At 42.1% G+C, this 72,089-nt stretch overlaps 1 protein-coding gene across 1 annotated transcript; it reads left to right on the top strand.

Moving 5' to 3' along the window:
• The first annotated feature begins 16,438 nt into the window (after positions 1–16,438).
• Positions 16,439–55,469, top strand: LOC116520443 (keratin, type I cytoskeletal 17-like). The gene is made up of 9 exons (XM_032234652.1): positions 16,439–17,453; positions 19,950–20,078; positions 40,375–40,457; positions 42,048–42,204; positions 44,173–44,334; positions 46,169–46,294; positions 46,867–47,075; positions 50,473–50,495; positions 54,658–55,469. Exons 1-9 carry the CDS (start codon positions 17,214–17,216, stop codon positions 54,747–54,749), a joined length of 1,221 nt encoding a protein of 406 aa, XP_032090543.1. The 5' UTR covers positions 16,439–17,213; the 3' UTR covers positions 54,750–55,469.
• The last annotated feature ends 16,620 nt before the right edge of the window (positions 55,470–72,089 follow it).

Genomic DNA, 72,089 nt, shown 5'->3' with positions numbered 1-72,089 from the left:
TACTGGTTCACAGAACCGGTAGTAAAAAATATTAAAAGGGGGGGGATGTTCCAATGAACGCACGTCACACAGGAACTTCAGAACTTTTTAAAAAAACTTTTAAAGTATTTTTTACTGTAGGTTCTCCAGAAATGCGGGGGTGGGGTCCAGTTTTCTCCCAGCAGCCTGCTAGATCACAAATGGGGGGGGCAACAAGGGGGGGGTTGAGGGTTGCTGAGAAAGAAAGAAAAAAGACAGACAGACAGACAGAAAGAAAAAAAGAGAAAGAAAGAAAGAAAAGGAAAGGGAGGGAAAAAGGAGAGGAAGGAAGGACTACAAGCCTGGCACTAAAAGCAGCTTCAGATGATAATCAAGGACTGGAAGGTACCTGGAGGTCATCTAGTCCAACACTGCTTCACCAGGATATTGTGAGTTTCTATCTTTTGATACCCCATTTACATGACTAAATAGCCATTCCCACCCAGTCACATAACCCCCACCAAACCATGCCCACCAAGCCACACCCACAGAATCAGTAGTAATTTTTTTTAGATTTCTTCACTGCTGGAGAGGACTGTTCCCACCTAGATAAGGGGGGGGGGGACCCCAGGCAATGACAACCAGTTGTTGGAATCCTATGACACTGATGATGAGGGCAAAAATGACCTAATGTTGAGAGGATCAATTCACCCTTTCATTTTCCCAATATGCTTCACAGCCCCAAAAATGGGAAGTCAGGGCACTTTTTGAGCCCTAATAGATTCAGGCTGCAGTAGATGCTTGATCAAACTGACCACAGTCCTGATACTGGGGATTAGAGCAAAAAGACTGACCCATCCAATCTGATTCAAACAGGTCAATGGGTCCCTAATGGGGGGAGCCTATGCTACCCACCTGATCAAACTAGTGAGACTAGAGTAGGGGATCAGTGGGAAGTAATTTGATTCGTAATAGCTTCCAAAGTGAGAGATGCAGTCATACTGGGACTCTCCTGGCTAGACAAGTGGGGACCAACTATCTGGTGGCAAGGGGGTACCCACAGACTTAGGATAGCAAAGGGGCCCCAACTCCTTTCATACCAGGAAACAGAAACACCACCTAAGTAAGGAACCCACGAAAAGAGCCCACCAGAACAACTGGCAACCACATCCGACAAATCCCCAGAGACTGAACAGATCCCAGGGGAATATCAGGACCTTGCAGAAGTATTCAGCAAGTCCAAGTGCAATATTCTGCCCCCACTCCCGTGAGGCAGATTGCACCATCGAAATCATCCCCAGGGCAAAACTACCCAAAGCCAACTGTACACCATGATGCCCTGGGAAATGGAGAAAATGTGCAAATACATAGACAAAAACTTTGCATGAGGGTTCATTGAGCCAGCCAAGCCACGGATTGCAGCACCAGTCCTCTTCAAAGAAAAAAAAAGATGGAACTATGAGATTATGTGTGGACTTTAGAGGAATCAATGCTATGTGCGTACACAACCTATATCCGAGATGGCGAACCATGGCACACGTGCCACAAGTGGCACGCGGAGCCATTTATCAGGGCACACAAGGTGTTGCCCTGTTAGCTGGCCAGCGTGCATGTACATGCCGTCCAGCTGAGTTCAGCCTTTTTTAAAGCCATTTTTTACCCTCCCCAGGCTCCTGAGGCTTTATAGGAGCCTGAGGAGGGCAAAAAGAGCCTCCCCCCCCGAGGCCCTCTGGAGGCTTCAGGAGCTTCCCTGAAGCCTCCAGAGCTAAAAAATCCAGCCCTACGAGCAAACCAGAAGTTCTGGAACGGACTTCCGATTTGCTCGTAGGGTCGGTTTAAGCCTTCCGGAGGCTTCAGGGACCTTCAGGAGAAAGAAACAGCCAAGGAAACCTACAGCCCTGTGCCTACAGCTCCCACAAGCTCACAGACACAGAGAGATGATGTAATGCATGGGAAAATGCATGGTGAGTTGGGCACTGCTAACCTGTGACACCTGCTGGCCAAAAACCATTTGGAGTCTGGACTGACCACAAAAATCTGGAGGCCCTGAGGACCCTGTGGAAACTATCACACAAACAAGTCTGGACTCAATACTTCAACCATTTCAACTTCGTATTAAAGCATGTTCCAGGGGAGAGGAAATTTCTAGCTGATGCCCTCTCCTGCATGCCCCAGTACAAATGCGAATGGGAGCAGATGGTGGATGCCATCATTCCCCCTACTCAAATAGCTGCCTAAGTGACCTCTAGATTCAAAACCATGACTGGCAAGACCAACTAGCAAGTGATCTAACCATGAGACTCAAAACCAGACTGCTAGCAGACCCCTGGTTCCGAGACAACCAACACATCTTGACAAAAAGAGATGACCTCACATAGAAGGGGACAAAACTCTATGTCCTGGAATCCCTATGTACCCTAATTCTCCAGAGGAGCCACAACACCTACCACTTTGGGTTCCTAAAGACTTTACACTTAGCCTGGAGGCAGTTCTGGTGGCCCAGCATAAAGAAAGACATGGACATTTATGTGAAAAGTTGCACCATCTGTGCTACAATGAAGAGACAACCGGGGAAAACCCCTGGACTGCTGCAACCAGTAACAGAGTCAACAAGGCTGTGGGTGGAGATTGCAATGGACTTTATAATAGAGTTGCTGAAAAGTGGGGGGAACACAGTGATTTGGATTGTAATAGACCTGTTCTCCAAACAGGCACATGTCATACCCTGCAGCGGACTACCCTCAGCTCACCAGCTGGCCAAACTGCTCCTGAAGCACATCCATCACCTGCATGGAGTACCTCGAAGAATTATCTCAGACAGAGGGATCCAGTTCATTGCTAGGTTCTGGAGAGACTTTCTGCGGTCCATTGGGTCATCCATGGATCTTAACTTGGCTTTTCACCTGAGCATCAATGAGGGGGGGGCAGAGAGATTGAACACCATGGTAGAACAGTATCTGAGGTGCTATGTGAACTATCAGCAGTCCAATTGGGCAGACCTCTTGTCTTTTGCTGAGTTCACGTACAATAATGATGTTCACAGTACCACAGGACTAACACTGTTCAGAGTAATGAGCAGCATGGACTTCGTCCCAATGCCCGAGTATCCAAGCGATCTCCCTTCCTCAGTCAACTTGATTGATTGGATGTCAATGCTGAAAGCAATCTGGGAAAATGGCAAAAAAGCGCTAGCTAAAGTGGTGCAAACATATAAGAAACAGGCAGATAAACAATGAGCTCCGTAATGACCTTCCAGGTGTGAGAGAAGGTCCACCTCTCCACAAAATATTTGAGGTTAAAACTCCCTAGCAAGGAAGGGTCCAGGGGCTCCCGAGGTAATGGTCTTTATGGGACCATTCCCCATAGTAAAAATCATCCAATCACAGTGCAATTGAAACTGTCCCAACTGGTAGGGAAGATACATCCAGTATTCCATAGTAGCCTCTTAAAACCTGTAGTCAGATCGACCCTGAGACCACTACCCCAGGAGCCCTTGGACCCTGTGATCATAGGGGGTCAAGCCCATTATGAGGTGCAACGAATCCTTGATTCGAGGTGGCACAGGAGACAATTCCAATACTTAGTCAAGTGGAAGGGCTACTCCTTGTCAGCATCTTGGGTAAAGACTGGAAATATCCAGGTTGATTGCCTTATAGCAAAATTCCATTCAGAAAATCCAAAAAGCCCGGGGGGGGGGGGGAATGCTGCCTTAAATCCTATAACTGTACTCAAATTGTTTTTGTTTCTCGCAGGTTGCTTTTGGAAAGGGAGGGCAGCTGAATGGCAACTCATTCCACACATACCTTCAGCTAGAGTCAGATCTCAGTTTAGTACAGCAGGCTTGTGAAGTGTCCACCTCATTGGAAAATGTGATTTATGACACAGACTGTGGAGAGGGAAGAAACAGGGTCACAGTTCAGCCATAATCCCAAGGAGGTCAGATCTGACTGCAATGGGGTATTACCGAAATGATGTTCTTAATAAATGACTGGATTTCTTTTGAAACTTGGCTTGAGACTCATGAATTAATTAGGGTTCCTTTTGGAAACCTGACAGTGCCAGCTGCAGTGACTCTAGACCCCTGCAGAAAAAAATGGAGGAAGCACTAGAGAAATCAGTCAAGGGGGACAACCCTTCCTTCGACAGACACCATCTGAGTCAGTGATCCCAAATCAGAGGAAGCACAGGAGGAAGTGTTGAAGGGGAATCCACTCTGGTCTACCTAGGTACCTGAGGTGCTAGCAGAACGTCCTGGAACCCTCATGAGGGGGCTAAAATTAAAGGTCCTCATCCAAGCCAAAGCCAGCAGGAACCCCACCACAGCAAGAGGTGGGGAAAGAAGGGAGGCTGCCCTTCAACTGAACCCTTGTCTCCCACACCAGTCCTGCTGCCAGTACCAAAGGCAGAACTCCCTGATTCAACCATGCAAGACTATAAGCCGCGGGTGAGAATGGAGAAAGGGAGATTTGCCAAGCAGGCTGTATAGGATCCACTTCTTCCACCAGAAGTCAAGGGAGCTCCAGCTAAGGAAAGCTTACCAGAGTCAAAGGAAGCACTGCCCGACTGATTGCGCTATAGAGCTCGTGCTGGGGGCCAAACTGCCCAAGTCAAAGATGTACTCCTTGACTCCCATGGATACAGAAGAGCTGAGAAAGTACATCAAGGCCAACTTAGCACAGGGTTTTATCCAACCTGCAAAATCCAGAGTGGCAGCCCCGGTACTGATTAAAGAGAAAGAAAGATGGGGATTGGGGGTGGTGGTGTTGAGGCTTTGTGTGGATTTCCACGGAATTAATGCTGTGTGTATGGAAAACATCTATTCCCTTCCAATCATGAAGGGCATGCTAAGCCATTTAGCCAAAGGGAAGGTGTTCACCAAGGGAGGCCTGTTACGGTATTGGAATCAAAGAGGGAGACAAGTGGAAAACAGTTTTTAATGCCCACTTGGCAGCTTCCAGTTCAAAATCATGCCATTCAGCCTGCAAGGAGCTCCAGCAGTCCTCATGCAACTAGTCAATGAAGTCCTACATGAACACAAGGGGGGGGGGGTGGCTTGTTTGAACAGCTTTACGGGCACTGGAAGACACCTAAAAGACTCAGGTTGATAAGAAACAGAGGCCACAAGCTCCATTTCACATAGGGTTTATCTATCCACCAAATACCTCCGATTCAAGGAGCCTTGCCGGAAATTAGCCCCTAAGTTCCTCAGACCATTCCCGATTGTTTGTTATTAACCCAATTACTGTGGAACTCAAACTCCCTCCATTGTTGGGCAAAACCCACCCAGTGTTCCATAGTAGCCTCCTCTGGCCAGTTAACACAGCAACCTTAAGGGGTCCCCCCAGCCCAGGCACATCAACCAGTACAGGGGGGGGGGAGGAGAACAGCACTATGAGCTAAACTACATTTTAGACTCTCATCAGCACAGGGGCCTCCTACAGTATCTGGTATTATGAAAGGGTTACTCCCTGTCAGAGGCCTCATGGGTGTGATCCATAGATGTGAGCACACCCAACTTGGTGACCCAGTTCCATTGCCGTAATCCAGGCAAACCAGGGTGGATGGTGCTAATGGTGTGTTTTGCCTTCTAGATGTCATCCCAGTGATAGGGAAAGAGCATGTCAGCCCTCGGGTCACCAGAGCTGCCAATCGGATGGGGTCCATCACAGCAGGGTTCATTTCTACTGGCTTGTCATATCGGGGGCCTCCCATCTTCGCTGGCATGCTGCTGCAGGAGCTTCCATCTGGCTGGCACATCATCGCTAGCATGCTGCCCGGGAGCCTCCAGCTGGCCGACATGTCATCATCACTAGCGCACCGCTCCAGGAGCCTCCAGCTGGCTGGTGTGTCTTCCCCTGCAGCCTGGGGAATACACAGACCGGGGACAACATACTGGAATGCTCCCCTTCATGGGCTGCACAGATGCTACCATGACCAATTGGGCAGCTGGATCTTGATACGTGCTTTGTGACAAGGAGGACACCACATGAGGGGTGGGATGAGGAGAGATGGGGTCCATGGGTGGATCCATATGGGTGGGGCAGAAGCTATGTAAGGGATAGAGGAAGTAACCATGTTAGGACTGACTTTGCTTATTTATTGTTTGTCACTCTGTGCGATTATCACAACTTCTTGGGTAAGATAAAGTATATTAGTTAACCAACTTTGGGTCTGTCTGAATTCCTTGGTGAATGCCAGAATGTGACACAACCATCTTCATGAAGCTAGTTGCTTGCTGGGCTACCTGAGAAATTCACCCAGCTGAGTGTGGAGACCACTGCCCAATGTCCCCCACACTTGATCCAGCCAGGTTAGAGCCTAGCCCTGGCTCCTATCCTTTTTCCAGGCCAAGGGAGCATGGTGATTCAAATTGGGATCTTGGCTTCATTCCACTCAGTCCTGAATGAACAAAGATTCACTTCTCCCTCAAATCTGATCCATCGGTGTAGCAGACCAGCAGGGTGCAGCGGCTGGTCAACACCCTGGGTGCCAGGGTCACTCAAGCCTAGGCAACTGGGGAGGAATGATGAGGTTACCAAGCCCACCCATCCTCTTCTACCAGCACCCCTCAGACCGCTGCCAGTCAATCAAATTCCACTGGAATGGGCCTTCTATCCAGCCCAGGGGTAGATTTAATGCCAGTGGATACTGACTCCAGCCCAAGCACTGATTCCACCAGCTGCAATGGCACTGCCTGCAGCTGCCCCACCATTGCTCATGGGTACCTTCAATGGCACTCTGGGGAATCTACCTTACTTTTTAAATCACATCTGGGCCCGCATCAATCATTATGGAGCTCAATACCGATGAGATCAGGAGACAATCTCAGCCATTGTGGACAATATGATGGAGGGGTAAGCAGCAGACTGGATTGCCCAACTCCACAATGGAGCATCCGAGTTAGAAGATGCGGACGAATTCATGCAGTCACTAAGGGCTCGGTTCGAGGACACAGCCAACTGAGAGGAAGCTGAAGCAAAAATCAAGAGATTGAAGCAGTGAAGTGCCCCCCCCCCCAAGGACTTTGCATGGGAGTTTATAACAGTAGCCAGCAAACTACAGAACTGGCCTGAATGACTTCACCCACTACTTCAAAGAGGCCCTGGACCAGGACCTTAGGCAAGCATGCACCTACAGGGTAGTACCAAACTGGGTCCAAGACTGGTATCGGATAGTAGTAACTGTGGATTTAAAGATTCACCCCATTGAAGATCCATGCCAGAAAAGGCCCCCAAATGATCATTGGGATGTTTTATTTGCCACTAAGTAGGCAGTGGAAATGAGGCAGGCAGCCACGCCCATTATAAAGTGCTTCAAATGTGGCCAACTGGGCCACTGAGTCTCCAAATGCCACTCACCAGCTCTGGTCCCTCAGGTGTGAACACCAGCGGCTGCAAAATTCAGGAGAACTCCCAGAAAGCTTCAAGACAAAGGCAAATTTGTTTGGTAAGCCATGGAGGTTCTCCCTCCACTGTATCAGTAGAGGGGAACTCTGGTTCCAGAACCACCAACACCAGTGGAAGTGGCAGGGAGGACCCAATGGTAAGTGAAGCCATTAATCCCTTTGCCATAAAGTCTCACATAATATTACCTACGACAGGCACCCATGGGAACCTAGAGGCCATAATAGACACAAGTTGCACCAGGTGCTTGATCAGCTCCCAAACTGTGCAGGATCTAGGGATAGAGATGAGAAATTTGAGCCATCCTATCTTGGTTGAGCAGATGGATAGATAACTAGTGAGTGGTGCACCTGCAATCTTAGTCACTGAACCTGTAAGACTGGAAATGGGGTGCCACTGGGAAATCATACGATTCATAGTTGCCCCAAAAATGATTGAATTATTCATCCTCAGTCTGTCCTGGTTAGACAAGTGGGCCCTGATCATCATATGGAAAGATGGCTAACGGAAGCTAAAAGTGGGCATTGGACCACTTCCCCCATTCTGCAAACTGAGAATTGGTCCTCTTTAGGACCACACAGCCTCAGCCAGAGAGAAGGAATAGCCTCTGCCATGGAGGGGCTGCCAGACTGTCTGAAAATACCCAAAGAGTACAGAAACTTAATAGGAGTTTTCAGCAAAGACAAATGCAATGTACTCCCTCCATATTGACCCATGGCTTGCATAATAGAATCTGTGCCAGGGGCAAAGCTGCCTAAGCCAAAAATGTATTCCATGCCCCCCTAAGGAGATGGGCGAATTGAGAAAATACATTGATGAAAACTTAGCGAGAGGATTTATCCAGCTTGCTAAATCTAAGGTTGTACTCCCAGTACTTTTTAAAGAGAAAAAAGATGGGGGGAGGCTTTGCATTGATTTCTGCAGAATAAATGCAGTGTGTGTGGAAAACACCTACCCCCACTCCTCATGAATGACATGCTCAACCACCTGGCAAAGGGAAAGGTGTTTACAAGCTAGACCGCAGAGAAGCTTACTACCACTTGTGGATCAAGGAGGGTGATGAATGGAAAACAGCATTCAATTGCCCATTAGGCAGCTTCCAGTTTAAAGTCATACTGTTTGGGCTAAAGGGAGCCCCTGCAGTTTCCATGCAACTCATTAATGATGTGATGAACACCTATACAAAGGAGTTCTAGTGTATTTGGACGATATTCTTATCTTTAGCAAAACTATGAAAGAACACATGAAACTAGTACGGCAAATCTTGAAAAAACTCCTAGATGACTTCCGGCTGTATTTCCAGTGCCATTGGAGGCAAGGACTGCAAGCTCCACAGTCCCACTCTGAGCTGTCCCTGTTGGAGGGCTCTGAAAGGAGCCATAGTCATCCTGTAGGGGTGGTCAAGTAAAGGGGGGGGGCTTGCAGGTTGAGGAGAGCTGCATCTCTTCTCCCTGGCTTGGAAAATCCCCCTGCGAAGAGCAGCAGCAGTGAACATGGCTACCATGAAGCTGGGGGCAGCGACAACACCTAAGAAAGTGTAGGAATGAAAAGAGCAGTGAATAGAGACTGTGTTTCTGGGTGAGATGATTCTCTTTCTTTACAAATTACCCCAAGGATTAAAAAAAAATCCTAAAGAAGAGACTCTAAAAATGTAACTGTTTAAGTAGGAGAAAATATTTTTAAAGAGATCTATGCTGAAAAGTTAGTTGAGACTGCTATCTACTGATGAAAGGAAAAGTGACTCCTAGAAACCTGGAAATTTACAGAAAATACTTGATATTTGGTGGCTGTGATTTCTAGCTATTTATTGCCTTATGAAAGACACTTTATAAAAGAGAGGCTAGGAAGCTAGAATAAAAGACTAAAACCACAGAGTAGAGTTAAAGAACTTGAAAAATATCGGATTATAAGAGTATTGAGTAAATGCTGGAATTGGCCCATTTAAACAATTCACCTTGTTTTGAAAGAAATGGAGATTGAATGAAACAAATATCTGCTGGAAAAAAAGGCAGTATGGAAATTTGAAAGAGAGAGCCCCATTTAATAAACCATACTTCTAGGGTTTTGGATTCTCTGAATTCGATTGAGGCATGATTGTTTATTCTACTCTTATTGCTATTAAAGTAGTCTGATTGTAAATTGAAAGAGGCAGAAATAAAATTAGATAGGGGATATATTAGAATATAAATTGTTTATAGAATGAATAAAAATAATAGAAAGAATATAAGTTTACAGATGTTAGGCATTTTTCTTTTATGTACATTTAAATAATATAAAGAGGATTAAATTTGTTCACAATAGAAAAATGTTTAAATTGAACAAGAAAGATAGAGATGAAGATAGAGATGAAGATGAGGAGTTAGGCATTTTTTGTTTTTGTATGTTTGAACAATATAATGAGGATTATTTAAATTTGATAAATGTGATAGAGATCACTAATACTGTTATTGTGAATTGGATTAATATGAAGAAATGGATAACAATTCAAGCACAAAAAGGAGATGACATTAGACATTCTCCTTTTAAGTATGTTTAAATAATATAATGAGAATTATATAAATTTGATAAGTGTGATAGAGATTACTAATATTATTATTGTGAATTGGATTAATGTGAATGATACTCAGAACAAACTCTGTTCACACACAATATGGGTGTATATTTAAAATGACACACACACACACACACACACACACACACACACACATGAAAACTCCTAGCCATTAAGCTCTACGCTAAGCTGTCAAAATGTGAGTTCCACAAGACCTCTCTAGACTACCTGGGCTTCTGAGTGTCAAACAAGGGACTTGAAATGGACTCAGGAAAAGTTAAGGCAGTACTGGATTGATAGTCCCTTCACACCTGCAAGCAACTTCAAAGCTTTTTAGGCTTTACAAATTTTTATTGGAAGTTAATTCCCACATCTGCTGAGATAGCTCTGCCACTTACAGAACTATTAAAGATGAAGGGAATCAGCCCAAAGGCCCAGCACAACCAACCCTTAAACTGGACCCTTGATTGTCAACGGGCATTTGAAAAGTTAAAGGGACTATTTTCCAAGGAGCTAACCTTATGACACCCGGACTCCAAATGGCTATTTGTGGTACAGGCCTATGCCAGTGATATCACAGCTGCCGTAGTGCTTCTACAAGAAAATCCTCAGGGCCAACTGCAGCCTTACACCTACATGTTGAAAAAGCTTACAGACACAGAATGGTGATAGGCCTAGGTGGTTAAATGGGCTCTCCTTACTTGGCAACACTTTTCAGAAGGCAGCAGTGTACCTTTGATGTCTGGACCTACCACAAGAACCTAGAGGCATTAGAAACTTCTAGGAAGTTGTCCCCTAAACAAGTCTGCTGGATGTAATACTTCAAGTGGTCAACTTTGTGGTAAAACATGTTAAGTCCTTGAACTTCCGACCTGGACTGAGCTGAGTTTCGCTGATTGGTTCCAGCGCGCCAGGGGACAGGCATGCCAAATGTAGCCGTGGATTGGCTGGCCGTCCGATATCAGTCTTACAAATAGCCGTCAGATGGGCTCTCTTTTTGTCTGTCGTAGTTCTATGTTAATAAATGGTTCAACTGCAACTTGGCGTCTGGTGTTACCTCGGTTTGTGAACAAAACAAAACACATTCTAGGAGAAAAAAACAAGCTAGCTGATGCTTTAACAAGAAAACCCCAGTTCAACAGTTGACAAGAGGAAATAGTGCATGGAGCCATACCCTTTTCGCAACCAGAAGTCACTACTTAGAAGTCAAGCCTGGAATTGAGATGACCCAAAAGGAGACCTGTGACTGCGATCTTTAAGTCTGCCCTCCCCACTGACCAATGGATTAAGGACAACAAAGTCACCCTAACCTTGCGGGATGGCTTAGTTTGGAAGGGATCTAAACTGTATGTCCTAGCCAGCCTAGGGCTACAGGTACTACAGCACAGAGACGACTCCCGGTTGCCTTGTCACTTTGGGTTTTTGAAAATCCTTCACTTAGCAAGGAGACAATTTTGGTGGCCAAAAATGAAAGCAGATGTGGAGGACAATGTAAAAAGCTGCTCCACTTGTGCAGCATGAAAATGAGAACAGAAAAAAGCCTGGTTTATTCAACTGATAGCTGACCCCAGCTGACCATGGGAAGGATCACCATGGATTTTATAGTTAAACTCCCTAAGAATGGTGGGAGCACTGTCATTTGGAGAATTGATAGATCTATTCTCTAAGCAAGCTCATTTCATTGCTTGCTCCAATTACCCTCAGCTAAAAAACTGGCATAAATGTTCAACAAGCATATCTATAGACTGCATGGAATGCCTTGCTGAGTCATTTCCGACCAGGGAGTCCAATTCACAGCTCCTTCTGGAAGGTGTTCCTATGAGCCATTGAATTCTCTCAAGAACTGAGCTCGGCTTTTCATCTGAGCATGAATGGAGCTTCAGAACGAGCAAATGCAATGGTGGAGCAGTACTTGACATGCTATATATATTATCAACAAGACAATTGGGCAGATTTGCTACTGTTCACAGAAGTAGAGTACAACAATGCGGTACACAGCAGCACTGGTCTAACCCCTTTCCAAATCACTAGCAGAATGGACTTTGTGCCCATGCCTGAGTTACCCAGAGAGCCTCCACCCTCAATGACCCTAACTGAATGGATGGACTCACTCAAACGGGTGGGAAAATATCAACTGAGTCCTCACCCAAGCTGCAGAGAAATACCCATGGCAGGCAGACAAACACTGATCTCTTCAAGCCCCCTTTAAAGTGGGAGACTGGGTCTATGTGTCCACTTTATCTTAGGCTAAGATTACCTACCAAGAAACTAGTACCAAAATTCCTAGGACTGTTTCCCATAGTGAAAGTAATAAATCCAGTAACTGTGCAGCTTAACCTTCCGCACTTGTTAAAGAAGGTGCATCTGGTGTTTCATAGCAGTTTGCTGAAACTAGCAACTAGCTCGTAGATAAGACCAAGAGATCAACCAACTCCCAGGTCAAGTGTAGTACAAGGGAAAACACATTATGAAGTGAAGAAAATATTGGACTCTAGAATGCAAAAAGGTCATTTACAGTATTTAATCCATCAGAAGCGGTAACCTTTGTCTGAGGCCACAGATGAAAAGCTGGGATATGAAAGTGGATAGATTGGTGAAACAGTTTCATGAAAAATTCACTGATAAGCCAAAGGGTGGTTAGAGAGACTTTAGACCCTTGATCCTTACCCCATTACTTGTCTATTTTCTGGATGTTCTCATCGCTTGAGAGGATGCAACCTGCCAGTCTTGGATCCATCTTTGATCAGACTTTACAGGGCTGCCACAGTGGGAACGGGAGAATAGCAAAGGGAGTAAATCATAACATTCTTTCACATGAGATCAAGGTCAGGCTGCTGGCACCTGGAGGGGAGTGAATGAAGTTTGGAGGCAGCTGAGATGGGATTGATTGGGCCATGTGATGTGAATGTCACTGGACAGAGCAGAATGTGAGTTTTAGTATGGGTGGGGAAAATGCGGGATATCAAATTCGGGTTTTCCCCAGATGTGCCGATATGACTTCTCTAATGAAATCTTACTTTGATGGACTTTGCCTGAGTTCTGAATTGCAATGAAGAGTTAGTTGGAATGCTGACATCCAGATCTATGCTATGAAGCCATTCATTTTCTATTTGGAATCTATCTTGGGTAGCTAAAATGGAGGAGTCCTTTAAATTAGGCTTCCCAATAAAAGCAGGTTTTCTTGGAAATCACACCCAGGGTTTGCAAGTGAAGTCTTGTTAGTTAGGACACGATTCAAGAAATCTGCCTAACATGCACAATCTCCCCCCCCCCCCACATATTTTAATAAGACCAGGCAGAGACTTTAACACATGGACTCACTACAATACATCAGTCTTGATAAATTTTGGTTTTTTCATTGAATAGTGTGTTCTGAAAAGCCAAGTTACTTGGCTAGATTAAAATGTACTGCATTGTGAATTCACACAATCAGAAAGTCATATAAATATCTCTCTTATTTTGTTTTTGGCAGATCTGTTAATTCTGGTCTGTTGGATGTTTTCTTTTTCAAGACTTTTTAATGTGTCAATGTCTCAATGGATGGCAGCATCTGGTTGGCCTTTTAAGGAGTTTAAAAATTAAATCGAGTCAAATTTAAAATTGGACAAGAGACCACCAGGGAATATCGTGGCGACACTTTAGCCCAGATTGGAATATTTTAAAAAATCCTGAAAATGTAGTAATAAACCCATGAATTTGGTGTGATAGTTATGACATCTGTCTAGAAACCCAAAGGACCATGCATGTTTTCCTTAGACACAAAATCAACTTTGGGCAACTTTGGGCTAGCCACTTTCTTTTGGTCCTAGGAAGAAAGCAATGGCAATCCTCTTCCAAAAATGCTACCAGGGAAACTGCAGGATCTAGTCCTGCATAGGAGTCAGCACTGACTTGATAAACAAACAAACAAAAAAAAATAGGGAAAACAACTCCAACTACTTCTATAGTGATGCCAAAAAAACCTACACTGACATCCAGAGTTGTTAAGGATCAGGCAGCATATATTTAAATATTAATAAAACATTTATATAGTCATATGGTCACCAGGAATTCAGTTCATCATTTACCTTTTTAAAAGGCACAAATTTATAGACATGGCTTTCTGGACCATCTTGTATTATAAATCTGTGCCCAGAATGATTGTCAATCAGGCAGCTATTCAAACACCAATCCCCTTGATCAGGAAAAAGATAATACTGTATATGATATTATAAACCAAGCAGGAAGGACTAATGCAAAATTGCAAGAAATCAAGAGAAATAGAATAAGGAAGGTATAAACACTATTAAATTACAATGTTAATTTGAATTGTTCTCATCATAAAGGGATTACAAATCCTACAAAATAGAAACATCTATTCTATTATTTGAAATGGATTTTCTCAGTCCAGAGGTGGTATTCAGCAGGTTCTGACCAGTTCTGGAGAACCAGTAGCAGAAATTTTGAGTAATTCAGAGAACCAATAAATACCACTTCTGATTGGCCCTGCCCCATCTATTCTCTGCCTCCCGAGTCCCAGCTGATCAGGAGGAAATGAGGATTTTGCAGTAACCTTCCCCTGGAGTGAGAATGGATATTTTACAATATTCTTCCCCTGCCACCAAGCCACACCCACCAAGCCATGCCCCGCCCTCCAAGCCATGCTCACAGAACTGGTAGCAATTTTTTTTTAATCCCACCATTGCCTCAATCGGCTTGTCATCCCTCTCTCCTTCCTCCTACATAATCTGTACAATGTACAATCTACTCCTATATAGTCTATACAATGACCTAGCACACTAAAAAAATAAATAAATCCAACCGTAAAGCTGGCAATACTATAAAATTGTAAATAACAAGTTCTCAGGAGCTTTTCATTATGGATACCTTTGCTTTCTATGTGAGCTGGGAGGGGAGAAGAGAATATATATATATATTTTCTGCAAGCCAGCAAAGCCATACTTGTCAACATAGCTGTGTATTTTAAAGGGTTGCAGCAGACCAGGAATGAATGAGGATCCTGTATAAAAAATTCAAGGCCCATGTAGCTAAGTTTTTTTCTGGCTCCAATGTATGGCTCACTTTCTTAGTTACAGCATGCTTACCTGTGCCCAAAATCTTCGAGGGGTCCTTTGTTCCATGGCTTTCACTTTAAGCTACTGTTGCTATTCCTTATCCTATTTCCATTTCACATGTACAGCCTAATTTTTTCCCCATGAGGTTCATCCATTACCTAGCTGCCTTTCTGACCCATGGCATAACACAGTGTAGAACAGCCTTTTTCCTTCCCACACATCTATCTTAAAGCATGCCAGAAATAATGTGAAAAGCAGCAGTATGTGTGACACAGTATAAGAGCAGCTGGGTTTTGAGTCACCAAATCTCACTGAAATTTACTACCTTGCTTTTGGTCTGTAAGCCTCAGATGGTGATTGTTGTATTGACCAATGTCATATACTTCATTGTAAGCTTAATGTATTTTCAGAGATTTACTTTGGAATCTCTTGTTGAAACTATTAATGTATTACTAGGGATTTTCCATCTCAATTCTTTTGCTTGTAAAATACAATTTGTAGGGGGAAAAGCCATGGAAAATTCCAGGCGTTTGAAGATTGCACATTCTTTTGCTTTTGTTTTTAGAAGTTTCCCCTATTGCATTGATCCACTATGATTTACTTACTGGAATATCCACATACTTCATGTGAAGTCACCTTGCTTATCATTTTTCCTTCTAATTTTTAAACCAAGCATATCCAAAGACAATTTTCACAAAATCCTGAGTTTAAATCAAAAGGTAACAGCAATATCTCTGTAATATTGGATAAAATTATATTAAATTTGGTGCAACTGAAACATGTTGTAAGATATTCCTTTTATATACTACATTCAAACATTTGAGTCATCTAAAGTTTGATGATGAATGTATTATTAAATTCTAAATATTATTGAAATTCATACACAGTTCTCCATATACTTTGCTCCATACAAATGATTATTATATGACTTACTGCCTCATACAGTATGATAATAAATCATTGTTTTATAGGCATAGCTGAATGGGAATCATGATTCCCTAGAACTCATTTAATAGAAAATGTCTCAAGGTGGAGGTTTACTGAAGGGGTCTTAAGGAGTAAAATGCTTGCATCTAATGCTTTGAGCTCCTGTCCTCCAGCTTCTGCCAACCTGGCAGGCCAAAAGTGAGTAACTATAAGTTGGTAGGGACCACTTTGATGGGCTCATTAATGGAGTCATGAAAAGAACCCTTACTTGGGCATTCCCTGGGCAACAATGATGTCACAATAATCATTTCAATCTGGAAGTGCCTTTGGTGCTTTCAACGTGAAGAGGAATGGGGGATCATCAAAAATGTTCACCAGGAAGGGTGAACTGTAAATTATTTTTTCATAGAATTTAAAAATGAGGTTTGCATAGCACCATTTAAGGACCAGTCCCATAAGTAGTATTTCAGTGCATAGAAATAGATTGCCAAGCTATTAATTCAATATATTTTATGTATATGGGGATGGGGGCGGGGGAGAGAAAATTGGTTAATTAGGATTATAGGACTAAATGTCTATGGTGATTCTCAATCATCAGGTCATGATGATCAAATGTGCTTTTTGAAGAGGCAACTGGACGAGAAAGTATAAAAATCTACTGGGTTAAGATGCTGGCACAATAATTTAAGAATTTTAACTTGCCTACATTAGGGACATAGGAAAAGCACCATTAAGGCCAAGTATACTTGTAAACAGTATTAATTCTGCAAAAGGGTGGAATTTTCTCTAGTAAGGAAACTGTGGTAGCAACAGTGAGAAAATGTGGGAGTACCACAGATGCATGCCAGTATCATGTGGTTCTTCCATAAAATGTGAGTGACTGAATCATAGCAATTTCATAACAACAGCTCACATGAAACCCCTGCCCCCTGTGTTTCTTACTAAGCCTCTTTCATTTTTATGGAATCATTCCCCACCTATTTGGACCATTTCTTTTCCTTCCATTATTTTTTTGAATCATTGTGCTTATTTGGCTTGGGAACTGTAAGGCCGGTGTGAACATTCAGTTTGGTGTTATTTTGACGAAGTGGATTGAGATCTGATCAGAGAATTTTGCAATGGCACAGCAAACTAGCCTCAAGGATGAGGGGGAGGGGGGAAACGACCTTGGGCCTCATGTTATCATGAGGTACAACCAGACAGTCCAGTAAGGGGAAGGCTGAAGATTAGTTTTGCCCTTAACTTGCCTATATAAGGAGACTTTCAAAGGTTTACTTTGCTTTCACTCTTCCGTTTTGCACTGCTTCTGCAGGTGAAACCATGCCTACTACTTTTTCCACCCACAGCATGTGCTCTGGAAGCATGCAAGGACCCAGGGGAAGACGCCTGCTTGCCTTAAGCAGTTCTCAGGCAGTGCCAAGTATCCACAGGGCTAGAGGGGACATGGCTAAACTGTCATATGGTGATGGGCAGGCATTTATGGACACAAATATTCTGCACATGAATGAAAAGGGCACCATGAAAAATCTGAATGACCGCCTGGCTGCCTACCTAGACAAAGTGAGTAATCAGATAATGTTTTCCTAGTGGCAATGTCAGGGAAAAAGTAATACTATAAAGGTATGTCTATCTTTGTCTTTCGGGCATTTTTGTGGAATATGGGAGAATATAAGACAGCTTCTTGACAAGGAAGATGTTTGTCTAAGTGACAAACATTCTAGCATTTTTTTCTGGAAGAAAGATACATGTGGCATCTTTCCAATTATTCAGTGTTAAAGGAATGATGTTGATAAATGTTTAGATGAATTATTAGATCATGTCCCTTCCTCTACCCAAGAAAGACAATGTTTGATAGAAAATTATGGAAGAGTATGATTTGAGAGGATAAGAGGAAGAAAATAATGGAGTCAAAAGCCAATAATTTTTCTTTGTTTCTGTCATCGGTATTCTATCTGTTCATGGCTTTCAAACATGCTTGTGGGATTAATCTTGTAAAGCTAAGGGACAAGATTTTTTGAGTGTACTTTATATTTTGTTTTGAAGTATATTAGTAAAAAAAACTACCTGATCTACACTGGCAGGGCATAGGAGGTTGTTTTTTCTTGAAACATTCTGATCTACTTTTTTAATGGGTTTTATTTATTGAGGAGACTTTTTTTTATATTAGATTGGGGGGCATATAACCCTGGGAAGCTTACAACATAAAAAATAAACAGAAAAAGAAGATAGGAGTTTTAACAGTAAAATCATATTTTATGGTGTTGTAAGGCAACACCCCCCCCCCCAATACATCGGCCGTCAACCTCAAACCTTCTACCTTCCATTAGAAAAACTCATCTTATGTGAAATAGTTTTCACAGTGCAACAGAGGTACTCCAGAACACAGCATAGTGATAATTATTTGATCTTATGGACTAACAAAAAATAAATACATTTCTATAAGTGATTGTGGTCTGTGTTTTACTGGTTTTTGTGGTAAAAATGCTTTGGTTATGTAAGATTTATTTTCTTTGTTTTATATTGCAGAAAGTTATAAGTGAGACACTGAATTCAAACAGTTTGGAAGTTAGCAAGGAAAGATTAATTGTAGGTTATTTGCAATAATTGTAGGTTATTTGCAATGGTCAGTGGTTGCTGTTTTAAATGTCTTGATACACTATCTTTTTTTGGGATGGAAGTGGGGTAGGTATAATTTCCCCTGAACTCCATATGTTTGGTACCACAGAAATATTGTTTGATTGCACTTTGATGCAATGTGTCATTAGCACGACAACACCCAGGATGGAATTGTCCTCTCACCATGGAGATGATATTCCCTGCCTACACAAATTAAAATTTCTGTCTTTATCTCTTGACATTTCTCTCAATTTATGAGCCTCTTTAAGAGCTGTAATTCTAAACACATGTTTAGAAGAGACAATAATTAACCCAGAATGTTGAATAGAGAAAATAGAGGATTTTGAAGTATAGCTAATCCTCCAGCACAGAAACAACTAAATAGATTGTAATCCACCGTCTCAGTATGAGAACATGGAATCATATTTGTAAGGATAAATTAAAATGACTTTTCTTTTCAGACATGAGATAACAGAGCAGAACAGAAATAGTTCCAATTCCTTCCGTGGCAGGGACCATGTGTTTAGTCAATAGTGGTATTACACCACTTTCATTAATTTAAATACAATATATATGCAACTATGCAAATAAGCTTCCAATAATTTCCCCCCATTTAGTACTTTCTAAAGATTTTCAGATTGTATTTTTCTAGATACACTAGGAAATTTCATTTAGGAAATGTCATAGTGGATTCTGCCAATATAACTTTTGAAGACATCTAGTTTTCATGCTTCACTATTCTGTTTTCTCTGGTGATTTTAAAAAGACAGAAGTATTCTCTTTATCATTCTTTCTTCATCCAAATTTCAGGATGGAGCCAATCAGGGATTGATCAATAGATAAGTGTAGGATTAAGGTCTATTTCTCTTACTTTCCTCCTCTGTCTCTGCACTCTGTATTCCTACCAACCTGAGTAAAGCCATTGCCACACTGAGGACTTCCAATGGCATCATTCAGGCATTGGTGAGGGAAAATAAAGCCTGTTCTTCTCACAACTACAGCAACACAACAATAGTTCAATGACTTGAGAAGAAGATGCTATGCAGTAAGGAACTGGCCAAGTACCTATGGCAGTTTTAAGAATGTATAGTCGGTTAAAGATGTGATCAAGGAAGGAAGGAAGGAATTGCAGGAGGAAAGAGGGGCTTGTTTTCTTCTGCCTTTCATTGAATCTTTCCAATCTAATTATTGACATTGGCTACATGAATGAGAGATTCTGGAAGTCTGAGGGCACCAGTTAGGGAAGTCAATTACTCATTCAAGACAGTCTATGTGTCTGTCGAATTATTCATTTATCTATGTCCAAAGCTGACAGTAGTTCTGCCTGATGATGATACTTAAAGTCAAATAGCAAAGCAGATCTAGAGAGTTTAAGATTCTGCCAGCTGTTCTTTATTCTGATATTCTAATTCAATTTTACTTTATTTTCCTTAAAACAAGGTGCTGTCCCTTGAAAAATCTAACATGCAACTGGAGCAGAACATCCAAGAGTACTACACAAAACAAGCATCAACTGGTACCCCTGATATGAGTGCTTATTTCAATGCGATGACCCAGCTAAAGTCTGAGGTATTATGTTGAAATGTTTTTTCTCTTTTTTCCTGTTCGACATAGGATGTATTAGTGACCAATGTTTCCCCTAAGCTGCACGTCTGTGCGGCTGCGCACAAAACAAGAAAACACCGCACATAAGTTTCAAACTGCAGCACAATGTTTCTTTAAATGTGACTGAAAATATCCCCCCTTCCTCCCTTCTCTCTCTGCACCGAACTCTCTCCTCTATCTGGTGATTGGTGAAATCAAGGAAGGCTCTGCCTGGCAACCAATGACACTGCAGAAGGGAGAATTCCCATTAGTCCTATGGGGCTTCATCGGTTCCTGGGGAAACGTGATTCGCTGGTTGTAGCCTGCGTTTCTCTGCACATCCAGGGTTTCTTAGGCATTGTGTCATCTGAAGCTCCGTTCTGGCTGGGCAGTCTTTCTGCGATCCCTTCGCTTCAGGGAGAGAGGGAACCAGTGTGGAATTGGAATGCCTAAGCCAAAGGGGTCCATGGGATCTTGAGACTTGAATTTTGAGCAGTACCAATCCTTTCCACTCTTTTCTTTCCCTTTATGTCCTTCTTTTATCTTCCTTTCCTTTTTCCTTTTCTTCATCCTTTCCTTTCTTCTTTTCCATTTCCTTTCTCTTTTCCTTTACTTCTTTTCCATTTCCTTTCCTTTTTCTTTTCCTTTCCCTTTCCCTTTCCCATTTCCTTTCCTTTTTCCTTTCCTTTCTCTTTTCCTTTCCTTATTTCCTTTTCCCTTTTTCTTTTCCCTTCCCTTCCCTTTACCTCCCCTCTTCATTCTTTCCTTTCTTCTTTCCCATTTTCTTTCTTTTTCCTTTCCCTCTTTTCCATTTCCTTTCCTTTCTCTTTTTCTTTCCTTTTCCCCCCATTTTCATTCCTTTTTCTTTCCTTTTCTTCTTTCCCATTTCCTTTCCCTCCCCCACACATTCCTTCCTTCCTGGAAGTCTGAGGGAGAGGGAGGGGACCCTTTTCCTCCTTGCCCCTCTCCCAAACATCTGCTCTGATAGCAGTTACAGCTAAAAAAAATGCATGTGCTTAGACATGAAAATGTGCCACTCAAACACTATACTTTTCTGCACACACTGAAAAAAAAAATAGAGGGAACATTGTTAGTGATCTGAAACAAGACTGTCCCAAAATATTTTGTTTTTGAGGAAGAGATCAAGATGATGTCTCCCCATTCTATATATAAAAGTTAAACACATATTTTATTTTACATCAGTCACACTATTTTGTCCTGCACTACAGCTTAAGGTGGAAACTTCAGAGCAAAGAACTGGCCATATGGCATGTGAGGTTATATCAATTTCTGTCCCTCAACATTTGTTTCTTAAGTTGGTGGCTTTATCTCTCTCACACAATTACTTGCAGTGTCATAAAGCAGTGCTCAGAGGAAAGTACCAAGAGATGTGAACTTCCCGTGGTTTCTAGAAATGTTGAATTCTAACTTTATTTTTAAGTAATCTAAAAATTAAAAAAAGAGGTGAATGTGGATTTCCCCAAGCCTCAGGGTGCTGAGCTTCAAATGCCAACCCGATGCTGGGCAGTGTGAAGACTCAGAAGATGGAGGAAGGCAAGACAGCCACAGAGGGAGCCACAGCGGCTGGCTTGGCAATTTATGTCGAGACCATCTACTCCCCTTTCCAAGCCATAGTGGAAGCGGAAATGGCTGTGGAATTGGAGTGTCATCTGGGTACCCGGTCCAAAGAGCCAGCACCTGGGCAAGCCACACAGCCAGATTTGGACTCTGCGGGATGAGGCTACAGGAGCCAAGCTACCCCAAGAAGCAATGGCCAAAGAGATGCTGTCGAGCCGACAGATGAAGGATAGATTGGAACAGACTCCAGGCTATTAGTGGAGGGCATCGGGAATGGCAGACCTCAGATGCTCTCGGGAATGGGGACTTCCGCTACCATCACACAGCCAGTCATTGGTGGGCCTCCCAGAGCAGTTCAGCCAACTCCATGTGGGCAGCGCCTCTCCACTCCTTGGAACTGGGCAATCCCAGTGGGCCCTGCTCAACACACATTTACTTTTCCAAACCTTAAGGCGCAGCACCACCAAGTGGAGCATCAGCCTCATTCTATTCAACATGAAGTGGATCATGCCACAGCCTCCAGTGTTGGGCCCAGTCTACCAAGAGAGTAGCCACGACAGCAGCAGGGCCCAATGGCTCAATTCAATTTGGCAATACCAGGGCCACAATTGAGGCTGGTGGGACTTAGTATGCTGCCCCAGCAGCCTGTCTTTAGACTGTTCCCAGTCAACAAGATCCCACCTGGGTGGGCATTCTCCCCTTGCTAGGGGTGGGTGCAATATCAATGGATGTGGATGTTGCAGCCCATGCTCATCCAGCAACCACTGCTGTTCCAGCCACCAGTCATGGTTCCGCCACAAATACCAGGTCAGCAGCCAGTGTAAGATCCACTGCTGGCTATGTCCCAGCCACAAGTGCCTGCCCAACCACCCACACAGCTCCAACCACTGGCAGCTGCCCAGCAGCTGGTGCCAGCCCAACAGACTAACCCGCCAGCCACTCCTCCTCCAAGAATTAGAGCGACCTTTGATGGGCCAGCTAGTCTATTTCCTCAACCAAGTCTGGACGTACATTGATTATTATGGAGATCAATACCCAACCAACCAGGAGTTAATTTTGGTGATTGCAAATGACATGAATGAGGGAGAAGTGATGGAATGAATAGCTGAGCTTCATGAAGAAGCCCCTGAGCCAGACGATGAAGTTGAATTTGTCTAGCTGCTCTGAGGCTGCTTCAAGCACATGGCGCATCAAGTGGAGGCCGAGACCCAAATCAAGGAATTGAAACAAGCTTAAGAAGGAGGCGTTGGCAAGAGACATTTAAAAAAAAAACTAAACGAAACTTCTTTGAAAATGCAAACAAACCAGGGAGGTGGTTAGCATATAAATTGAAGAAATATAAAGAGAAAGAGGGATGGAAAATTGGAAAAGATGAATTAGTAAACTACAAATTATTAAACTAGATGAGGAAAGAGAGATGTGCTATCAGAATGAGCAGAAAAAGAATATAGTGCAGGATTATTATAAGAAACTGTATGATGATATAGACAGACAGATATTCGGAAGATAAAGCAATAAAATGTTTAAAGAAAGTCTCACTGCCTAAAATTTCAGAACAAACAAAAATATGTTAAATGAAGAAATAAGGTTGCCAGAATTAATTGAGGCAATAAAAAAAACAAAAGAATATAAAGCACAAGGTCCGGATGGGTTGCTAGTAGAAATGTATAAAGAGCCTACAGGATACGTTTGGACAAGTGTTGCTTGAGATATACAATGCAGAATTAAATGAGACAAAGATTCCACTATAGAGACAAATATTATATTGATTCCAAAAGAAAATACTGATTTAATGTTAATTAAAAACGATAGGTCTATCTCGTTGATGAATACAGATTATAAAATATTTATGGTAATAATAGCTGAAAGATGGAAAAGGGTTTTAAATGAGTTTATACATGTGGATCAAAATGGGTTCTTGCCTAAAAGACAAATTAGGAACAATATGAGAATAATACTTGATACGCTAGAATATTATGAAATACATAGTGAGACACAAGCAGTATTGATGTTTCTAATGCCCCCAAAGCTATTGATAATGTCAAATGGAACTTTGAACAACTAATGGATTTCAGTGATAAATTCTTAAATATGTTCATGGCTATATATTCCAAACAGGAGGCCAAAGTATTAGTGAATGGAGTGGTGACACAAAATTTTAACATCCGGAAAGGTACTACACAAGGGTATCCATATCCCAAATGCCATTTATATTGTCTTTGGAAGTACTAACAAGAACAATAAGAAAAGCTATACAGATTAGGAGGAGGAGTCAATGTTGTGATGATACGGACGTGTGGTCTTGATGCTCCGAGAACACAGCTGATACTTTTGCCGCTAGGTGGTCCAATTGGACCTAAAGCGTCCCGAAGAGACAGTGAACAGGAAGAATACATCTTGCTGACCTCAGGGACAATGCAAAGTCCCTGATCGATGCAAGAGAAGTTTTTCAAGCCAGTGACAAAAAATCCAGCCAAGGCTACAGAAGAATCAAGCAGTGGAATTAAATTTGGAATGGTTTTGGACAGTGGTTATCCTCCTTTTTAAATGCAGCAACAGTGGTGCCAGCTTGGAGGACTTCCTGCCTGGCCTGCTGGCCCACCTGATGCAGTCTCCCTCTGCCTCTGCCTCCGCCTCAGTCTCCTCCTGCCCTCCTGGGGTGCCTCCTCTGCAGAGCCTGGCACTGCTCTCGCTGGGAGGAGGAGCCATCCGGGGTCCAGTGGATGCCCAGTTGAAGAAGAAGAGCGGCTTCCAGATCACCAGTGTGATCCCAGTGCAGATATTGGCCAGCCTCAGGTCCAACAACAGCATCGCCGAAGACACAGAGAGCTACGACAACCTGGGCGAGTCGCACACCAAGGACTTGCAGCAGCCCTCCCCTCGCTCCCGGAGTCAATAGCCGAGCTGGCGATTGAGTTCCCCAGGCTTATGGTTCTGGGGGATTTCAATTTGCCTTTGCTCGGTGAACACTCTGATGGGGCCCAGGAGTTCATGGCTTCCATGACAGCCATGGGCTTGACCCAAGTAATTCGGGGCCCAACCCACTCAGCGGGTCACATGCTCGACCTCGTATTTCTCTCGGAGCAGTGGACTTGTGATCTTGGTCTGAGGGGTAGTGAGTTCATACCCCTGTCGTGGTCAGACCACTGCCTACTGAGGCTTGACTTTCGGAGACCAAACCCCCACTGTAGGGAGGAGGAACCGACCAGATGGTTCTGCCCCAGGTGACTTATGGACCCCTTGAGGTTCCAGACGGAGCTTGGGGTTATTCCTGATACCCTTGCCCACAGTCCGGTGGAGACTCTGGTTGCTGCCTGGAACTCGGCAGCGACGGAGTCTCTTAACCGGATTGTGCCACTACAGCCGCTCCGAGGCAGTGGATCCAGGAGGCCTCCTTGGTTCACCGAGGAACTCTGGGAGAGGAAGCGCCGGAAGAGACGCCTAGAGCACTTATGGAGATCCAATAAATCCGAATCGAACCGAGCACTTCTAACATCTTGCATCAAGGAATACATCAGGGCAATCAGGACGGCGAAAAGAACTTATATTGCCACCTTGATTGCCTCCGCTGAGTCGCGCCCAGCCGCCCTGTTCAGGATAACCCGTTCCCTCCTAAATAGGAGGGATGCGGGGGATCCCCTGATGCAGTCTCCCCATGCCTCCGCCTCAGTCTCCTCCTGCCCTCCTGGGGTGCCTCCTCTGCAGAGCCTGGCACTGCTCTCGCTGGGAGGAGGAGCCATCCGGGGTCCGGTGGGTGCCCAGTTGAAGAAGAAGAGCGGCTTCCAGATCACCAGTGTTATCCCAGTGCAGATATTGGCCAGCCTCAGGTCCAACAACAGCATCGCCGAAGACACAGAGAGCTACGACGACCTGGGCAAGTCGCACACCAAGGACTTGCAGCAGCCCTCCCCTCGCTCCTGGAGTCAATAGCCGAGCTGGCGATTGAGTTCCCCAGGCTTATGGTTCTGGGGGATTTCAATTTGCCTTCGCTTGGTGAACACTCTGATGGGGCGCAGGAGTTCATGGCTTCCATGACAGCCATGGGCTTGACACAAGTAATTCGGGGCCCAACCCACTCAGCGGGTCACATGCTCGACCTCGTATTTCTCTCAGAGCAGTGGACTTGTGATCTTGGTCTGAGGGGTAGTGATTTCATACCCCTGTCGTGGTCAGACCACTGCCTACTGAGGCTTGACTTTCGGAGACCAAACCCCCACTGTAGGGAGGAGGAACTGACCAGTTGGTTCCGCCCCAGGTGACTTATGGACCCCTTGAGGTTCCAGATGGAGCTTGGGGTTATTCCTGATACCCTTGCCCACAGTCCGGTGGAGACTCTGGTTGCTGCCTGGAACTCGGCAGCGGCGGAGTCTCTTAACTGGATTGCGCCACTACGGCCACTCCGAGGCAGTGGATCCAGGAGGCCTCCTTGGTTCACCGAGGAACTCCGGGAGTGGAAGCGCCGGAAGAGACGCCTAGAGCACTTATGGAGATCCAATAAATCCGAATCAAACCGAGCACTTCTAACATCTTGCATCAAGGAATACATCAGGGCAATCAGGACGGCGAAAAGAACTTATATTGCCACCTCGTATTTCTCTCGGAGCAGTGGACTTGTGATCTTGGTCTGAGGGGTAGTGAGTTCATACCCCTTTCGTGGTCAGACCACTGCCTACTGAGGCTTGACTTTCGGAGACCAAACCCCCACTGTAGGGAGGAGGAACTGACCAGTTGGTTCCGCCCCAGGTGACTTATGGACCCCTTGAGGTTCCAGATGGAGCTTGGGGTTATTCCTGATACCCTTGCCCACAGTCCGGTGGAGACTCTGGTTGCTGCCTGGAACTCGGCAGCGGCGGAGTCTCTTAACTGGATTGCGCCACTACGGCCACTCCGAGGCAGTGGATCCAGGAGGCCTCCTTGGTTCACCGAGGAACTCCGGGAGTGGAAGCGCCGGAAGAGACGCCTAGAGCACTTATGGAGATCCAATAAATCCGAATCAAACCGAGCACTTCTAACATCTTGCATCAAGGAATACATCAGGGCAATCAGGACGGCGAAAAGAACTTATATTGCCACCTCGTATTTCTCTCGGAGCAGTGGACTTGTGATCTTGGTCTGAGGGGTAGTGAGTTCATACCCCTTTCGTGGTCAGACCACTGCCTACTGAGGCTTGACTTTCGGAGACCAAACCCCCACTGTAGGGAGGAGGAACTGACCAGTTGGTTCCTCCCCAGGCGACTTATGGACCCCTTGAGGTTCCAGACGGAGCTTAGGGTTATTCCTGATACCCTTGCCCACAGTCCGGTGGAGACTCTGGTTGCTGCCTGGAACTCGGCAGCGACGGAGTCTCTTAACCGGATTGTGCCACTACGGCCGCTCCGAGGCAGTGGATCCAGGAGGCCTCCTTGGTTCACCAAGGAACTCCGGGAGTGGAAGCACCGGAAGAGACGCCTAGAGCACTTATGGAGATCCAATAAATCCGAATCGAACCGAACACTTCTAACATCTTGCATCAAGGAATACATCAGGGCAATCAGGACGGCGAAAAGAACTTATATTGCCACCTTGATTGCCTCCGCTGAGTCGCGCCCAGCTGCCCTGTTCAGGGTAAACCGTTCCCTCCTAAATAGGAGGGATATGGGGGATCCCCTGCAGGGTAGGGCTGAGGATTATGTCCAGTTCTTAGTGGACAAAGTTGCTCGGTTTGGGTCGGACTTGGACTCCGATTCCGCAGATCCAGCCGAGGCACAAGGGGATAATCTGGTAGACCATCGCTTGGTTGAGTTTCAGGATGTTGCCCCTGAGGACGTGGACAAGGCCATGAGAGCTGTGAGTGCCTCCACATGTGTGCTGGACCCGTGCCCCTCCTGGCTGGTTGCTAACAGCAAGGAGGTGACACGGGGCTGGATCCAGGCAGTTGTTACCGCCTCCCTTTGGGAGAGGGTCTTTCCCCCCACACTTAAAGCGGCGGTGGTGAGACCCCTCCTGAAGAAACCATCTTTGGATCCAGCCGTTCTTAACAATTATCATCCAGTCTCCAACCTCCCCTTTGTGGGGAAGGTTGTTGAGAAGGTGGTGGCCTTTCAGCTCCAACGGTCCTTGGAGGAAGCTAGTTATCTTGACCCATTCCAGTCCGGCTTCAGGCCTGGCTACAGCACAGAAACTGCTTTGGTCACATTGACCGATGACCTCTGGAGAGCCAGGGACTGAGGCTCCGCCTCCATCTTGGTTCTCCTTGACCTCTCAGCGGCTTTCGATACCATCGACCATGGTATCCTTCTGCGACGACTGCGGGAGGTGGGGGTGGGAGGCACTGTTTTGCGGTGGTTCTCCTCTTACCTCTCGGACAGGTCGCAGTCGGTGTTAGTTGGAGGGCAGAGATCGACCCCTAGACCCCTAACATATGGGGTGCCGCAGGGTTCGGTCTTGTCCCCCCTATTTGTCAACATCTACATGAAACCGCTGGGCGAGATCATTCAGCGGCACGGGATAAAATACCACCAGTATGCGGACGATACTCAGTTGTATCTGTCCGCCCCGTGCCAACTCAATGAAGCGGTGGACGTGATGAGCCAGGGCCTTGAAGCTGTTAGGGGCTGGATGAGGGCTAACAAACTCGTGCTCAACCCAGATAAGACCGAGTGGCTGTTGTGTTTCCCTCCCACTAATTTGGCAAGTATTCCATCTCTCAGGCTGGGGGGTCAAACACTACGCCCCTCAGACAGGGTCCACAACTTGGGAGTCCTCCTGGACCCACAGCTGACTTTTGAACACCATTTGTCAGCTGTGACCAGGGGGGCATTTGCCCTGGTTCACCTGGTGCACCAGTTGCGCCCCTACCTGAACCGGGAGGCTCTCACAACAGTCACTCGTGCCCTTGTGACCTCTAGGCTGGAGTATTGCAATGTGCTCTACATGGGACTGCCCTTGAAGAGTATTCAGCGACTTCAGCTAGTCCAGAACGCGGCCACGTGAGCGATTGTGGGTGCACCCCACATAACACCTATCCTCCGCGAGCTGCACTGGCTACCTGTCGATCTCTGGGTACGCTTCAAGGTGCTACTTATCACCCATAAAGCCCTTCATGGTAGTGGATCTGGGTACTTGAGAGACCGCCTACTGCCAATCACCTCCACTCGACCTATTAGATCCCATAGATTAGGCCTCCTCCGAGTCCCATCTGTCGGTCAATGTCGACTGGCTACCACGCGGAGGAGAGCCTTCTTGGTGGCAGCTCCGACCCTATGGAACGATCTCCCCGTGGAGATTCGTACCCTCACCACCCTCCAGACCTTCCGCACAGCCCTCAAAATCTGGCTATCCCATCAGGCCTGGGGCTAAAGACTGTAACCCACCCGAATGGTATGAATGTTGTGTTTTTTAATGACGTATTGTCCTATGTGTTAAATGTTTGTCCCCCCCCCTTTTTGAGTTGTAAGCCGCCCTGAGTCCCCCCAGGGAAAAGGGCGGCATATAAATAAACTGAAAGACTAAAGACTTCTCCTCCTCCGAGATCCTGAACGTCTTGCTCTCCTGGGCCACCGACTTGGGGGAGCCTGAGCGCAGCTTCTCCCCCCAACAAGACAAATCAGGAATAACACTAGAATAATAGCAAATATTTTAGAGTACTATGAGGCGCATCCAGAGAAACAAGTGGCACTTGTCTTTCTGGATGCACAGAAGGCATTTGACAATTTTAATTGGGAATTCATGATACAACAAATTAAGAACATCAAATTAGGGGACCAATTTGAAAGATTAATAGAAACGATGTACTCCACCAAAAGGGCAAATATATTATTAAATGGGGAAAGTACAGAGACCCTTAAAATAATGAAAGGAGTAAGGCAGGGTTGCCCACTGTCACCTCTGCTCTTTATCCTGATGCTTGAAAGTCTTTTAATAAGAATTAGACAAAATTCAGAGATAAGAGGAACTAAAATTAAAAAAAGAGGAGTATAAAATTCAGGCCCTTGCAGATGATTTGATATTCATTATAGAATTAAACTTGGAATGGTTTTGGACAGTGGTTATCCTCCTTTTTAAATGCAGCAGCAGTGGTGCCAGCTTGGAGGACTACGTGCCTGGCCTGCTGGCCCACCTGATGCAGTCTCCCCCTGCCTCTGCCTCCACCTCAGTCTCCTCCTGCCCTCCTGGGATGCCTCCTCTGCAGAGCCTAGCACTGCTCTCGCTGGGAGGAGGAGCCATCCGGGGTCCGGTGGGTGCCCGGTTGAAGAAGAAGAGCGGCTTCCAGATCACCAGTGTGATCCCAGTGCAGATATTGGCCAGCCTCAGCTCCAACAACAGCATCGCCGAAGACACAGAGAGCTACAACGACCTGGGCGAGTCGCACACGAAGGACTTCTCCTCCTCCGAGATCCTGAACGTCTTGCTCTCCCGGGCCACTGACTTGGGGGAGCCTCAGCGCAGCTCCTCCTCCCAACAAGACAAATCAGGAATAACACTAGAATAATGGCAAATATTTTAGAGTACTATGAAGCGCATCCAGAGAAACAAGTGGCACTTGTCTTTCTGGATGCACAGAAGGCATTTGACAATTTTAATTGGGAATTCATGATACAACAAATTAAGAACATCAAATTAGGGGACCAATTTGAAAGATTAATAGAAACGATGTACTCCACCAAAAGGGCAAATATATTATTAAATGGGGAAAGTACAGAGACCCTTAAACTTAAAATAATGAAAGGAGTAAGGCAGGGTTGCCCACTATCACCTCTGCTCTTTATCCTGATGCTTGAAAGTCTTTTAATAAGAATTAGACAAAATTCAGAGATAAGAGGAACTAAAATTAAAAAAAGAGGAATATAAAATTCAGGCCTTTGCAGATGATTTGATTTTCATTATAGAATTAAATTTGGAATGGTTTTGGACAGTGGTTATCCTCCTTTTTAAATGCAGCAGCAGTGGTGCCAGCTTGGAGGACTTCCTGCCTGGCCTGCTGGCCCACCTGATGCAGTCTCCCCCTGCCTCCGCCTCCGCCTCCGCCTCAGTCTCCTCCTGCCCTCCTGGGGTGCCTCCTCTGCAGAGCCTGGCACTGCTCTCGCTGGGAGGAGGAGGCATCCGGGGTCCGGTGGGTGCCCAGTTGAAGAAGAAGAGCGGCTTCCAGATCACCAGTGTGATCCCAGTGCAGATATTGGCCAGCCTCAGCTCCAACAACAGCATCGCCGAAGACACAGAGAGCTACGACGAACTGGGCGAGTCACACACCAAGGACTTCTCCTCCTCCGAGATCCTGAACGTCTAGCAGCGATAAAAATGAATGTACTATCCAGACTATAATACTTATTTCAAACAATCCCCATAAAATTAGGATTTTTTTTTTACTGAATTGAATAAGATGATATTAAAATTTATATGACAAGGGAAGAAAGCCAGAAAGCCAGGATAAAGTTGAAAGCTCTACAGGATGACAGAAGCGGAGGTGATATGGGACTCCCTGACTGGGAGCTTTATTACAAAGCAGCAGCACTAACATGGATCAGGGATTGGATCAATTTAAAAAAATAAAAGAATACTAACATTAGAGGGCCACGATTTGCAAATGGGATGGCATTTTTTCCTATGGGAAGAGGGTAAAAAGAAACAAAAATACTATCGCAGACATTATATTAGGGATGCACTGATACAGGTGCATCTGGAATAAAATTAGAGAAAAACATTACATGAAAATACTGACATGGCTTTCCACTATGGAAGCCATGACACACCCAATACACTAGATCTAACGAAAATGGTTAGATATAGTGAAATTTTAGACAGCCAAGGGAATTTGAAAACAAATCCAGAATTAAAGGAGCAAAATATAAATATAGATTGGTGGCCATATCTCCAACTACAACCGAGATACAAAAAAGATGTAAAAGAATATGGAATATACACAGAATTACAATAGATAAAATTTTAATTAGCCTGGAAAATAAATTCATAATGAAAATTTACAAATATTTATTAGAAGTAACATTAGAAGAAGAAAAAGTTAAAGGTTGCACGATGGCGTGGGCCAAAAACTTTGGTTACAACATAAATCTAGTGGATTGGGAAAGAATTTGGAACACAAATTATAAACTAACACTATCAGCAGCACTTAAAGAAAATATGTACAAAATGTTTTATTGTTGGCATTTACCACCAACAAGATTGGCTAAAATGTACTCAAACATGAAGCCGACCTGCTGGAAGTGTAAAAAAGTACAAGGGACTTTTTATCACGTATGGTGGACCTGCCCGGAAACACAAAAATATTGGACAAAAATTTGGAAATGGATGCAAGAAATTACAGGAGAACAGATAAAATATAAACCCAAAATCTTTCTGCTGGGAATAATCAAAGGAAAATATACAAAGAAAATTAAGTATATATTAACACATCTGCTAACTACAGCTAGAATAACATTTGCCCAATGATGGAAACAAAATAATACCCCCTCGGACGAATTAGTGATAAAAAAAACTTTGGATTGTGCAGAGATGGACAAATTAACACTGAAATTAAAAGATAAAGAAGAGTCGGAATATCATGAAATTTGGAACAATTGTTACAAATGGCTGCAAAAGAAGAATAAAATTAATTAAGCCAAGAAACAATATATATAAATATATATATAGAATTGTGTATAAAGGTGTGTAAATATAGAAGTGAAATATTATATACATGTACAGGTATGATGACATAACAATGTTGATATAATGACTGTAAGGTGTTGTAGGAGGGAAAAATAATAATAAAAAAATCTGCTAAAGACAATTTGAATAAAATTGTGTTGAAATTTGAATGATAAGGGAAAAAGTCAATAATTAAATTGAAACTACTTCAGGAGGCTTAAAAAAAGGAGGGTTTGGTTTGCCTGATTGGGAATTATATTACCAAGTGGCAACGATCACATGGGTCAAAGAATGGATAACCTTAAAAACAAGAGAGTATTAACATTAGAGGGTCACAATATACAAGCAGGATGGATGCATTCTTCTGGTATGAAAGACATAAGGTGCACCATTCTTCCAAAGACATTATATAAGACAGGCTCTACTGGAGATATGGAACAAAACAAAAAAAAACCTACATGGAAATACTAAACTGGTTCTCCACCCTAGAAGCGGTGGTATATCCCAATCTTATAAACTGGGGAATAATTGTAACATATAAAGATATATTAGATGATCAGGGGGATTAAAATCGAGACTGCAAGTAAAAGAACAAGGATTGGAATTAGAATAGTGATCATACTTACAAATTCAGTCAAGTTATACGAAAGATATGAGAACATGGGGCAGGAATAGGAATTTAATGGCATTAGATAAACTTCTATTGGGGACAGAGGAGAAAATGATCAAAGTAATGTATACATTTTTATTAGATTACAAAATGGAGGAAGAGTCTATTAAAGAAATGATGGTGGTATGGGCAAAGAACTTTGGTTACCGTATCGAATTAGAAAAATAGGAAAAGTTGTGGGATAAGAAAAGGAAACTAACTATGGCCACATTGTACAAAGAGAACCTATATAAAATGTTCTATGGGTGGCACCTACCTCCAGCCAAGCTAGCCAAAATGTATAAAAATGTACCACCTAAATGCTGGAAATGTGATCAAACACCAGGCACCTACTACCATATGTGGTATTCATGTAGCAAAGCAAATGAATATTGGCAAAGGATTTGGAGATGGTTGGAAAAAATGATCAGACAGAGATTGGAATTCAAACCAGAAATATTCCTATTAGGAATTATCAAAGAGGATTTAAGCAAAGGGTTAACATATTTAACACTGCATATCTTAACAGCTGCAAGAATAGTTTACGCCCAGCAATGGAAAGGTGGAAACATACCTAAAGAAAGAGAAATTACAAAGAAAATACTTGACTGTGCAGAATGTGATAGACTGATGCTTGAACTGAAGAATAAAGGACAGGCAGAATACTATGAGATTTGGATAGATTTTATCAGTGGTTGGATTTAAGGAAGGAAAGTCAGAATGAATAAGCACAAGGATGCATAGATTGAAATAAGAGTCAATATAGATAATATATTATGTAATTGTAACTGTAAGAACCGGAAGGCACCTGGGGTAGACAATATCCCTGCTGAAGCTTTGAAAGCGGGAGGAGAACTGATAGTAAAACAATTGAAATGTATATACTCTGCCATCTGGGACCAAAGAGTCGTGCCTCAAGACTTCAAAGACTCGATTATTGTACCAATCCACAAAAAGGGAGACCCAGCCGATTGCAAAAACTATAGAGGAATAAGTTTGCTATCAACATCCGGCAAGCTCTTAACCTCTATAATCCGATCCAGACTACTGAAAGTCAGAGAAACTAATTGCAGGGAAGAGCAAGCCGGTTTCAGACCAGGAAGAGGTTGCACAGACCAAATATTTACCCTGAGACAACTAGCCGAATCACGCCTGCATCACAAAAAGGACACTTTTTTAGTATTTGTGGACTTTTCATACGCCTTCGATAGCATAGATCATTCATCGTTGTGGTGCGCCCTTAAAGCTGAATCAATCCCCTATGCTACACTCAACGTGCTTAAAGCTTTTTATGAAGGTGGAATGAGCCGGACAAAATACTTGGGAAATGTGTCTCCACCATTCTCAATAACTACCGGCGTCAAACAAGGCTGTATTATTTCACCAATGCTCTTCAATATAACCATGGATTGGATCCTCAGACAAACTTTTAAAGACACACCAGGCGTTCAAATCGGGGCTCAGCTGTCTCTCACAGACTTGGTGTATGCTGATGACATTGTCTTCTTTGCTGAAACAGCCCAAACCGCCCAAAATACCCTGGATGCATTACAAGCAAATGCTAACAAGCTCGGCCTGGTGATAAATGGTACAAAAACCAAATTCATTTTCACGGGCACTCAACCAGCTCAACTGCACCTCGAAGGCAACCCTATCGAAAGAGTAGACACGTTTAAATATTTGGGGTCGATCATCGACAGCCAACGTGTAGTGGCTACAAATGACATCAAAAGCCGCATTGACAATGCTACAGCCGCATTCGCCTCTTTAAGGAAGTGCCTGTGGAGCCAAAATGACGTGACGATTGCGACCAAGATGAGGATATTTAATGCTTCCATCCGCACAATCTTACTGTACGGCTCGGAATCGTGGACTTTACTTAAAAGCGACCTGAACCTATTAGAACGATTCCAGCTAAGATGCCTGCGCAACATTCTGCACATAACTCTACGGGACCGATGGAAAAACGAAACGGTATTGCAGCTGTGTAAAAACCAAACTACAACCGAACTTTACCTAAGAAGACAACGACTTAGATGGTTTGGACACGTTTGCCGTATGGACAATAGCCGATTACCTTACCGATCGATTAACTTGCTGCGACCGGATGGATGGAAAATTGCACGAAATGCCCCAAAGAAAATGTGGATATCCCAAGTGGCTCACGATCTTCAACCACTCCATTTCTCGATAACCGATGCCCAACAAGCCGCCCTAAATCGGAAGCAATGGCGTGCTGTAATCCGTGACGTCCTGCCCCTGGCCTTCACAATGCAACGGTCACTGCCTTATGGTCGTTGACATTTACGAAGATTAAGTCCAAGTAAGTCCAGTGTAGAAGAGGTTAAGTATGTATATAATTAGTTAGTAGAAATGGGCATTGAATCACAAGAGATATGTGTTATACTCTGTATGGCAGAGCAATCGGAGTTTCACCATGTCCAAAGTTTTATTATTCTTTTTAACAATAAAAATTTTCATAAAAAAGAAAAGAAACAAGTGGGCTGACCTCCCCAAGAGCTAATCTGGGACTGACCAGGAAACTGAGAAACTGGCCGGAGCGCCTCCTTATTCACCACTTCAAAGAGGCCCTTGACCCAAAGCTCTGGAAATCTTGCAGCATTCAAGGGGTTCCAGAATACATAAAAAACTGGTACAACACCGCAATGGCCATGGATCTAGAGATCATCCCCCACAGGAAGCTGACTATTGAGAGGCCAGCGAGAAGCCCTTGGGCCACCGGACCCCAACTAAACTGCCCAACTGCTGCTGCTCACATCCTCTGAGACTGCCAAATGCTACCAGTATGGACAGCATGGCTACAGGGCATCAGAATGCCTGGCTCCAGCTCCTGTCCCTCAAGTTCGGACACCAGCCACACCCTTGGCCAGGAGGGTGACCCTGTGAAGGGAAGGGGAAAATTGCTGTAGAGGTTCCACTCCTTCCCAATGAAGTTGAGGGAAACCTACACAGTCCATTGGGCTCTCCTCTCTTGGAGGCATTTTCTTGAAGGGGGTAAGGCACCTTTTGAGGTTTGGACTGATCATAAAAACCTCAAGGCCCTAAAAACCCCTAGAAAATTATATCCTAAACAGACCTGCTGGGCACAATACTTCAGATGATTTAACTTCAAGCTGAAGTACATCCCAGCGGGAGAGAATCTGCTTGCTGATGCCTTGTCAAGAAAGCTGCAGTTTGACAGCAGCAAGGAAGAAGTCATCCATGCCATCATTCCCACCGTACAACAAGCCACACAGGTCACCACCAGAGGCCACACCAGATGGCTGTCCGACTCCGACCGGACATGCTGACAGCTGCACTAAGAACCATGCTTCCAGATGACCCCTGGCTCACAAATAATAATGACATTCTGACTATGAGGGATGGGCTAACAGGGAAGGAATCCAAGCCATATGTCCCTGCAAGCTTGAGACTGGAGGTGCTACAGTGCAACCACTACTCAAGGATGGCTGACCACTTCGGATTCCTGAAACCCCTACACCTGGCTGAAAGGCAATTCTAATGGCCAAAGATGAAAGCAGATGTGGAGGACTATGTGAAAAGCTGTGCCACTTGTACTGCTATGAAAATGAGACCAGGAAACCCCCCTGGACTCCTTCAACAAGTGGCAAGCCCCAGCAGACCTTGGGAAGAAATTGCAATGGATTTTATTGTCAAACCTCCAAACAGTGGGGGAAACACAGTGATTTGGACAGTAATCGGTTTATTTCCTAAGCAAGCCCACTTCATTGTTTACTCAGGACTGCCTTCTGCAAAGAAGCTGGCTTAGATGTTCATTAAATAGATGGCAGGTCATCTCATGGCCAATTCATGACCAGGTTTTGGAGAGAGTTCCTGAGACCCATCAAATCCACACAAGGACTTAGCTCGGCTTTCCATATGAGTATGATCATCGTGGCGTAATGGCACAGCAGAACATACAAACGCAATGGTGGAGTAATATATAAGATACTATATGGATTACCAACAAGAATACTGGCAAAACTGTTGCCATTTGCAGACGTAAGTTACAACAACACCGTGTATAGCAGCATTGGATTAACTCCTTTTCAGGTCACCAGCAACATGGAGTTTGTCCCCATGCCTGAACTGCCCAGAGAACCCCCTTCCTCTATGACTTTGACCGAGTGGATGGAGTTGTTAAGGAAGGGGTGTGAGAATACGGAAAAAAGTGCTGTCAAAAGCCCCCGATGAGTATAAAAGGCAAGCAGACAAACACTGGTCTCTTCAAACCCCCACCCGTGTGGGAGATCAAGTTTTTCTATCAACCAAATACATACAGTTGAAGCTGTCTAGCAAAAAGCTGGGTCCTAAATTTTTAGATCCCTTACCAATAATGAAAGTAATTAACCCAGTGACAGTTCATCTTAGCCTCCCCTGAATTCTAGGGTAAGTGCATCCTGTTTTTCATTGTAGTCTGCTGAAGCCAGCTCTATGGTCTAGATTAAGACTGCAGACTCAGCCACCTCCCAGACCTATAGTGATGCAAGGAGAAACCCATTATAAACTAAAAAAAGATTGTACACTCTAGATCGGTTGATTGCAATATTTAGTTCATTGGAAAGGGTACCCTTTGTCTGAATCTACCTGGATGAAGTGTTGGGATGTAAAGACAGATAGATTAGTAAAACCATTCCATGATAAATACCCTGATAAGCCTCCCTCTGAGTGGAAGGGGGTGGGTGGGTTGGTTAGGATTTTGCTGTTAACTCCCTGTGTTAATCTCATTATACAACACAATCTTCTGATGAGTTGGGGGGGGGGGGTCAGGCCTAGAAGCCATCTTTTGCATTGGACTGTCCAACCTGCCACATTTAATGCTTTGGGAAAATGGGAACGGGGATTATATGAAGTATGTGAGACGTATAGTCAAAATAACATTCTTTTCTTAGAGAGTCAAGGACATATTGCTCTGCACCAGGAAATTCTTAAATATGTTCATGGCTATATATTCCAAACAGGAGGCCAAAGTATTAGTGAATGGAGTGGTGACACAAAATTTTAACATCCGGAAAGGTACTACACAAGGGTATCCATATCCCAAATGCCATTTATATTGTCTTTGGAAGTAGTAACAAGAACAATAAGAAAAGATATACAGATTAGGAGGAGGAGTCAATGTTGTGATGATACGGACGTGTGGTCTTGATGCTCCGAGAACACAGCCGATACTTTTGCCGCTAGGTGGTCCAATTGGACCTAAAGCGTCCCGAAGAGACAGTGAACAGGAAGAATACATCTTGCTGACCTCAGGGATAATGCAAAGTCCCTGATCGATGCAAGAGAAGTTTTTCAAGCCAGTGACAAAAAATCCAGCCAAGGCTACAGAAGAATCAAGCGGTGGAATTAAATTTGGAATGGTTTTGGACAGTGGTTATCCTCCTTTTTAAATGCAGCAGCAGTGGTGCCAGCTTGGAGGACTTCCTGCCTGGCCTGCTGGCCCACCTGATGCAGTCTCCCCCTGCCTCCGCCTCCGCCTCAGTCTCCTCCTGCCCTCCTGGGGTGCCTCCTCTGCAGAGCCTGGCACTGCTCTCGCTGGGAGGAGGAGGCATCCGGGGTCCGGTGGGTGCCCAGTTGAAGAAGAAGAGCGGCTTCCAGATCACCAGTGTGATCCCAGTGCAGATATTGGCCAGCCTCAGCTCCAACAACAGCATCGCCGAAGACACAGAGAGCTACGACGAACTGGGCGAGTCGCACACCAAGGACTTCTCCTCCTCCGAGATCCTGAACGTCTAGCAGCGATAAAAATGAATGTACTATCCAGACTATTATACTTATTTCAAACAATCCCCATAAAATTAGGATTTTTTTTTTACTGAATTGAATAAGATGATATTAAAATTTATATGGCAAGGGAAGAAAGCCGGGATAAAGTTGAAAGCTCTACAGGATGACAGAAGCGGAGGTGATATGGGACTCCCTGACTGGGAGCTTTATTACAAAGCAGCAGCACTAACATGGATCAGGGATTGGATCAATTTAAAAAAATAAAAGAATACTAACATTAGAGGGCCACGATTTGCAAATGGGATGGCATTTTTTCCTATGGGAAGAGGGTAAAAAGAAACAAAAATACTATAGCAGACATTATATTAGAGATGCACTGATACAGGTGCATCTGGAATAAAATTAGAGAAAAACATTACATGAAAATACTGACATGGCTTTCCACTATGGAAGCCATGACACACCCAATACACTAGATCTATCGAAAATGGTTAGATATAGTGAAATTTTAGACAGCCAAGGGAATTTGAAAACAAATCCAGAATTAAAGGAGCAAAATATAAATATAGATTGGTGGCCATATCTCCAACTACAACCGAGATACAAAAAAGATGTAAAAGAATATGGAATATACACAGAATTACAATAGATAAAATTTTAATTAGCCTGGAAAATAAATTCATAATGAAAATTTACAAATATTTATTAGAAGTAACATTAGAAGAAGAAAAAGTTAAAGGTTGCACGATGGCGTGGGCCAAAAACTTTGGTTACAACATAAATCTAGTGGATTGGGAAAGAATTTGGAACACAAATTATAAACTAACACTATCAGCAGCACTTAAAGAAAATATGTACAAAATGTTTTATTGTTGGCATTTACCACCAACAAGATTGGCTAAAATGTACTCAAACATGAAGCCGACCTGCTGGAAGTGTAAAAAAGTACAAGGGACTTTTTATCACGTATGGTGGACCTGCCCGGAAACACAAAAATATTGGACAAAAAGTCAAGGACATCTTGCTCTGTACCAGGAAGGGCATGACTAGGAGGTATCTCTAGTGGGATGGTGCCTGATTGGGCCATGTGATGGACATGTGGGTGCTGGGAAGGGACTTGGACTTTCATTCGGGTGGGGAAAACCTGGAAACTTTGAGATTCAGGTTTTCCCAGAGGTGCCAATATGACATCTCTAACAAAATGGGACTTTGAGGAATCTCAAGCCTCAGAGTCTTCTTTTGTTGGGGGTGTTACTTGGAACCCAGCTAGACAGACAGACAGACAGACAGACAGACAGACAGACAGACAGACAGAGAGTCAGTCAGAAAGACAGTCAGTCAGTCTCCCTCCCTCTCTCTCTCCCTCCCTCCCTCCCCCTCCCTGTCTCTCTCTCCAAGGAAACCTTCCTCTTCACCTCTATGCTAGTACTTTACTTAAATTTTTATTTGCATTTGTACATATCTATTTTATTAGTGTTGTACATCAGTGATTGCATGACCTCTATAAATACCATATCCTAAATTAAATAAACAAAACAGGAATCAAATATTGGGCCCACCTCTTATCTTGGAGTCCTGCACTGACATTATTCAGAATTGAATAATTAGTATATTTAAGACTTTTCTTGCTAAATGGTATTCTCTATGATGATGTTTTGAAATCTACCCCCCTTTTTTTCATAGATTCAGGAGGAGACTTTGAAAAATGCTGGACTGCTCTTACAGATTGATAATGCCAGACTTGCTTCTGATGATTTCAGGGTGAAGTAAGTTTAATTAACCAGTTGTCCTTTACTTTTTCATCACACACATAATCATTTTGTTTCACAGTAGGTTTCCTGATTTTAAAAAACAAAAATGTTAGCCATGTACCTGTGTTTTTATTTGTTGGCATCCTGATATTATGCAAATATTTAATGATTTTTTAAATCAACAATTTAGGTAACAGGTACAAGGTAAAAAACATGATTAATCCCCCCCCACCCCCGCTCTGTGTGAGCAGCTATTATAGCCGATAGCAAGCAAAAACCTGGGTTGCTGGCTATATAGGCTGCAAAAAGGAATTTGTGAAATGATAACTAGATAGGATTTTTTTTCCTTATTCAATTACCATTTATCATTGATGGTGACATACTTTTCTACCAACTCACAGACTAGAGGTCAGCACATTAATGTGATAGATTAGCTGTGCCCTTAAAGAAACATTTAATATTGAAAAGCTATCACCAACAGGAAAGAATTAAAATTAGGATGACTCACTCAAACAACTGATTACAATTCTATGCGGAGATGCTCGTATTTTAATTTGATCTACATTTGAAAACAAATCAGCCAGTTTCACACCTCTTTTATATGTTGGTCACAATGTAGTTATCCTTGGGCTTCAGCACTGTACATACTTTTCAGAAAAAAGCAAGGTAAGAGAAGATGTACAAAAGTGTGTATTGAGAGATCATAAAGCATTAATTAAATAAAGCCAAACAGTAGTGGCCAAAATTGTGGAAACCTTTTGGGAAAAGTGTATTTTCTAAAACTAACTAATAACACCACCTTTTTTCTGGAGTACTACCATAAAATTATATATCAATGGAAAGATAATTTAATCAAGAACGTAATGCAATAACGTTTATGAAGGATTTGCTATTAGAATAGCAGTTATAAAGAAGAAAAGTGAAACAAGAGATACAAAATTTATCACCATAGAAAAAATGAGATATACAAAAATTATCACCATGTCAATTAATACTTAGTTGGGTAATCTTTAAAAGCATGAATTATGGCCTTACAATGTCTTCCTATGGAGTGAACCAAGCTTTTTAATTCTGCAGCTGTTACAATGTGAAACCAAGATTGAATGATTGTTTCTATTTACTGGGTTTTATTGCTGGGTCGCTTCTGACTAACAAGTTTCTCTAGTCGGCTCCATAAATTTTCAATTCCAGCAGTGGAATATGATTGTCTTGAAATTTTTTTAAAAAGTGGTGTTATTAGCCATCAAACCTCAAAAATATACTTTTCCCAAAAGGTTTCCACAATTTTGGCCACTATTGTAGGTACAGAGTGTGCATAAGCACATAGGTGATCCTGTGCCATGTTTGGGACTTCATATCCATTTAATTCTAGCCTGTTCATAAATGATGGACTGGAGTCCCCCACGGCGGCTTGCATGATCTATATACTAAGCTCTCTTGTCTGTAACTGGGTGAAACGGTGCATCACAGGGCAAAACCTTTTCAACCAAGTTAACTCAAAAGGACTAATATACAAAATGCATACAGAAGCATTTGATGTTCTCAGTTATGTAGCAATCAAGAATCATAGCTAAAAATGTGCTGAGGGGACTTTTGCCTTTGTAGGCTGGAATCTGAAGTAGGCATGCGCCTGTCTGTGGAGGGAGACCTTGGGGGTTTGCGTAAGACCCTAGAAGAATTGAATGCAAGTCGAGCTAGTTTGCAGGTTCAAGCTGAAAATCTCCAAGAAGAGTTGGCCTGTCTCAAAAGAAACCACAAGGAGGTAAATATGGATATAGCTGTGTGAAATTTGTCCATGATATTATGCAAGTTACGTTACACTTCCTGGATCAATGTTGCCACACAATGTTTCAATAGAAGTTCTTTTAATTACATGGCTGCTGGAATACAAATGTTTATCATGCTGTTTCTTTTGTTAGGCTATCTGAGTTTGGAATCTAAATAATAAGGAACACAGATTAAAATAATCTCTTTTCTTCCCCTACTGGGCCTACAAAAAGTTCAATTTGAAGGAAAAAAGATGCTTCAGAATACATGTATGAATTGGCAATTCTTTAAAACAAATACAACATTTTCCATGATGGGACTGTTATTGCTGTTAAAGCAACCACATCATTCTAGGAAAAGAAGCAGTTGCTTTAAGGAGTTGTTGAAAGGTGTGGCTTGATGCTTCTGTGTGCTCCAGGCATCTACTATCTTTTGCACAGCCCTACTTTCTAAATAATAAGGAATGGCACTTTTAAGATCCTTCAATAAGGTTTGTTGAAGGGCCTTATGAAAATAGCTTGAACATTCTATTTACTTGCTGCCTACTGAAAAAATTCCCCTTTATATTATTTAGGCAGGGCCAAATTGATACAATAAGACTAACATGCTCAACCGCCGAAAAATAGAGCCTTTTTTTCAGAGGTAGAACTGGAAGAATGGATGGGAGGGAAAATGGAATTAAAAAGCAATGAAAGTAAACTATGCTGACATGACTTGAATTTTAATCTTTGAACCCAAGAGAGTCATAACGGTGATCCACATATTGTAATACAAGGGCCACAGACTGTATCTTGAGAATAGGAATGTGTGATATTGTCCTTTCCTGATCCACCATTGGAGACACCTCTGCTGACTCTTTTCTGCTGTGGGATATGTTACTGTCTGCCTCACTTGTCCTTCATTTCAATGTAGACAAACATTTCTATCTAATTAGTTATTTTGGCCTATGGTTAAAACATTGCCTTCCCTACTTTCATTGATTGTTGGCTTCCTCTACCATTTTTAAAAATCAGCGTGACTGTGAAAAGCTGGACTTTTAAAACAATTTCACTGATAGAATTGTGAAACTCTTCATGTGTATTTTTTCTCCTTTTTAACTAGCTGAAATTGATGAGACTATCACTTTCCTTTTATAGTCCAAGTGATGGGACAAATAATGGGATGTTTTATTGATCTGGGTGGGTGGGTAAAGAAGCAGAGGAATCCAGCAATTAGGGGCCATGGTATATGTGAGGACATCGGACCATGATGGCCAAATTAGAAGAAAGTGATGAAATCTGGAAAGGGACTTTTAAAGCCAGTGTCAGATCTGCCATCTTCAGCTTCTTTGCTTCACTGGCATCCTGCCATAAACTACAGGATGGTGGGGGGCGGGGAAGGGGGGATGGACATACAAATTTGTCACAAATGGAGGGAGAAGCTGATAAGAACCAGAGGTTCAAGCTGGAATAAGGCAACCCTGACCGCTCTTTAAAAGGCCAGATCCTGAAGATGAAACTTAAATACTTTGGCCACCTAATGAGAAGGAAGGACTCACTGTCACTTGCCTAATGCTAGGAAAGACTGAGGGCAAAAGAAGAAGAGGATGACAGAAGTGGCTGGATGGAGTCACCAAAGCTTAAATGGATTCTCCAGAGGATGATAGAGGACAGGAAGGCCTGGAGGAACATTGTCCATAAGATCATGATGGGTCGGACATGACTTCGCAACATCCAGTCTTTGAAAACTTTCAGTGATGAAGCTGGAGGTGACTTCAAGAGTCAGGCTGTTGCACTGCTTAATTTCCAAGTGCAACGGTCCCCACCCCCAGGGCCTACCTATGACAATTTAATTTAATTTCATGTAATTAATATTTTGTTGCGACATTGCTGGTTGCTGTCCATTGCTCTTCCCCAAATGATATTTGGCTGATTTCCTACACATGTGAACTAATAAATTCTGAGCTCTTTTTTTCACTCCATAGGAGATGGCTCCTCTCCAGGGGCATCTGGGGGCCACTGTCAATGTGAAAGTTGACTCCATGCCTGGCATTGATTTACAAAAAACTCTGAATGAGATCCGTGACCAGTATGAGGGCGTCATGGAGAAGAACCGCGAGGAAGCGGAAGCTTTGCACCAATCCCAGGTGAGGAAAGATTTGGCAAAGCAAAATACTAAAATGTCTCTTTGCAGAAGAGAGAGGATGCAAACATTATATGAGCTCATATATGTCTGTAGGAGCTAGGAAGAGCACAATGTAAAAATAGAACAAATTTGTTTTGGCTGAATTCTCAGGTCATAGTAACAAGCTGTTCTCAAGTATTCCCCTTCTTTGATATAGTTAAAGGCTTTTTATTTATGCCATTTGTAGGCCTTCACCCTAAACACTTTCATTTCCCCCTTTGTGTGTGTTGCTACATTTACATCACCACCACTATGAAATGTGTCCTCAGAAGGAGAGGATATGGTTGATAGAAATAAGGGAAGATACAAGTTTCTGTTTTTAAGCATATGTGTTTGTGCCTAAAAGGCATACACAATTTCCTCTGATGCTAGATGTGAGGAGGTAGCAATGAGATTTTGGTTGATACTGCTATGTGCCATGTAATGGTCTAGCCAGTATAAAAAAAAACCACCTGAAGTCTAAAAAGTTTATTGCTGTTCACTTACAGATAAGTGTACAGATAGAATCTTGTCAGACTAAACCAATTATCTGCATAACTGTAGATATATTCTGTGAATTGCTAAGGAGAGACCATGGTTGCCCTCTTCTTGCTAGCAAGTTGTGCTGTCTTTGCTATCTAGGAAAGAGCCCATCCTTTCTGGGACTCCAGAATACACTCCACCTCACACTCTATTCAGCCTGTTGCCTTCTGCTATGCCCAAACACTGTGTTTAGGTATATGGAATGGAAGGGGAAGCTTCGCTGTCTTGCTTCAGGCAGCATTAGGTCATGATAATGGCCCTGACACCATGGAGAGCCCATACACACTTGTGTGTAATTCTTCTAGTTACTCTTTCACTCAGATTCAAGTATCTATTTCACCCATACAGGTTGAGGATAAGAATTGAAGTGATGATGAAAATAATGAAGATGAAGAACATATCAAATACAAATACCAATTCAGGTGTATTTCATTGTTACGTTTGGGCAGAGGTACCAACAGATCCAAGCCATATATCTGTTTGTCTTTTAAGACAACAAATATTTTACATGCAGCTTCCAGGAAGAGCTGTCTTTGCAACATCTCCAGTTCTACTTTGCAAACCCAGAAATTCAAAAATATTTCCATTCAAACAACAAAAACCTCATGTTTCTAGTTCTAGTTTCTGTTAAGATTAGGCTTCAAACATTTTTGGGCTGTAATAAAGACTTACGAAATTTCAGAAACCAGTTTGGGGGAAATTGGCAATAAATGACAGCAAGATTAAGTGTCTTGCAATCAATGCTCTTCATTTACTCCTTGTGCTGCTTCACAGCCAACAGAAGCCAAACAAATGATACCATAAACAAGCACAGCATTCATCAGCATTAGGCTAGATTATTTAAACCATAAAAATGTTGGACAGATTGCCTCAAAAAAAATGAATGACCTTAGTAGAGAATTTGATCTGACACATTGTAATTATGGACACATGCATTTCCACATCTTTTTCAGATGCTAGTCTAGTTTGAATAGAAAGAGAGCTTATAATTCAAGATAATTGAATGAATAAATGTCACTAGCCAAGGTCTGCACATGATATTGGATTCTGTTTTATTGAAAGTCAACAGAGGTCTCTGATCAAATATAACCTATATGAATCCTGATTAAAAGTTTTTTAATTGTTAGAGTGAAACCGCTGAACAAGTGAGCAATGTGAGCATATCCACACCTGTTCATACACAAATGATAATAGCAATTTCCATAAGATTCCCATTCTCCCTATGGGAGATAATGTGGTCTGGATATCTAATGGGTAACTTCTCTTTTTCACAGTGCGATGCACTCAATCGGGAGGTTTCTGTCAGCACTGAAGCTCTACAGAGTGCTCAGATGAAGATGGTGGAGCTGAAGCGGCTGACCCAGGCTTTGGAGATTGAGCTGCAATCTCTTTGGAGCATGGTCAGTTCCAGTCATTTTCAAATTTGTGGATTAGATGCTAAAAGCCTCAAATGCAGAAGGAGTTTTACTGACCTAAAGATTAGTATGAATTTAGTAGCCTCATGGGCCAAAGAAGGAATGCCTCAATATTGGGGACTGATTAACATATTTGGACGTTTTACAGCAGGTTATGAACATTTTCATAAACTTTACCGCTTAGAAGGCATAAGGTGCTGTCTGTCTGTCAAGCATGACACTGGCAGGCTTCCCCTTTTTGTATTTTAAGATGCCTTGAAAGGTTCCTTTAAATAAAGATTATGTGCAAGATACTTTCCTTGTAATAGGCAAGCTTCCAAATTATTTTATTAAAAACAAACTAAGACAGTTTACTCTGGACACCATCGGCCAGTATCCTCATTGAAACATTTTGTGTAGGCTCCTATAATATCTCCTTGAAGGCAAGTCATGTTTGCAAGCTGGACTCAAGTTTCTATTCTCTCCATCTACCCTCTGCTTTTCCTGTGTCCTGCAGAGCATCTTTAGATTTAACATCTTCAGAAAAATGAAAACAGAAACCTTTCTTTTGTTCCTAGAAAGGAGCTCTTGAGGGGACCCTGGCTGAGGTGCAATCCCATTATGGGTTGGAGTTGTCACAGTTACGTAACCTTGTGGCTGCCCGGGAGGCAGAGCTGCTGCAACTGAAGTCGGATGCCCAGAACCAAGATGAGGATTACAAGCGACTGATGGATATTAAAAACAGACTGAAACAGGAGATAGCAACCTACCACTGTCTTCTTGAAGGGTAAGGAGTGGGGAGGATGAGTGCCATCTGTTCAGCTTGTTGATCCATTTATTTCTATTCCCACAGTTTAGGGGGAGGGGAGTGCTGATATTTATATAACTCAAACAGCGACATTTGCACTCAACTGGAAAATATCAGGAGATTTGGAAAGGACTGAATGAATACCAAGAATTGATTTTTAAACAAATGATGTCTAAGAGGGATCTTTTTCTCCTCCATTCACTGACAGCCATGGATTGCTGGTTGACAGCTGAATGAGTAAGGAAACTTGGTGGTGAGTGAGAGGGATGAAGTAGAATTTCCTGGAGGAAAACTAGTTGTCTGAATGTGGCATGGAACAGAAAAATATCTTTGCTCAACTTTGATCAGTAGTTGACTTTACATGGTATTAAAGTCTTTACTGTATGTGTTGTATAAATTTATTATTTGAACCCACATGGAATGCAACTTAGAAAGAGAAAGCTGGAAATGATGGAACATATTTTTGTTCAAGTTATTTGAATAGTATATTTAATTGTTGCATTATTTTTCTATTTTCTAAACCAGATTCCTAAGTACAGTGGGACCTCCAGTCATGACCGTAATCTGTTCAGTCAGCATCCGATTTGGTCGTGACTGGAAGCAAGAGTGATTGCACTTGCGCAATCACACACACAAAAAAGGTGCAGAAGGGGAAATCGCTGCGGCTGTGTTTGATCGTTACCCGAGGATGTGTTTGTGACCAGAGTAAAACATTTAGTGGATTTTTTTCATTGGCACCTGATTTGGCCATAATCAGAAGCATTCGTTACCCGAGGTCCCACTGTAGTTGACTACTTGTCAAATGTTTTAATACATAATTAAATGACAAATACATAAATAAGGCTTCCGAAGTAATTATAGGCTGGATTAAGTCCCCTGTGAAGAAGAGCTGGAAGTTTGAGAGACTTTAGATTTTTTTTTTAAAGACCAAGCAATGGAGAGGCAACAGAGCTGGATAATAGTTATGAGTAACTTCAAAGGGGAATTAGATAAATTCCTGGAAAACAAACCATTGATGGCTACTAGTCATGATAATTACATATTGTTTCAAGTATAGTCTTCAACGTATGAGTGACTAGAGAAATTAAACTGGAAAGTATGATACTCATGTTTTCTCTGAGCTTCTCCACGAAATCTGGTTGGCTACTGTAAGATTAGAATGCCAGACAATGTGGTTCAATTGCTGAACTAGGATTGGGAAAACCCAGCTTCAAGATCACCTCTCATCCATGGAAACCCAGTGGATAGTTTTGAACCATCACATTGTACAGTCCAGCTGCCACTGAGAGAATCATTTTTATGGGAAAAGCTTGGAGATAAAATGTTATCCGCAATGAAAGCCTTGAGCTCCTTGAAAAAGGCAGGATATCAATCTAATAAATAAATAAAAGTAAAATATAATGCAAGAAAATATGGACCTTGCACATATAGAAACTGTTCTAAAATAACTTTTTACTCTTTTATTCTTTGCACCTTTCATATGGCCTCAAATACTTTCTTCCAATCTTGCTCACAATTTACAGATCCTTCATGTTTTTCATATGCGTAGCTCCTAAACCTCCACCTATAAAGAATTATATTGCACCTACATACCTCTTTAATATAATAATCAATTACTTCCCTAGCTGAAAGACTATTATAGGCCTTTATAACTTTTCCTGTTAAACATCTAGCCACCTGGTCACTCAGTCAATCTCAGTTTCAATGTCATTTGTAGGAGGTAGCAACTTTTATATATAACAAAATATAGTAAAATAGGCTTCTATGTCTTCTTCCTCTCTTAAATTAGGGATTTTTATATCTTTGTGACCACTTTCCCTCTCAGCATGTTCTGAAAATTCTAGATATGAACATGCCCTTCTAGTGACTGGATTCCTTTAAGTTTATCAGTTCTCTAAATTATTTTCTTGCCTCTCACTCTTCCCATTTTTGTCAACTTTTCCTCTTTCTCACTCCAAAGCTGCTCTTCTTTCTCTTTTTTAATTAACAAACTTTTCCTCTTTCTGTTGTTTCAAATATCTGAGCCTAACCCCTTTTCTGGCTGGCCTAATTTCTTCTTTGCTTAATTTCATGAAGTAGATACATTTCCCTACCAAAGCAGTAGCCTCTTCTGTGCCTAGGGGAGAACTTTTGTTGGTCTATTCCCCCCCACCCCAATCTTAGTTTGGTGTAGTAGACTCTAGTGAGGAGTCTGGTTTCTGAAGTCAGGATGTTAGTTATTATCTGCAAAGTCTGAGGTCTGCAAGGACAAAACTCTCTTCCTTTTGTAGTTAAGGTTTATTTTCTTTTGGTACAGAGTACTTAATTAACTCCTTGAGTTTGAGCCAATTCCACCGGTGAGGATACCCTCTTATGTTGGATATCTCATCTTGTTTTGGACATCCAACTTTTATCATCCCTATGACAAATTCTTTTAATCTATACCTAATTTGGTTGGCTCAAACACCAAAAGAATAGGCAACCCTAGACAACCCATACAAACTCTCGCATTCATTACTCGCTATCTTTCCCACCGCTACTCTTCCTTCTGCTATTGCAGTTCCTGCTATTACTCTTTGTACATGCTGCTAGATAAGAACATTCCTTTCTGACTGCTTTAGGTTGCTTTATTTCCACGCACACAAATGCTCCTCCTTCTCTCCCCGCCCCCATGTATCTTCAGCTGTTTCACAGCACAGCTTTTATAGATAATTTTCTGTGCTGCTGGTGGTGGTGAGAGGGCTTAATGGGAAGAGATGAAAGCAGCACAGGTGCCATTCATTTTTCTAAGCAGCCTGCTCTCTCACAGGTCTGCTTGAACATGGCTAACACTCTTATGAGATGCTGCACAGTATGTCCTTGGGATCTGATGTAAGTGTAGAACTGTTGCTTGATTTAGATACATGCATTCCTGGCCTTCTTTTACATTCAGTGCATGTTTTTTTTTTTTTAGCTAAAGAAAACACTGTGCAAATCATTAGTATCTTACATAATACCAGACCATGAAAATAAGTGATTATTGCTCTGTAACTACATTGGTGCATATTGAGTTCATTAGCAAAATAAAATAAAAATAAAAAAAATCTTGCAATGAAAGAAATGTGTATTTTCTAGACATACTAAGGGATGATGCAAAAAATTAAGGTTTTCTAGAGGCATCCTGTAAAAAGATTGTTACTGATTGTAATGTGAATGTAAGCCAACTTTTTCTAGCTTGGAGCCTTTCACTTATATTGAAACTGCAACTCCCAAAATACTAGGCCAACATGAACTATTTCTTTGTAAAATGGAAGGGGATTCAAGTAGGAACTGAACATTATACCTGAACTCTTTATTAGACAATTTGGTAAATCAGAATCTTGTTTATAGACCTGGTGTTCTTTTGTTTCTTTTTTAGGTTTGAACCACCGACTTCTCCAGGTATGCTAACTAATTTGATATTCAGGCTTCTCTTTAGGGAATCTACATTCATACATGCAAAATGAAAATCAGTTCATAATTGTGCAGCAGTTTTAGACAGAGACTCTTATACAGGCCTATAACAAGAAAAACATTAACAAGAAAACTTCATTTATTCACTGAATCTTCTCTAGAGTTGAATGAGTCTTGCAATGGTTTGGATGTTTCAGTTTACCTCTCCTTAACCAGTGGCAGGAAACCTATGGTTTTCCAAAGTTGTACTCAAGTTCCCATCAAACCCAGTTAGCATGGTCAATGGTGCAAGTTATACTTTCAGTTTCCACTTCTGCGTTTCTCAGCATTCCTTAACTTGGTGTCCTCCAGATATGTTGGACTTCAACTTTTATTCAGTATTGCTTTTACATCACACACTGTAAAAAAAATTAACAATGACTTTTTACTGGACATTGTTATGCTCAACTCATCTTTAGCAGATCCTGCATTAGTGGGTATACTTACATTCTAAATTTAAATTAGTTTTAGTCTTACTTAATTATCATGTCTCCTATAGAAAGAATCCTCTAAAGATCTCAGCATTGACACAAAATTGTACTTCCTATGATTATTTGCTACTGATGATGATTATTAGTTGTAGAGGTGCACTGATTAAAAATGCAGTATTGCAAGCTAATTCTGCTAACTGCCAGCAGTTTGATTCTTACAGGCTCAGGATTGACTCATACTTCCACCCTTCTGGGATTGGTAAAATGCGGACCCAGATTATTGGGGACAATATGCTGACTCTGTAAACAGCTTAAAGAGGGCAGTGAAGTGGTATATAAATATGTGATATTGTTATTTTAGCAAATCATTTGATAGACACAGTATTTGTTTGATAAACTGCAATGTGAACACATCTTGTATGGATTATGATTCAATTCTCAATGAAGTGCAGGGCAGGCACCATCTTTGAAAGGAGTCTAAATTGAAATATATTAAATAAGTGGTAAAAATTAGTATGTATGATATATGTGGAGTAATGAAACACGTTCTTCAAACGACTGGGGGAAAAATCAGTAGGGGACATAAATAAAGCATCTCTGTGTCAGTCTTCAAAAACATTATAATGGGATAATTTTAACTGTGGGATATAGTCTTCAGAGACTATAGCTTTTAAAACTTTTCTATTATCATATTGTCTTTGACCATCATAGAGTTATTATAATTGCCAAGAAGTAGAGCCATCGTTATAGCAATAGCAATAGCAGTTAGGCTTATATACCGCTTCATAGGGCTTTCAGCCCTCTCTAAGCGGTTTACAGAATCAGCATATTGCCCCCAACAACAATCCGGGTCCTCAGTTTACCCACCTCGGAAGGATGGAAGGCTGAGTCAACCCTGAGCCGGTGAGATTTGAACAGCCGAACTGCAGAACTGCAGTCAGCTGAAGTAGCCTGCAGTGCTGCATTTAACCACTGCGCCACCTCGGCTCTGTTATGAGGATAAAGATAACAAAGACAACAAATTTCAATTTGTAGGTTTTTTTAAAAAAAATAGGAGAACCGGGTGCAAAAGGCATGGGTATAGAATTAAAGAGTTTTGATGACAAAATTTATTGGAGTACTACAACCACTGTCTACATTTTTTTTTAACTTGGAGTCTGTCAATTGGGCTCACAATTTGGGTGTCCTCCTGGATCCACAGCTGATGTTAGAACACCATTTGTCAGCTTTGCCCAGGTTCACCTGGTGCACCAGTTGCGGCCCTATCTGGACCGGGAGGCACTTCGAATGGTCACTCACGCCCTCGTCACCTCAAGACTGGATTACTGTAACGCACTCTACATGGGGCTGCCCCTGAAGAGTGTCCGAAGACTACAGCTGGTCCAGAATGCAGCTGTGTGAGCGATAATGGGTGTACCTAGATACACCCATGTTACATCTATCCTCCGCGAGCTGCACTGGCTTCCCATTGGTCTCCGGACCCGCTTCAAGGTGCTAGTCGTTACTTTTAAAGCCCTACATGGTATTGGACCTGGTTACCTGAGAGACCGCCTCCTGCCATTCACCTCCCAACGACCAATAAGATCACACAGTGCCGGCTGGTGGCTCCCCGAGGGAGGGCCTTCTCTGTAGCTGCACCGGCCTTGAGGAACGAGCTACCCGCAGAGATCCGGACCCTCACCACTCTCCCGGGCTTCCGTAAAGCGACCAAGACCTGGCTGTTCCGGCAGGCCTGGGGCTGTTGATTAATTTCCAGCCCCACCTGATGGAATGGATGTTGTATTAATTTTTTAACATTGTATTTTTAAAATATTTAAAATATTTTAAATGTTTTTTACTTTGTTGTGAGCCACCCAGAGTCCCAAGGGAGTGACAGCATACAAATCTTATTAAAGTTCAAAGTTCAATTATTAACCCTGTATTAAAATTCCTTTTTTTTCTAATTTAGATGAGAATATGTAGTAGTAGTAGTAGTAGTAGTAGTAGTAGTAGTAGTAGTAGTAGTAGTAGTAATTATATGTGGTTAATCTTTGGTGAGATTCACAGCCTTTGGGGCTGGTTGGTAGCTCAACAGCTCGAGTCCTAACCAAGGACCTAGGAACTGTTAAGGTAACGTCGGAGAATATAAGTTGTTCCAAGTAGGGTGGTTTTTTGTAGAATCAGAATGTTCAAGTCTGATAAATTTAAAATTTCCAAATAGCGAGGTAGCCCTTTAGGTATTGCTCCAAGGGCTCCAATTACAATCGGGACAACACACAATTTCTTTTTCCACAGTTGCTCAACTTCAATTTGCAAGTCCCGGTACTTTGTGATTTTTTCTTGCTGTTTATCTTCAATTTGTGCAACCCCACGTATTGCAATGTCAACAAACCATACTTTTTTCTTTTCAACTATTGTTGTGTGTTGTGGGCCAAGTGCCTGTCAGTCTGAATTCTGAAGTCCCACAAGATCTTGACTTTCTCATTCTCTAAAACCGTCTCAACCTGATGGTCCCAGTAGTTTTTGCTTTACTCAAATCCAAACTTTTGGCACAATTTCCAGTGAATGATCTTAGCAACACGGTCATGGCGTTGTAGGTAGTCGGTTTGTGAAATTTTGCTGCACCCACTGATCAAGTGGTCGACTGTCTCGTCTTTCTCATTACAGAGGCAACATTTGCTGTTGGTGATAACATGTTGAATTTTCGCCTTCATGCAGTTTGTGGCTAAGGCTTGTTATTGTTGTTGTTATAGAAAATGATATGTCTAAATTAAAAAAAAAAGTCAGAAATCATTGCAAATTCCCTTAGGGATATATCAAAAGATTTGTATCTACCTTTGATACAGATTATATGTTGAGGATGCATTTTATTGAATGAAAAAATAAGGGATTCTTTGCATTAGAACTAGAGAAAATCTAATCTAATATCCAGCAAATCGATAGCTAGTAATGCTATCACCTCTTACCTGTACAATGTAGTTTTTGCATCCTGATATCATAAATGTGGATTGACAGCTATATGGAAAAAGTTGGGGCTCCATAGCATGTACAGCTATATAGATTCATTGGGAAAGAGGCTGGTGTTTCATTTCAACTGGGTTGAGAATACAGAGTTAGTAATGGGGAAATTCAATAGGATAAATAGGGTGGCTCTAGTTCGGGAGTGTCAAACTTGCATCGTCATGGTGTCGTCACATGACGTATTGCGACTTCCTCCCTTTGCTAAACCAATAGTGGGCATGGCCAGAGCATGACTCATCCAGCCTGTGGGCTACAAGTTTGACAGCCGTTCTCTAGACGGTGAACATTTGAAATAGATTTGGTTCCATAAAGGTTAAGCCTCTCTGGCAGAATAAAGGTGTGATATACTATGGTTAAATTCAACAAGATTGAAATGGTGTAAAGCAGACCCTGTATGAAGTGTGATTCTTAATACGTAAAAATTCCAGTAGTTCAAGTTGAAGACATAAACACTAACTCTCTGAGTGGGATGGGTAGTTCAAAAATGTGAAATATAAAAAAATAAAACAATTATTTAACTGAAATGTCATTTGACAGCTCTGGTTCGTATTTGTATATATAATAGCAATCTAAAAGGTGCCCTTTTGTGATTTATCCATTCCCTAGCACCTTAGCTACTCCATGCTCTCTCTCTCCCGGCCCTCCATCCCTCATACAGTGCCTTTTGTCACTCCTTGCAGAACCTTTGGTAAGCCGATGGGAGAAGATGATCATTGAAGAACGGGTGGATGGCAAGGTGGTGTCATCCCGTGTGGAGGAGCACCAGCTTTGAAAGATGCTGCCTTCCCTCTAGCAATGTTGGCAGCACAGTGATGATGGCGGTGATGAGGAAGAGGGGAAGAGAATAGAAGCTCTGGATGAGGTTTTTTTTTGTTGGCCTGCAAATAGATGAGACTTTCATTTTTTTTGCCTAGGTATCTGTTGATTGTGACTTTTGGAATTATTTGAAGTCTTTAAATTTTAATTTCCACACCCTCCCTCGGATTCTGTTGCATAATCTGCTAACTATGTCTTGGATCACACTAAAAACCACAATGCACCATGACGTGCCTTCTTATGATGGCACTGAAAAAATTGATCAATGATCATTTTTTCACTCTTATGACCAGGGGTGGGTTCCAGCCACCATTACTACACGTTCGGTAGTAAAAAGAATTTCTCCGGGCGCGTACGCATTTTCATTTAAAATGATTTGTGCATGCGCACACCATTAAAAATTACATTTTTAAAATGAAGATTGTTCTGAGCATGTGCAGAACAGAAAATCAAGATGGCACCGCCGATCATAGAACTGGTATGGTTACGTGTCCACTGGGGTTACTACCTATTTGCCAAACTGGACCGAATTGGTAGGAACCCACCTCTGCTTATGACCCTTACAGCATCACCATGGTCACATGATAAAAAAATTAGACCCTTGGAAGCTACTTATGTTTATGATGGTTGCAGTGTTCTGGGGTCATGTGATCATCTTTTGTGACCTTCTGAGGTCAGGGGGAATCCAGAATCACTTAACAATTGTGTTACTAATTATCACTTGCAGTCATTCATTTAACAACTGTGGCAAAATAATTCACTAAATAACTGTCTTGCTTAGCAACAGAAATTTTGGACTCAATTGTAGTCGCAAGTGGAGACCTACCTACATAATCTGAATCATGAAACATTGGAATATTTACTTTTGGAGAATCAATGAATTCAGGTATTAAGAAATAAAAGGTATGATTTAAAATGAAATGAAATAATCAGAAAACATTATTTCCTGTTTATTCGATACACTAAAAATGCTTAAAAAGGGACGGACATTAAATTTTTATAATGGTGTTATAAGAAGTTTGAAAATCAATGATTTGGTCTTCTCTACTTGTATCTTTGCTTTGCCTTCAAATTACTATATACTGTATGTTATTATAATTATGAGAAAAGATATTATAGTTAAGAACATCATTATATCCGAAGTATATTCCTAAAACAGATTTTATTGTTTCATGAAAAGCTTTGGTTTACCAAGTCTGAGTTATGGCAAGGTGGATAATTTTACATGTTTGGCTCCAGGATATGAGCTTCGTTTTGAAAAGTCTAAAAATGAGACAATGACACAGGAATTGCTGCATTATGTAGATTTAATGATAACGATTTAACAATTTAACGATAAGTTTAAGGATTAATTTTATATTATTTACAGCAATTATATGGATCTTTTTTCAGTTATTTGTCCCGTCCCCCCCACTCTATTTTGTCATATCTAGTCAATTTTAGTCACTACAGCCCATGATTTAGGTTTTTTTTTCTTAATTAACTTTTTTCTTCTGTTGGTGATGTACAGTATGATTATTTTTATTTCACTCTAAAAATAAATTGTTTAAAACAATTGTCTTCAAAAACCAATTGACTTGTCTCGTCTGGAAAAAACTAACCTGGTATTGTTTTTCTTTAAAATGGGGAAAATGTTCCAAATGAGGGTTTGCCGATTTTCTGTTGCTTCTGCCAACAAGGGGTTTTGCATGGTGGTGCTTTCCGATTTTTTTTTGTTACTTTGGGAGAGAGGCAGTCCGACTTTGCCTACTCTAACCAGTGGTTGGTTACGGGTGCCTGCAGCAGGGAACCAGGTACCATCCCAATATGGTGCTCCGGAGGGCCTACCCGCCCATCTGCCAGTCATCCTTGCCTGTATTTGAGCTCTTCCGGGCTTCCACGCACAGAGTGTATGGCACCTGCACGACACTCTGTTGAGCAGTTGGAGCATCGCGGAGCGTCGCAGGAGGTAAGGACGCATGCGCATGCAGCATTTATGTGGAGGACGCCGGGCTCCATTGCACCGTACTGGTTTCAACGGGATCTGGAACCCACCACTGACTCTAGGACAATGCCATATACTCTGTGGAGTGCATCCATGTACTGCTGATTACAGCCATTCGCTGCCATTTTCTTGCTACCTTTAATTGGGAGCTAAGGTAAAAGTGACAAAGTTTTGCTAGTATCCCTGGCTAAATCAAGAGACCAGAAGATGAATAAATCTCACCTAAAAATGGGATGGGCCAGGGTGAAATGTCAGTTCTCTCCTCTATCTCATGTACCTGTCAGTTGGGTTAAGGTTCGATACAAGTCTGACAGATCTCCAGAAGACCAGTAGACCTGTGTTCAGCAATAGATCAACTAATAGTTTATCAGCAACCTGTCTTCTGGGCAATATGAATAAAATTCACACATCCTTGCTTAAGCCCAAACTTTCCACACAAGAAGAGAGGGTAGAAGCAGAGAAGCAATCTAGAAGTAAGGAGAAATTTCCTGATGGAACAATGGAATGAGGTTTGGCTGCTCCAACATTGAAGTTTTAGAGAAGAGATTGGACAATCATTTGTCTGAAATGATATAGGGCAGGAGTGTCAAAATCATGACGACATGTCATGTGACATATCACAACTCCCCTTGCTAAATGGAGGATGGGCGTGACCAGCACATGACACATCCGGCCTGTGGGTCACAAGTTTGACACCTCTGGTGTAGGGTTTCTGCTTGGACAGGGAGTTGGACTAGAAGACGTCCAAGGTCCCTTCCAACTCTCTCCTTCTGTTAATGTAAAAGATGGTTGTTTTTCTGACTAACTGGGTGATGCTATGTGGGAAAGGAAGTCATGGAAATCAACTAGTAGAGCTCTAAGAATAGGGCCTCTCACAAGCCTGTAAACTTGAGTAGCATCTGTCATGGTTTTCTACCTATTGAACAATTGGTGTCAGCCTCTGCTTTGCTGCTGCTTCGGCTGCCATTGAAACGGGGAGGGGGAGCATGGGATTTGGGAGGGGATTACTAATTGTGCTTGAAGAAGGTTGTGGAGTTCTGCTGCCTGTCTGACTGCGCCTGCGGAGGAGGTTCCCGCCAAGGCCAACGGCACCGACATTCCATCTTGGTGATGCCTTTCGACATTATCTCACACCTGACACTTGGGAGAATTATGATTGGACTGCAACTGGGATGCCAAGGAGTGGGGAATGGGTTATTCTATATATCACTCGCTTTCGTGTCTAAATAATCAGTCTTCGCTTTGCTACGCTTCTGATCATTTATAATTAGTAAAAGTACACTTGATTTCTATCAATGGAGTCTCATGGTTTTCTTTCCTAATTACTCAATGAAGAAGTGCTGACAATTGGTATTTTAATCCATTGACTCTATGTAGATTGCCACTGTGCATTTATTTGGGAGGTCTGTAGCTCAGGAGTTAGGTGCATCTTTGCATGCCGAAGATCCCAGCTTTAATCCTTGGCTAAAAGGGTCTCAGTTTGTAGGTGACAGGAAATATTGCCATGAGGATTGCCTCATGGTAAGCGAGTCACTGCATTCTGACTACACCAGACTTTTCAAATGGCTACTACCTATTGCAATTGAATTACAGCTGCTTGCTGGTAATTCTGGGAATTGTGTTTTCACTATATATGGAGGGCATGAGGTTAAAAAACAACATAATACATGATATTAGACTGGATAGATGGTCTGACTTGGTATTTTCCATATATCTATCCACCTTTTATACTTGTAAAGCCCAAAATTATGAAAACAATTTTTTGATTGTGCAATGAACACTTCCAGGAAGGCATTGAATGTTGAATGTGTTTTACTGTCAAATTAGGTTTGAGGTAGAGTCAGATGTAGTTGTCTTAAACTGAGCAAATCAACTGATATAAACTTGCTTACGTCTAACCACTTCCAGCCACAAGATGGCGGTAGAGGCTGTATTATCAGATCATCGTTGGTACTTAAATGCTGACGCTTTAAATATCAGAAAGGATAATTTAAATTGTTAAAATTAACCCTTGCACTTGTACAGTTTTCTGTGGATTTATTTGTAGCCTTAAATCTAGGCAATTATTCTTGAAGACCATAATCATATGCAAGGGTATTCAGGGATTTTTATTTTTTCTCAAAAAATGAAATAGAATCTGATCTCAGAAGGGAAAATTAGAAATGGTTCACATCAATTGCTAAGTTAGTACATGTAATGCGAGAACAAGAAACAGAACCACCGTAGCCATTTTGGTTGCAATTTGATATAGCCTGTTCCTACTGAAAATATGTGTTGTCTGGCTGAAAATCATCCCGTGCAACATCACCAGGTGGCAGTGCAGCCTATACATTAGGAGAAATGACCTAAGCTACATTTTGCACTGTTCTCCAGTTAGGGGAGCAACAGAGTTAAGAATATATTTAACAAACTACTGTCATAACACATGAAGTGAGTTAATCAGGGCCAGATTAGACTAAAGTCTGCTCTGATTCAGAAACAATTATTACCTAGTTTCTTCAACCATTATCATTATTACTGTGTTTCCCCGAATATAAGACAGGGTCTTATTTTCTGTTGACTCCTGAAATAAGTACTTGGCCTTATTTTTGGGGAGGTCTTATTATTTTTGAGGTACAGGAGGTGGTGAGCGTGGTCTCCTCATGGTTGCTGCTGTGTTGCAATATTTTTGGAGGGCTTATTTTTTGGGGAGGGCTTATTTTAGCGCATGCGCTCAAAAGCTTGATTGGGCTTATTATCCAGGGAGGTCTTATTTTTGGGGAAACAGGGTATTATTACTTACTGTTATCCATTTGCAATTCAATCTGGGGGTCCTGACAGAAAAAAATAAATAAATAAAGTGAGGTCTCTCTAGAATTTTGTATCTCCTTACTGGGGATATTGAGAAAGAGGATTTACACATTTAAGATTTCTGTTTCTAGGCCCCTCTCTAACTGTTGCAGAATTAGGATTTTTATGAATCTGCCTGGCAATTTCTTAGAAATGTTTTCATATGCTCAAAAGGCATGTTTTTTATTTTATTTTATTCCCAGTGCTTTGATAATTTCTTTGGAATTTTCCGTGGTGATGTTCTTGAGTTTATTTAATTGTTGGAGAAGGCAATAGGAATCTTGCAGGTGTGATGGTTATAGCTGCACATCTTTCTATTAATGTTGGAGTCTCTTTGATTGCCCATGTTTGTAATTTGAAAAGCTAAATTTTAGACATTCCTTCATAGTATTTTCCTTGTGAGTCAAAGGGACGATGAGAAGGCAGAGAGGCTGCAGACTATGGAAAGATTATTACAATTAATCAGACATTTGAACAGACAGCTTGGCCATCTTGTAATTAAATAAGAACATGGTTATCCCTTTCCATTCATAAACATTTTATGATATTTTTTGTCTTACAAGAAGCCAATTAATATTTATCACATTGATGCTGGTAGAAAATATTTTGTTACATTGTTATGTTGCTTCTATAACTTATAACTATAACAAGTTCTATAACTGTTTCCCACAACAAAATCCTGTGAAATGGGTTGCACTGAGAGAAAATGACTAGCCAAAAATCAGCCAGCCAGCTTTCATGTCTAAGATAGGACTAGAATTCACAGGCTCCTGGTTTTTAGGCCAGCACCTTAATCATTACACCAGCTCACTGTATGTGTAATCTGAGATGACCAGGAGATAAGAATTCATTGACTTTGGAAATTTTTAGATGCCCTAATGCTATTTTAATTTTTGACAGAGAAAAAGAAATCTTGTATGGTATGTTAATTGTATTAGGAAGCAAGGATAAATTGTAGGTGTCTCTTTCATTTTTTATTAATCTTAGTCAAGAGGTTTGTCTTTTGTCAGAACAGCATAACCTCTAAGTCCAGCCATAACCACAAAGGAGCAAGGGAGAGGTTAGTGGCTTACAGAGGAATAGCTTATCTGCAAGAACCATGAAAGCACAAATTTCATGAATCCCATTAATACCTACCTGGGTGTAATCTCCCTTAAACATGATGGAATCCTTTTTCAAGTAAATCCATAGTCATTTCCCATATTGCACCTTTTTCATGACCCAAATTCGGAGGAACACTTTCAAACAAACCAACAATGTTTCTCCCAGTACCCAGTCTTGAAAATATGGGAATTGCATATGAATCCTCCAGCTCACCAGTGAAAGAGCATTAAAGAGTGGCAACTGTCCCATCTAAATCTCTGTTGTTCTTTCATTATTTGTGGTTATCAGGCTCATCATTATGGCCATCATCATTGCTAAAATGAGGGAAATTTACCTTGATACTTTCACCCCCACAGTTTAAAAGAATAGTGAAATGCGAATGCCTTGTTAGCATTCCTCTTTGGCTATATCTCAATTTAGAAGTGAAATAAGATTCCCGGGAGGCAAGAAAATGGTCTATTTCTAAGTTCTGTGGAACTACAATGTTTGGATAAAAAAAATCAGGCTTGCAAGATCTTGGTTGTGCTGTAACTGAACTGGAAATAAATGCGCTCAGCTGCTTATCGTGGCATCAGAAAGGACAGAACTGACTCTGGAACAATACATATGTGTCTGGGAGGGACGTACTCTTCCAACCAATTGTCCTTCATGAGTGCATCTTCCAGAGCTGGCTGAGGAACTTTGGAAGTTAAAGTCCACAAGTCTTAAAGTTGCCAAGGTTGGAGAACCCTATTTCAGAATATCTTGACAGAATGGCCCCCAGTTCTAAATATCTACTGTTTTGGCTCTAAGAAATTAGGGAGAAGAAGTTAAAAAGTACAAAGATGATACAAGGCAAACGGAGAATGCCCATCTTATATGAAAGCCATAACTTTGGTGATCACCTTATGACTTCCAATCCACCAAAGATTTGAGGATAAAGGAAACAAATTTCCTGATGATAAACATAACATCATAAACATGTGGAGGGCCAGTTAAACATAATGGTTTAGGGTATGAGGTGAGAAACCAGGAGACTGTGAATCTTATCATAGACACCAATCCAGCTGAGTAATCTTGAGCCAGACACTCTCTTTCAGGCCTAGAAAGCAGGCAATGGCAAACCACTTCTGAAAATTTTGCAAAGAAAATTGCAGGGACTTGTCCAGGAAGTCTCCAGGCATCAAACATTGACTTGAATCATAAAATTAAAATCAGACAGAAAAAATATATGAAAAGATTATTTGTTTCATCCCTAATCATTTAAAATGGATGCCCAACATTCTGGAAATCACCATCCTTCTGCATCGGTGAAATCAAATAAGCACAATTATTCCCAGCAATGGAGGTACCTGGGAATGTAGCCTGTTTGGGCGGGGGAAACCCCTCCAATTCAGCACTCAAACCATATTTCTGAATATGTGGGACTTCAGACTCAACCTTGAAAGTGCTGAACCCCTCTTTGCCTGAACAGATAATTGTACTAGCTTGCACTTCTCCCATAAGGGGGAAAAACCCCAATGAACCAAGACAATGCCAGTTCTTTATCCTACTACCTCAGATAAGGGATTGCACCTTTCCATAGCAGCTGCAGTTTCCGTACACAGAGTACATCTCACTGAGTTGTGATTTCTACTTCAGTCCAGCACTGTAGTTCACTCTATAAATGTAATCCAGTGAAGTGGGAGGAACCCCCACCTTTTTCTCAACCTTTGTGAAACCCCAGTAAAAAGATGCTGTTGGAAACAGAGGTCCTTGTGCTGATTTTGTGATATTTGCAAATACAGATTGCCCTTGACTTACAATTAGTTCCCTTAATGATCTCATTTGCTTAATGACTGCTGCAAAATAGGTTGTAAAATTGGCTCAGTCTTGGTTTGTGGGATATGACTATAAGGGGCAGGTTCATTTATGGTTGTATGTTGAGGACTATCTGTGGTTATTTCTGCTATGATCCCTGAACTGGTTGTAGATGCAAGAAATCTTTAACCCTAAAGTATGTGTCTATGTGTGGAAGGATGGAGGAGGTCTCATTAAAAAAATGGTGGTATTTTCTACACAGGTCTTCACTGGTCAAGAATGAAAGGGAAGTTCTCATGAGTGCCTTTGCTAAATACCTTGTTTCCTCAAAAATAAGATTGGGTCTTTTTTTTTGTTTTGACCCCCAAAATAAGCATTTGGCCTTATTTTCAGGGAGGTCTTATTATTTTTGAGGTGCCGCAGGCCTCTTAACTTGGCCCGTGGATCAGCTGATCTAGAGAGAGCTGGAAATTCTGTCTCTGTTTCTGGCGTACTCTTGCCAGCCCTAGAGTCACTGGGCCTGCAGCTCTTTTTCTTACCTCCACTAAGAGAAGGGGCACGATAGCTAGGATTTGGAGGAGAGGACTCCATGAGGCCATTCCATGTGGATGGCAGATGCATTTGGGGCGCATGGGGCATGTTCTCCTCTTTTCCTCCAGGAAATGGTGGGAACCAGCTGCATATGCATTTAAATATTTAGGGGAGGGCTTATTTTCAAGGGAGGGCTTATTTTCAGGGGAGGGCTTATTTTACAGCATGAGCTCAAAGCCCGATTGGGCTTATTATCCGGGAGGTCTTATTTTCAGGGAAATGGGGGTACATAAGGAAAGCATAACATCTGTATATCAGATCAACCACAGTGAAAGCTTTTCATCTCCAGTGCAAGGTATAATTGACAGTTTGTGCTTCTGAGACTAAATTTTGGCATCAGAAACCCAACCCAGAAAAAAGGGAATTGCTGAGGGCATTCCAAAGACAGGCTTGTTCCTGCTTGCCAGGATTTCCTTTTGCAATTGAACATGGACAGGGAACCTGGGTAATGGGTGTGGGACCCCAAGCTGCAACTCCTAGGCAGAAAGGAACAACCTTGCAAATTAATATTTGCATTGACAGTTTGCTTTATTGTCAGCACATTGCAGAATATATTTCTAAATACATATTAAGGTTGCAGATCTACACACTGAGATAAAATGTTTTACAACACACAAAGTACAGTACTACTTCATTCTGGATGGATTTTTGCATGTTTGAATATTCCTGTTGGGAGTGTGCATAGTTAAATGTTTCCCCATAAAATTATGCATGCTCACTGAAACCTAGCTTAACAGCAAAAGGGTAAGGGCTTCATCCTAGTTTTGTTCTAGCATGGAATCTATTTAGAGAACAATGCAGAACTTGCCTATCATTTATTTCTCCCAAACTTTGATATATTACAGTTTATTGATGGTTTCAAAATGGCTTGAAGACATTGAAGTAAACCAACATTAAATACTGCCAGACCAATATACATAAAAGTGAATAAAAAGATATTCATGAATCACTTAAGTACACAATGCAGTTTAGTACTGTAATGTATTTAAATTGACATTTCCTTAGTTTTTGCTGTGGTCATTGTCTTCTACTTTCTTTTCCCGATTACAATTGTTAGTTCTCCATATTATCCACTGAGACCAGATAGAAACAGGCTCAGAAAAATTTGGCAACATTCACAGAATCTAATTTATCTCAAGTAGATTCTTGTGATATTCAACCCATCTATCTGCTTTCACCCAACATCTTACCCACCTCACTGGCTGGTAATGAGATCCCCAATGTGGCAGAATGCAAAGTGAATGGCAGTCTGAATGCAATCTGTATGAACATATACTGACCTGAAGCCCTGTATTGCATTTGTTTTTAACTCCATAAACTGAATATGCTGTTCGGTGTGATGAAGTTCTACACATTTGGAAGAGATGAAGTTGGGGAAAACTAAACATAGATTGACTTTGCACAAACTTCTAAAAGGATTCCTCAACATTCCGTCTTAGGCCTAGTACTCTTCAACATCTTCATAAATGGTTTAGATGAGGGAGTAGAAGGGAAACATTTCATTTCATTTTTTTTCCATTTTATTTGTCTTGTATGCCGCCCACTCCCGGAGGACTCCGGGCGGCTCACAACAGACAAGGGAAAGGGGATAAATAGACAAGACAACACTTTAAAAAAAGGCACAACATTCACAATTTCTGTGGGGCTGGGTGTTTCACAAGCCCCCCGGCCTGCTGGAGCAGCCAGGACTTGGTGGCTTTGCGGAAGGCCAGGAGGGTAGTAAGGGTCCGGATCTCCATGGGGAGGTCATTCCAAAGGGCCGGAGTTGCAACAGAGAAGGCTCTCCCCCGGGGAGTCGCCAGCCGACATTGGCTGGCAGATGGAATCCGGAGGAGACCTAACCTGTGAGATCTTATCGGTCTGAGGGAGGTAATCGGCAGGAGGCAGTCTTTCAGGTACCCAGGTCCGATGCCATGTAGGGCTTTATAGGTAGCGACCAGCACCTTGAAGCGGATTCGGAGACTAATGGGTAGCCAGTGCAGCTCGCGAACAACTTGAAACTCATCATATTTGCAGGCTACATTAAGTTAGGGACAAATAGCCAACATTTTAGAGATAGACTCAAGATTCATAAGAATCTTGAGAGACTTCCACACTGGGTCCTTTTGAACAAAAGACAATTTACTATTTTTTTTAAAAAAAAGCAAGGTAGACAAGGTATCTAGATAATAAAAATCAAGCACACAGATGTAGAATAGATGGTACCTGACTCAACAGTAGTGATTATGAGAAGGATCTAGGTGCCCTGTAGACAACTACTTAAGTATGAGCCCAACAGTGTGCTGCAGTTGCCAAAAAAACCAATGCATTCCTAGGCTGCATAAACAGAGGGATAGTGTCAAGATCATGTGAAATGATGGTACCACTTATACTGTGCTAGTGAGGCCACACATGGATACTGTGCCCTTCTGTGGTCACCACAATACAAAAAAGATGCTGAGACTCTAGAAAGAATGAAGAGAAGAGCAACAAAGATGATAAGAGGCCTGGAGACTAAACCAAATAGTGGTTGTGGGAATTAGGTATCTCTAGTCTAACAAAGAGAAGGACTAGGGATGATATGACAGCAATATTCCAATACTTGAGAGATTTATAGAGAAGAGGAAGTCAACCTATTCTCCAAAGCACCTGAAGGCAGAACAAGAAGTAATTGGTGGAAGATTGTTAAAGAAAACCAAACCTAGAATTAAGGATCAATTTCCTGGTAGTGAGAACAAATAATTGGTGGAATGGCTTGCCTCTAGAAAATGTGGGTGCTCCCTCCTGGAGGTTTTCCAGAAGAGATTGAATAGTCATTTGTCTGGAATATGGTAAGGGTTTCTGGCTCCAGCAGATAATTGGACTAGAAGACCTCCAAGGTCTCTTCCAACTCTGTTATCTATGTTCTGGCAACAGCATATGTGCATGCATTTTTCTGGGCATTAGTTCAAAAATACTTTGCCACTGCCTTCCTCTGGGTATTTTTGGGGGTCCTAATATAGCCCAAATCCTGGCATTTTTGGTATATCCCATCCAAGTACTAACTGCAAACAACCCTGCTAATGTTCCGAGGCCAGACAATATCAGCCATGTTTTAGTCGCCCGCTAACATGTCACATCCTAGATGAAGCTAAAATGCAGTTAGTAATTTGTGGGTCATTGACTTGTAGGAACCCAGCCAATGTTCAGCATGTTGCATGAATCAAGCAATCAAATAGTTCATTTGCACATAAATGAGTACAGCAATTGGGCTCCATGAACCTGGATTTGTTTTTCATGTTGTTCAATCTAGGCCAATGAAAGAACATGAAAATGGTGAGAAATGTACTATTTTATTCTGGTGTACTGCATATCCCTTGGTATTTTGATCGGCTGAGCAGCAGTACTATTAGGCTAGCCAACTTTAGGGCAAAAATCCTGGGCTATCCTAGCAGAATGAGCCATGGATTCTGCTATGCACGTTAAAAAAAACCCTAGGAAGATGCCTTTCAGAAGATCTTTGGAGACCTTTACTATAACATACAGTATAATACAAAGAGGTCTCCTGTCAACAAGTTTAATATGACCCAAAGTCTATACTGCTATATAATTATTGAATAATGCTATTAAAATTGCTAATTATAGGGATATGTTGTTCTAATGATTGAACAAAGCTATCCTGAAAGTAACCAAACTTTAAATGATAGAAAACACAGTCCTCTGATTCTGGTTTAGTGAATTCTGCCATCTTCCCGACCCTCATTATAACTGCCCTATGGAGCTGTTGTTTTGCAAAATTCAAGTGCTGTGCACAGAAAATGCAGGAGGGAAACAGGTAATGGAGCCTCCTTGACAGGTTTCCAGTGGATTAAACCCTTTGAAAGGGCCCTTAAGAAAAGGTCGGGGTGTGGCAAGGTTCCTCTGGGCGTTGGGCACGGTTGCTGTTTGCACACAACTCGCCCAAAGTCTATGTTTGAAAAGCTGCTGCTGTTTAGCCCCGAGGGCGCCTAAGCACTGTGGGTGGGAGCAGAATCAGTTTCTCGCTCTCCCTGTTTTCCACCCTCTTTGCCAAGCCCTGCAGGAACTGGTGAGGGTTGGAACCAAAGCTGCAGACTGAGACACACCCTGGATTCTGCTTTGTCAGTGAAATATCTCACTGGAGACAAAGAACAAAGAGACAAAGCCTTTGGAGGAACAGGCTCCTTCTTGTTTATAAGGTCAAGAGGTAGCCCCACTGCTTTTATCTCCCCTGGGCCCCTTGTCCACAATGGCTATAAGTTGTACAAAGGGAGCAGACCAAGGAAAAAAGAACATTTCCTTTCCTTTAGACCTGGGGCAGTCCTACCATTAGGTATAATGGGAATAGCTGCCAGGAGGGCAGATGGGGGAAGACAGGGGCAATGTTTTAGAAGAGAGTTTGGTTTGTGCCACATGATTTGCCCCGTCTCCCCTAAATTATCTTGTTTTGGCAAAGGATTTGGATAATGCTAGTATGTCACCAACTATCAGCCCATCAAGTTGCTGGTAGTAGGAATCCAATGTCATATAGGTCAATACTACTTTTAGTGTAAAGCTATCGTAACAGAATCTTGCAGGTCTGAATGTGTTTCTTGCCTCCCCCCCCAACTTTACCTTGATGAGAACTAGGGAGGGTCTTGTCTGAGCTCTTTACTTGTGTTACATTCCTGCCCCAGACTCAGGTTTTTTTTTCTTTTTTGTGTCTGACCATTGTCTAGACTCTGGTTCTTCCTTCTGTCTCCAAAGCTTATTCTCCCAACCCACTACAGATAAGGATAGGTTGCAGACTGGTTGGCTTATGTACATGAATAGGAAGGCAGGATATCACCTTGTTCTTCAGCCTTGGCAGCAAACTGGTTCTGGCTAAAATGTAAGCTCTTGTTCTAAGCAGGCTTTTTTTTTTAGCATTGTTCTTCTTCCCAATAGAGGACTGTTCAAAAGAGTGTGTTGCTTGGAATGGTAGATAACTCCCTTCTAGCACCATGCCAAGAGGCTCAGTATCCCAAGTTAGTTTGGCACCATAGACAGGGAAAATCCTCTAAACTGTTGGTAATGAACCATTTGTTGACATTTCACATTTCATGGTGCCAGAAACAGCTGTTTAAAGTATCCACTTCATTTGAACTAAAGTATAGGTAGCTGCAAAAGTAACTTACCTGGAATCCCACCAGAGTTTTATATATTCAAGATCACCAGGGCTAATAGGCCCATGCAACTGATCTTGTGTACTGCAGTGAAGCTCATCTATTTTCTCAATGAACCTGGTGGCCTGTACTTGACAAGAAGAATAGATGTGTACTGGTCACATCTACCATGTTTTCCCCAAAATAAGACAGGGCATTGTTTTCTTTTGACCCCTGAAATAAGCACTTGACCTTATTTTCGGGGAGGTCTTATTATTTTTGAGTTGCAGGAGGCGGTGAGCGTGGTCACCTCATGGCTGTTGCTGTGTTGCAATATTTTTGGGGAGGTCTTGTTTTCGGGGAAACAGGGTAACAAAGAACCAGTTAGTTAGTACTTTCAATTGGGAGCTTGGAAATTGGACTGAAACAGGTTTTCAGCAAATTTCAGCAATAGGTTCTCTGCCCGGTTGCTGGGTGGAAGTGGCCATGGTCAGCGTGGCCATGGTGACTTCCTGTACCACAGTAGGGGTAGGACATTTTTGCCTTCCCCAGGCTCCGAAGGCTTTCCTTGAGCCTCTGGTAGGACAAAAACTGCTTCCCCCAGGCTCTGGAGGCCCTCCGGAGGCTGGAAATGGGAGGTCCATTTCCCTCCCTCCTTGAGCCTCTGTGTGGGCCCTGCACTTATCTTGCATCCAAAATAAGAGATGCTCCTGGGAGGGCAGAGTGGGGTGGGGTGGAAGGGGCCAGCTGGGAATGGCATTTGGAGGTTCTTCAAACTGGCCAAACCATTAGCTATTGGTTCTCCCGAATCCAGGTGAGCCCATAGAAGCCCACCCATGGACTGAAGGCGCTTCTACTCAATCACAGAATCTGCAAAGTATCTTTGGGCCAGCCACTCCATCCTTTCCTACACCCAGTATTCTTGGATGGAGGGAAAATGAGGAGAGTTCCCACGTATGTGTGTTTGAATTTCCAGGGAAAAGCCCAGGTATAAATTTAGCGATAAAGAAATAAATATTTTCCCCTCTTCAGATGTGAAGAATGAAAGTGCAAATTCTGTTAAAGGTTAATAGATGAAGGTGATATCTGTGGTTTAAATATCTCCAACTCAGGTTTGTGGAGAATAGAAACAAAACATTGTGCCAAGGCAATATTTGGGTAGTCAGCTTGGATGCATCTTTAACTTTCTATAAGATTTCAAGTCTTTAAAACTTGATTCCTACTTCCTTGGCAGTTTGCAATTTCTATTAGGTTTGCAAGAAACATTGTATTCAGTATTGTACATAGATTTTTTTATGTATATATAGGAACCAATACCTTTCCTGGCCTTTTTATGCAATTAACCTTAATATGTACCTTTTTGTGCTTCCCACTCCCAGACAACATTGCTGAAAATTCCATTCCAGTTCATGTTTTAGTTGAGGAAATACAAATGAAGTCAATCTGATTAATCTGCCATCAAAGATATTTCATCTCCATCTCTAATGCAGAGCAACTTAGATCACACTGTAATGTAATGAGGTTGACCTGTGCAGAGACATGACCATTCTTTAAACTAATTGCTAGTCCCATTATCTAAACCCAGTAGATTATTAGGAATGGGCCTGATTTTATAGAGTTGCTCATTGCACTGCAGAGTCATAGAAGACCTCCAGTTGTGGCAAAGGCAGAGGTGGTATTTTGCCGGTTCGCACTGGTTCGGCTGAACCGGTAGTGGCAGTGGCACTAGGATCTGCCCACCCACTCAGATTTCATCAAGGAGATTCTGCATATGCGTTCCTGCTACCGAACCGGTAGTGAAGATAAGAGGATACCATTACTGGACAAAGGATTCTGCATGCAACATTTACAAGATAGTTAACATCCAGAGGAAGTGGAGTGATCTTTTTTTTATTTCAGTTTGGAGGATTTAGAAAAGGAAATAACTTTCTGGGGAATTTAAGCATCTATTTTCTTTAAAGTGCAAATTACAAAGAGTAAAATATCAGGCAAATTACAAAGAGTAAAATATCAAGAGCCTGTTGAGAATTAACAACAATATAAAAGGAAGCTGGGAAGAAAAGAAGGAAGAAAGGAAAAGAAAAAAAAACCCTTTGATTGATATATTGTTTTGTCGATGTTGTCTACTACTTTCTAAGAAAAGAAATACATGGATCTGAAAGATGCTGATGCTTTAGGAAATACAGGATAGGCCGCTAGTTTTCACTGTAGAAGTAAACTTATATTTCTGCTGCATCATTTCAGAATTCAGGAAAATAAAATTGCAACCTGATTGCAATTTCATATTTTTTTAAAAATAGAAATGTATGTACCAGAAATCATCCTTCCACAAGAGAAAGGCATAACTTAACTTTCTTTCCAACATGCTTGTTTTCTATAAGCAGGGACAACATGTTCCAGCATTAGGGAAGAATTGCCAGTCAAACCATTCCTGACCACCATGGTTCCTCATTTATTGATTTCCAAAGTAGACGGTCATGTTCCCAAAGATGGACAATGAATTTTAATGATGGCACATTTCTGGCAAAGAGGTAGTCTCTAGGTTTAGCTGACATGTTGGTTTTTGCAGCAATGCCCCAGCTTAGTCACTGATTAATGGGAAGAGTTGGGTGCTTTCTCTGGAAGAGGATTCCAGAGCCCTGCCCAGGGTGTTCCTTCTCTTTCAGGTCTTGCCAAGGTGATTAGACAGATGGAAAGCGATATTGTATAAACCTGAGTGATGTGCCGCACCCTTTAGAGAATGAACCATGATTTTAACCATATAAGGAAGCAACTTGCAGCGCAGGCATTTTTGTAAGAAGAGCCTGAGCTGTGGGTGACTATTTAGGTCAACAGATAGTCTAACTGTGGTCTACTTTGTTAAAATGTGAGAAATATTTTATCTGGAACCAGCTAAAGATATGCCTGATCTTGGAGTCCAAGATCCTACTAGGTTTGGGCCTCTTGCAATAGCTGTTTGATCTGGAAACTGTCTGCCATGGAAACTTCCCATAATGCTTTAAAGCAGTGCTACATAAGGCTGTAAATGATAAGCAGCTCCTCAGGTGTAGCTGCCATCATCAGATAAACCCATAGCCAAGGTAATTGTGCACATAGCACAAAGTGCACCTTAAATGCCAATCCTAATAGAGGTTAGAGCAGAAAAGTAGCAAGAACATGGAGAACGTGTATCTCTGCAACATTATGGATTGCAAAAAAGAAAAAATTGATTGCATTGTTTCTACAACTCTCTAGCCAAACTGCCCTGTTTCATTTCTCACCAGGTTTTGCCCTGATATTCCAGGAATGACCTAAGATGCTTAGACTACTTCCCCCACACTTAAGCTACTTGGGAAGTTATAATTTCAGCACACTTGCAGAATATAAAGTAGGGCAATGAAGTTCTTGACAATCAATGTAAAGGGCCTTCAGCTTTCTAAAAATCTCTTATCTTTTTGCCTGGCATACAAGTCACCATTGCATCTTCTCCTCCTGGAAATAGCTAGGTACTGAACCTAATTAATCTATAGTTTAAATACCCACATCTAGTAATGGATTTATGTACAAGGCAAAGAACTGAAGGGTCTGTAGGTGTATGAATGGTATGGACCAAAATGTATCTACTTGAGAAGGGGCATATAGTAAGTGTCAGAAGATGTTGGGGAGATCTTCTATGTGCATGGCATTCAGCTCCATTGAAATGAAGACATTTCTCAGGGTTGCTGCCAAGTTTTTAGGTTGACAGTATGAGCCATGTAGAGGCTAGTAACTCATGGCCAAAGGTCCAAGCATGACATCAATAGCCCTATACCAAAGAGCTCTTGTTAAGCATATACAACAGTGATTTGAGCTCCATTCTGTCTTGTAGTTAAGGTTCATTTCTCTTTTAAATCATGTCTATTTTGGGGTAAAATAATGATTAGTTGACTAA

The sequence above is a fragment of the Thamnophis elegans genome, chromosome Z, assembly GCF_009769535.1.
Source record: "Thamnophis elegans isolate rThaEle1 chromosome Z, rThaEle1.pri, whole genome shotgun sequence".
Taxonomy (NCBI): domain Eukaryota; kingdom Metazoa; phylum Chordata; class Lepidosauria; order Squamata; family Colubridae; genus Thamnophis; species Thamnophis elegans.
The sequence above is the reverse complement of the archived record's forward strand: the minus strand, read 5'-3'. Positions and strand labels throughout refer to the sequence as shown.

Bases quoted from the DNA above. Each gene is read 5' to 3' on its own strand.
- LOC116520443 (XM_032234652.1), top strand. From the start codon at position 17,214: ATGCCTACTACTTTTTCCACCCACAGCATGTGCTCTGGAAGCATGCAA. The intron at 17,454-19,949 runs GTGAGTAATCAG...CCTTAAAACAAG, and splicing joins TGGCTGCCTACCTAGACAAA to GTGCTGTCCCTTGAAAAATC. The intron at 50,496-54,657 runs GTATGCTAACTA...CACTCCTTGCAG, and splicing joins TGAACCACCGACTTCTCCAG to AACCTTTGGTAAGCCGATGG.